The following is a 69,000-nucleotide window of genomic DNA, read 5'->3' on the forward strand; positions in this document are numbered from 1 at the left end:
TTATTTTTGAGTTATTTATCCAAACGCTACAACTTTAAAATAAGTACTTTTATAACTAAAAATCCAAACACAAAATAACTTATTTATAAGTTGCTATTAATAAAAGTCCTTATACTTTAAGCTCTTTTTTCAAAAGAACTTATTTAAGTTATTTACCCAAACTGGGCCTTAGTTTGGTCTTTAAAGTTATACTCGAGTATCAATTTAATTCCTAAACTTTTTAAATTTTGATCATGTCAGTTTTTGCGGTAGTTTCTATCACAGAATCAATTGAAAAGTTTAAAGACTAAATAAAGACAATTGAAATTTTAAGGACTAAATTAAAATTCGAGTGTAACTTCAGGACTAAACTAAATATTTTCTCGTCCCAAAATGTGAAAGTGTAAATATTACTGCAACATATCCTTAATGGATAAACACAAAATTGAGAATAGAGAGATGAGGCCGTCTCTTATAAATTTGGACATTAATTTTAGAGCTCTCATGTTAACATGATATGGTGCATGACCATTAACGCATAAATCGCCAAGAATAGTACGTAAGAGAATATTTTGTAGACGTGCTCCAAATGTTATCCTAAAAGTATAAGAATCAAAAAATTTATTCTATCATACTTTTATAAAATTATCATCCACTCGATCTAAGTTAAAGTTTAAATCTTTTTGAATATTTCAAAATTGCAAATTAATTTTCAACCTTTCTTTGTTCTTCTCGATTTCTCTAAACTTAAAACGTGTGAAAAATTATTGTATTTCAAATTTAGTCGCACATCAACAGAAACTATGAATTCTTAAGCCTTTATAATATGGAATGTGATATTTTGAAAAAATAAAATTCAAATAGGCTAATGAGCTCTCACATGCACATATGAATTATTTTTTGATTACTCGACAGGCCAAGAACTAATTTGTCGCAGTACTGAGCTCCATTTAAGGATTTGTTACTGGCCAATAAATTACTGCATGCACAAGACAGAATTTGAACCCCCGACATATGAATTATACTTGTTTTGGCACTGGGTTTCTATTTTGCTAATTGGACCCAAAAAAATTGAGAGTTATGTTATATATTAAAGTTTTTTTTATGAATTAAGTGTAACTAAATTAAATAATAAAATTTAGAATAATATTAATTATAATTAATTTTTGTTATATTAAATTAACTTAATTGATCTTAATTAACATAAAGATTTGAATATATAGCCACCAAAAAAAGACTTGAATGTATAATATTATTAAAAATAAGAAAAAGATAGATAGGTCCTGACTTTTTAAATTTTTGACAAATATATTCCTGACAAAATTTAAATACAAAAAAGTCCCTGACTTTAACAAATGAAGGACAATTTAATCCTTCCGCCTATTTGTCTCTCATACACCAAACGGAATTGGCTGACGTGGCTGAAACAGTGTCCAGATGTCCGTTACGGTGCCATGCTGGAAGGAGAATAAAGTTCGAAAGACAAATAAGTCCTTGACATCATTTTGCAAATAAAGTTCGAAGGACAAATAGGTCCTTGAGAATTTAGTTCATTATGCTTCTATTATGTATCATATATTACTATCTAATTGAAATATACCTATATTATGTATCATATATTACTATCTAATTTAATAATCAAATGTGTCACATGACACTCTTATTAAACTTGAGAGAAAATATTTTTTTTTCAAAATTAATAAACTCCTTTCCTAAATTCTCTCATCTACCTCTCTCTATTTTTCTATTTCTCTCTACTATTTTTACTCTATATATAATTATATTTTATATTAGTAATTTGACAAATCAAAATATGTCATCCGATATTTTTTATAATTAAAATATTTTAAATATAAAAGTATACACATTAAATTATTTTAAATTTTAGATAACGAATGTTAAAATTAATTATTAATAAAAAATTATACTTTTTCATATAAAAATAATAACTAAAAATCTTAGTATTTAATTTTTTATCTGCAGATATCTTGGTCTTCTTAGCCAGAGACTTTTGTCAACTTACGACTTTTTTGTAAAAGTAGTTTGATTTTATAAATCTTTTGTGTCATGCATAATTTATACTGTCAGAACAAAATGAACTATAATTTAAAAAAATTATTATCGTAATTTTATTATGGATAAAAATACTAATTCTAATATAATACACAAATGCACTAATGCTAACTTAATACATGAATGATGCACAAATGAACTAATGCTAACTTGATGCATAAATGAACTGATGCTAACTAATGCCACTGGTATAATGAAAATTGAACTAATGCAATTTAACAAATTCTAATATAATACACAAATGCATTAAAACTGAACTAATGCAATTTAAGAAAAAAAGTAGAAATAGAATAAGCCTAATTTCTGTAATTTTAATACAAATAATTTAAATTGCAGAATACAACAAATTAACTAGATTTCAAAATACAAGCATAATTTTATCAACTAAATTCTCATAATAGAAGTATAATGAACTAAATTCTCAAAGACCTATTTGTCCTTTGAACTTTATTTGCAAAATGACGTCAAGGACTTATTTGTCCTTGAAACTTTATTCCCCTTTCAGTGTGGCACCGTAATGGATATCTGGATACCATTTTAGCCACGTCAGCCAGTTCCGTTTGGTATATGAGAGACAAATAAATAAAAGGATAAAATTATCCTCTATTTATTAAAGTCAGAAACTTTTTTATATTTAAATTTTATTAAAAATATGTTTGTCAAAAATTTAAAAAATTAGGACCTCTCTGTTCTTTTCCCAAAAATTAATAGAATTCAACTAAGCAATATGAACGTTGAAAAACATTAATGATGGTTGATGATAATAATGATAATTGAATGAACATTAATGATGGTTAGTTAGGCTTTATTAAAGAAAGATAAACTTATTTAGATATTTGGGCAAATCACAAAAAATACATTCAAATAATTTTGTCGTTGACAAAAATATATTTGAATTTTGTTATTAATAAAATGAAAAGTATAGGTAAACAACAATATTTTTAAATAATGTGTGAACAATGTGAATTAATAAGGTTAAAAGTGTAAATTAATCTTAAATTTAATTAATAACATTAAATTAGAATGTAGTATATTTTTATTTGATTGGTGGTTGTTGATATTGTTTAAAATGATCATTGTTTACCTAGAATTTTCCTTAACAAAAATGTCTTCAAATAATTTTAAAACGGTACAAAAAATGTCTAACATTCAATATGTATTCTCAAAACATGATTTAGAAATTGAATTTTAATGTGATTTCTTTGCAAATATGATTAGAAAAATGAAATATTTTTATTCTTAAAATTTAGTAAATTTTTGCTAAGTATATATTTTTTTGGTGATTTTTTTGTCAACAATTAATAATACTTTTAAAAAATATATATAGAGATCAAGTTTTTATCATTGTTTAAATAGTTATATGAATATTTCTATAAAATTTTAGATCAAATGTATAAGCGGTTTGTCTTACAAAAAAGAAAATTTTTTTTAAGCATTTTTGTCATATTTTTAAATTATTTGAGGATATTTTTGTCAATAATAAAAATCGAATACATTTTTGTTAGTGACAAAATTATTCGAAAGTATTTTTAATAGTTTATTCATAGATATTTATATAAAAAATGCATCATATAAGAATAAAATTTTTACAAAAGAATATGAGAATACATTTATATTTATTGGATTGATTCAATCATTAAAATTAAATATACCTAATAAATAATATACAAATAATGTATTATAATTATTAAATTCATATGACAATTCATTTAAAGTTATTGCATTTATAGCCGTTATCTTCGATTTTTATTAAAATATACTTAATAAATAAATAAATAAATAAATAACTACTAAGAAATGCTTTTTAATTTCCACTATAAAACTCTTTTTATCTCTCTTTTAATTTTCACCAACAAAATAATTAAACCACGACGCTTTTAATTTATTTGGTAGAAAAGCTAATAAGATGTACGAATAATAGTAGAGGGCATGATCAAGTCTCTGATTCTGACAAACTAAAACCCTCTTTTAATTTTAGTGGCACAAATTAAAGGCTTTTTTCCTCAAATTTATTAATTACTATTACTACTAAATAACAAAGTTGAATAATTTGTCACTAGATAATCGTTTTCATAATATTTCACAATTCATTATTGTCTAATTATTTTATTTTTCTAGTTATAAAGTGTGATTGATTCTTATATCAATTATCTCAAAAATAACGTTCTAATATATATTGAAATGCAACATTTTTAATGATATAATTTCATTTTTTAAAATGTATTGCTTGTATATGATTTTTTTAATTATTTTATTTTTTACAGTTATATAAAATTTAATTATTTAAATTTATTTATTAAATATATTTTAATAAAAATTAAAGACAATAGCTTTAAATACAATGAAGTTAAATACATTGTCATATGAATTTAATGACTATAAATATATTATTTATAGAATTTATCTATCTTGTATCCTTAGGGCACATGTTAAGATTATAAAATTAAAATGTTTTTATTAAAAATATAAAAATTTAAGTTTTCAATATATTTATTTAACATTTATTAAATAAAGATATTTAAAATTTTTCATTAATAGTAAATTTATCATGTGTCCTTAAAGCATTTATTAGCTAAATTTTTGTCTATAAATCGTTTATTAAGTATATTTAATTTTAATCATTAAAACCAATTTAATGATTATAAATATAAATTTATTTTTAATGCAGTATAAAATAATTTTATACATGAATCTAGTTACGTAATATCACATCACTAAAATAACTATGTTTCACATTAATCGCATAAATAGTCATAAAAACAACAAATATAATTGCATGACTGTTTATATTATCAATACATCAAAATTAAACTCTTATAAATATATTCTCACATTTTTGTATAAAAAGCTCATTATATATATATATAACACATGACAAACACAAAACACACACATACATACACAAGCGAATTCTGTTCCATAATCTCTCTTGTGCTTTTTCTTTCTTTCTTTGAACTAAGGCACCAAGCCTTCAACGACTTGGCAAGCCTTGCTTGCAATTTTATTAAGAAGAAGAACAAAGTTGTGCGTAAGTATTTTAAGAATATTGGTGTTTATAGTAATTTTTATGATTCACGTATAATTTTGGAAGATTTTTGTGGAAATTATTCTACTTATAAATAAAACGATAATAAATAATTATTGAAGATTGTGTCTACTATGATTCGTGATAAATTTATTTTAATATTTTTGTAATTTATTTATCTACAAATTTTATTTGTATTGAAAGTAACTAAAATATTATTTTAGAAACGAAGGTATTAACCAACCGCCTAACTAGCATATGAACTGCAAAAATAACTAGAATATTATTTTAAGAGAAATGTTAAGAGCAGTCATTTTAGTATTTTGTAATCATTAATTGATCATCAATAATATTTTTAATGTATTTTTAATTGTGTGAAATTATATAGAAAATCACTCATTTTTATTTTGATAGTGTCCTAGACTTTTTCTTATTTTAATAAACATTTATCATCGACTTTCACTCCGTAATTCGCACCCCAAGCGATTATGCTCTTTGAATTAAACAATAAACATACATTCGCCTTTCGCCATTATGACTCCAACGAAACATCGGCACTCAAGATTCTTCTAAACCGAATTCCCTGAGTCCTGACACTGCATTTGCATTACATTCCAAATGGAAATGGAAACGGAATACTTCATCATAACGTCTCCTTCTTTGTTTATAATTGCCAGCCATCTTCATCTGAAGGCATGAAAATCCCAAGAGAGGCAGTTGTTGAAGAGCTGAAGAGACAGCTATGGCTGGCAGTGCCTCTCTGCTCAGTGGCTTTCCTACAATACAGCCTCCAGACCATCTCCATCATGTTTGTTGGTCATCTCGGTACTCTCCCTCTTTCCGGAGCTTCCATGGCGACCTCCTTTGCCGCCGTTACAGGATTCACCTTACTGGTAACTGGTAACAATAGCGTAGATGATTTTGTTTTTATTTTCAATAACTCGAGTCTCCAGGTATTAAATAAGAGATGAGAAATATCAGGGATTATCAAATTTTTTTTATTATTTAGTTATTAATTTAATTTTTAATTTTTAATTTTTTTAATTTAATAATTTAATAATATATTTTATTACATATTTTTAAATATTAATAGCTAATTAATAATCGAGAATAATAAATTTTGATGATTTTTTTTAACATTTTTTATTAAATAAAAAAGAAAGTTTAAAGAGCTAACAGTTTTATTAAAATTTGGCGAAGAGGAGTATTAGGGTAGCAATTTTTGTGTTTTGTAACTTTCAATTGACTATCAATAGTCTTTTTAATGATGTGAGATTACATCTAATGGTAGAAAATCACTCACTTTTCTCTTGATGATTAAGTGCTAGCCACAAAACACATAAGTTGCTGGCCTCCTAGACTTTTCCTTTGGCCAATACTTAATTCGTAAAAGAAAAAATGGGTGAGAAAAAGTAACACTAATGGTTATATCTCTAATACTCCTTAAACCTTCATTGTAAGTATTATACAAATATTCTATTGGCTACTCGTACTTTTCCATAAATAAATAATGTGTGCATGTGTTTGAGCAGACAGGATTAACCGGTGCACTGGACACATTTTGTGGACAATCGAATGGGGCAGGGCAGTACCAGATGCTTGGCATACACTTGCAGAGATCCATGCTTGTTGTTTCAGTCGTCAGTGTTTTCGTCGCCGTCATCTGGGCCAACACGGAGCCTATTCTAATTGCGATGCGCCAAGACAAAGCCATAGCCAACCAAGCTGGCAAGTATGCCCGCTGCTTGATCCCAAGCCTCTTCGCGCATGGCCTTCTTCAGTCCATTCTCAGGTTCTTGCAAACCCAGAGCATTGTCTTCCCAATGGTCATAACCTCTGCACTTGCCGCGCTGCTCCACATCCTTCTCTGCTGGCTTCTTGTATTCAAAACTCCCCTGGGGAGCAGGGGGGCACCCATATCTATTTCCATATGTTATTATCTGAATCTTCTCTTCATCTCCTTCTATGTCAAATACTCTTCTTCTTGCAAACAATCTTGGACTGGCTTTTCCAAAAAGTCCCTAAATGGAGTCTTCTCCTTCCTTAAACTTGCTGTTCCTTCGGCTCTTATGCTCTGGTAAGCGATAGTTTTCTCAACTCCTAATGTTTTTCGCCGATATGATCATCCTCACCAAGCCTATGAAACAGCTGGTTTTGTTTTGAGCAGCCTGAAAGTTTGGACATTCGAACTCGTAGTTATCTTGTCTGGTCTTCTTCCGAACCCAGCATTAGAAACTTCAGTTCTTTCAATATGGTTAGCATCTGGGACTGGACTGCACCTTATCGTATAAATTTCATTGATACTCCCTAAGAACGTTCTTGATATGCCTTTTCAGCCTTAATACATTTACTTTAGCTTGGATGATCCCTTTTGGATTCAGTGCTGCTGTAAGGTACTTATGATGCTCAATAAAGAAAGTAAGAAACTCTGCTTGACATGGAACATGAATTTTAAAGCATAGTGATTAATGATTGATGCAGCACACGGGTGTCGAATGAACTAGGAGGTGGAAATCCAGAGGCAGCACGTGTAGCAGTTGGCGTGGTGCTATGGATGGTGTTCATTGAAGGGATCTTGTTAGCTTCAATCATGGTTGTGCTGAGGAACATGTGGAGCCGTATTTACAGTAATGACAAACAAGTAATCAGAGAAGTGTCGGCGACGACGCCAATTCTGGCAGTTTCGTGCTTTCTAGACGGAATACAAAGTGCACTTTCAGGTATTGCTTCCGGATGTGGGTGGCAGCGAATAGGTGCGTATGTGAATCTTGGCTCATTCTATCTTGTGGGCGTTCCTTGCTCTGTCCTGTTAGGATTTGTTGCGCATATGAAAGCCAAGGTAATATACTTATACTAATATCTATCAATCATGATGCTCTTATTTCTTTTGCTTAGCTTAGTTTGTGAGTTGTGACTAACAGGGGCTGTGGTTGGGGATCATAGCTGCATTCGTTGTGCAAGTCACATTTTACGCTATCATCACCATTCGAACCAGTTGGGACCAACAGGTAGGACATCAATTAGCTTGGATTTCTTACATGAATATGCTCATCATTCTCGTTCTCCCTTTTGAACATTATCATGTGTCTAATATATAATGATACTAATAATAGGCAAGGATAGCTGAAAGCAGAGTTAAGGAGTCAACCATGTCGCCAAAGACAGAATGTGAAGTCTAATACAGTAATACATACATGCATTGCTGACTCATATCATGAGGCAGAGCATGTTTGAGGGGGCATTTGCCCTCAAAGAATGTTTAAAAAAATTATCGTATGCGTTCTTATAATAAAATATAAAGGATCCTTTTGAGTTTTATATTAAAAAAACTAACATACAATAATAAATGTCTTGTTAAATTTGATTTTGTTTCCAAAACGAAAAATAAATAAATAGATATATCAATTTAATAAATGAGAAATGCTAGGGCCAGCAACTTTTGTGATTTGTAGCCATCAGATAGCCATCAATAATGGTTTTAATGGTGTGAGATTGGTGTGAGATTTCATCTAATGGCTCACGTTTCTTTGCTGGTTACATGCTGGTCAAAATTTAACAAAGTTACTGCCCACTAGACTTTTCCTTAATGAATATATCAATGAAATAATAAACTTTGTAATATCAGCTAAGGAGATTACTTTTATAAAAACATCTTTATACGAGGATAATATTATGAATTTTTAGATCGTTTAGTAAATTTGATATTTTTCTTTTATAATTGAATATTTAATTAAACTAGTGTATTAAAATTGTTTCCTTTTTTCTTCTTTATATACATATGCGTTGCTATTTTTTTTTTTCTTTTTTCTCTTCCTCTTTTTTTTGTGTATCTTTCTTTTAGGCTTCTTTTTTTATTATTGTCTTTATTGTCGTTACCACCGCCTTCTTTTTCTATATCTATTCCTTTTTTTCCTCCTCATCCTTTATTATTATCATCATTATCATTATTGTCATCGTCTTCTTTTTTTCTTCGTCTTTTCCTATATATATTCAAGAATGATATTGGTTACAAAAATTTTAATACTCAATAAAAAAAAAAATTTGATGTAAAGCACAAAAAAAATTAATACACATACAACAAAATTTTTATATTATATCCATAAATTTATGTGTTACGAATCGTGCTGAATGTCAAAATTTCGGTGGTGCTCTATAACAATTTATGTGCTATATAATAAATTTTTGGTGGATACTACAATGAAAATTTTATAATTGTCTTCATGTGAATATATTTCTTTTTGACCCTTGGATAATAGATTGTATGGTTAGATTTTGATATTTATAAAAGTGTTGTTTTTGTTTAAAGTGTGGCTAAATAAATAAACCACACTTTTAAATAAAGTATCTTCATAAAAAGATATTTTTGCCATTTTCATTTGAGTAATTCTCTAAAATTTTTTTGGTGAAGAAGCGTGAAAACATAGAATCATGTGATAGCCGCTTGCTTTTTTTTATTTTTGTGGCTGAGCTTGCACCTTGGTTGAATTTAGTTAAAAAAACATTCACATGTAGCATTTGAAATGTTGTGACAGTTTAGAGCGTTAGTATTTGAAATGAAACTATTGAATACTAAATAGCAGAACGCAGAAGGGGCAATAGTTTAATCAAGTATTTAATTATAAAAGAAAAATTGAACTATTAATATTAGGAAAACAGGACTTACTTTTAAGTGAAATACAATAATAACAAAGATTTGTCTCACTAGATGGGGTCAGCTACATGAATCAAACGACGTCATTGAGTTCTGTCATGTATCATGTCTACAGAAAGATGGTTTACATGTATATCTCGTTTGACCATTTTCATGGATAGTTTTCTTAGGTCTTCTTCTCACATGTCCAAACCACTTGAGACGCGATTCTATCATCTTTTCCACAAAGGTGCTATTCTAACTCTCTCCCTTATATCTTCGTTCTTTATTTTATCCAATCGCGTATGACCACTCATCTATCTCAACATCTTCATCTCTGTCACACTTAGCTTTTGTTCGTGTTCCTTTTGGTCGTCCAACACTCCGTACCATAAAGCATAGCCGGTTTTATAGTAGTACGATAGAATTTACCATTAATTTACTTTTAAGCGAAATAAAAATAAGAAATTTAAACAACAACGAAAATTCATTACCAAGAAAGAAAACTGTACTAGTATTTAACTGCGTTTACATATAAATCAACAGTAACAAGCATTTACATATAGATCCTTAGTTAGAGTGGCAAATTGCACAAGTTGACAAGTATACTATGCCTACATAAAAGAGATACCTGTTGGATAATTATTTAAGGATAAAGAGTTGATTACAGTGTAGATGAAATCATAAAATAAAATATCTAAAGATGTAACAAGATGACAATGTGAGGAAAGTCGTTTTCTATAAAATATCGTGGTATTGGCATCTTTATTGTCTTGTAGTGTTCAGTCATGGTTATGCCTTACGCGAATGTGTTTGGATCTGCTCTCTATTGGGTAAACAATGGATAGAGAAGGTGGAAAGGGATCTCTGGAGCCTCTCTTGGAAAAGATCACAGTGGAAAGTAGGCTCAAGGTTGATGATATTGAACTAAAGAAGCACAAGGCAATAGAAAGAAGAGAAATCTTTGAAGAGGCAAGAAAGCAGTTATGGCTGGCAGGTCCTTTAGTAACCGTCTCTCTGCTCAATTATGGCCTGCAAGTCATATCTGTTATGTTCGTGGGTCATCTCGGTCAACTCCCTCTTTCCGGTGCTTCAATGGCTACTTCTTTTGCCTCTGTCACCGGTTTTAGCTTATTGGTAGGTTAGGTAACTTGCATTGTGTTTTCCTTAATTATTATTATTCAATTTTTTTTAAAAATTCATCTGTAGAGTTTTTTCTTCATATATAAACATAACTGCACATGAGTTTTCAATTTTTTTTTCTTTGGTTTCACTGAGATGTTATCACTTCACAAATAGATGGGAATGGCAAGTGCCTTGGACACTTTCTGTGGGCAGTCATATGGAGCAAAGCAGCATGGTATGGTAGGCATACATATGCAGAGAGCCATGCTCATTCTCATGATTCTTTGCATACCCCTTTCAATTATTTGGGCAAACACAGCATCCATTCTAACTGCTCTTGGCCAAGATCCTCAAATATCTTCAGAAGCTGGACAATATGCAAAGTTTATGATTCCGAGTCTTTTCGCCTATGGTCTCCTGCAGTGCCTCAACAGGTTCTTGCAAACCCAAAGTCTTGTGTTTCCAATGCTGTTCAGCTCTGGAGTTACCACTTTGCTGCATATTCTTATATGTTGGACTATGGTATTCAAATCCGGGCTGGGGAACAAAGGAGCTGCCATAGCAAATGCTATATCATACTGGTTGAATGTCTTCATCCTGATGCTCTATGTCAAGTTCTCGCCTTCATGTTTGAAAACATGGACTGGCTTTTCAAGAGAAGCATTCCATAACATCCCTTCTTTTATGAGGCTTGCCATTCCTTCAGCCGTTATGGTTTGGTAATTGTGTCATGTTCTCTTACTACTTTCTTACCAGCAATTTCTAACCCCTCTTATTTTTGTTCTCAACAGCCTGGAATCATGGTCCTTTGAAATGATGGTTCTCCTTTCTGGCCTTCTCCCAAATCCCAAGTTAGAAACATCGGTGCTTTCTATCTGGTTAGTTAGTGTCACGTTGACATTTTCTTTCAACATATTTTCATGCATATGTATTTATGTTTTGCAACCGGTTTTTTTGTTTTGTTTAATTAATCAGTTTGAACACTTCAACAACTGTTTGGACAATCCCATTTGGACTCAGCGGAGCAGTGAGGTGAGAGCAACTCTTTTTCAACTCTCAAACTTTGATGTAGTTAGAGTAACATGCTTCATGCTTGTTAATGTTTGCAGCACTCGTGTCTCGAATGAACTAGGAGCAGGTCATCCAAGGGCTGCACGTTTAGCTGTGTATTTCGTCTTTGCAATGGCCATGGTTGAAGGCATCTTTGTTGGGGCAATGATGATTTTGATACGCAATATCTGGGGCTATGCATATAGTAATGAAGAAGAAGTGGTCACATATGTAGCAACCATGTTGCCTATTCTGGCAACATCCATTTTCCTGGATTCACTTCAATGTGTTCTTTCAGGTTTTTATTTTTTAGTTTTTACTTCCCATCCAGAAAGAATGCTTCTACAACAAGGTGTCTGTGTATGAACATTTTTTATATGATACTGTTTGGTGTAATAATCTTCGTTTAGGTACGGCTAGAGGATGTGGTTGGCAAAAAATGGGTGCTCTGATCAATCTAGGATCATACTATTTAATTGGGATACCCGCAGCTATCTTATTCGCTTTTGTATTTCACATGGGTGGCAAGGTAAAACAAACAACAACACTCTTCTCTATTATTCACAGCTTAATAATGATTTAGATTTCAAGAAAAACAAAATGTGATTGTCTGTAGGGGCTTTGGCTGGGGATCATATGTGCACTCATTGTTCAAGTGTCATGTCTTCTTATCATTACAATACCCACTGATTGGGAGCAAGAGGTGAACGTTTCCCTTGATATGTTTTCATTAAGAGAAAAAGTGTAAATAACCATTTTAGCACTTGAAAAATCCAGATTTTGACAAAATGAATCCCAAAAAGTGTTAACAAGAAAAAGTGGACGAGTACTGGGGGTTTATGGTGGTCAATGAGGGAGGGGGGAGATGCTAGTGGGTGGGAAGGGGTGACAACAAAAATCATGGGGACTAGTCATACTGATGAAGGGTGGGAATGGTGGGGGTGAGGGGCTGGAGAAATTAGTTGAGAAGGGAGAAAGAAAATGTAAGGATATATTTGAAATTTCATAAGAAAATACAGAGGTATATCAGTAATTTTATAAATAATTAACAGTTGGTTGAGCAAATTAACTATTGACTAAATGTCTGGGTCATTTTGTCAAGTGAAATATATGTTTTAGAGGTCATTTTGTCATTATTATTTTTTGGATTTCATTTTGTTAAAATCTAAATCTTTCGGGTGCCAAAAAGACTATGTACTCAAAGAAAAACATTTACGATGTGGGTCTTTAGGATGATGATAATATAGTTAAACATTCCTGGAATGGTGTTTCATTTTCAGGCAAAGAAGGCTAAAGACAGTGTCCGTGTGTATGACAGCATATTGTCATGAGACAAATTTGATCACGCCATTCAAGAATAAAGCCAGCTTTGCAAGAAATTCTTGTTCGAACTTAGAACACTTTTTGTTAGTAAATAGCTTGAAAAAGAAAATGCAGTAGGAGGGGTTGATGACATAGGTATATGATTAATGTATATGATAAAGTTTGCCTCTCAAATACTTGTCCTCATAGGACCTGATGAATATGGATTGAGAACCATAAATTGCAAACTCAAGCATCATACCTGACATGTCAGCACTGAATTAAAGGCGGTGATGGGATTTCATGGACTCTCGAGTATACTAATTCTCTGAAAGCATGAATAAGAGAATTGAAAGGAGAGGAGAAAACATGCGGTTTATTATAATTCTTATTTTCTCTTTTCTTTTTCCGTATAGGCTATAGCAGTTACTTTTGGGTCACTGAATTACAAATAATATTCACCTCTTCTTCCTTTAAAGTTCTACAAATAAGCCATGAAGTCTACTCCACTACATTTCATCAAAAGCATTCTATTCTGCCCCTCTTGTCTTATTATACTTGGGCTAATGGCACGCCCAGAGAATACTGAATATTCATTCATTCTGGCTGTTGAAATTCTAGATCTAATTTTCTTTTTAAATGTGATCTGTCAGCGCTGCAGCACAGAAACAACGAAATCAAATTAAATTAAAGCATTTATAAGCAGAAAATAAATTCTATCAAACATCTGACTCATTCCTTCGAAGTTTCAATATTATTTAATAGGATACTACAAACATATCATGTTAACAAAAGCATATTACCATTTATCATATCAACACATTGGTCTCATCATTGCAGATAGCAATTCACTAGAACAATATTTCATCGTGGTATGTCATAATATGCTTTTGTAACCTGGATATTCTCTTCCACCGATATTGTATTTAGCGAAAGGTTTGGGATACATGAGCAAGCCGAAACATCAAGCATGAATATCATCCATGAATGTTTGTCTCCACTTTGGATTGATTCGGTGATCAATATTGTTTTTACCTGTTAATTGTAGGTCTATTTGGAGATTTTAATCCAAAGATAGAAAAGTCTACTGACATTGGAACTGGTTGGTTCTTGCCTGTATTATCACCAACTGTCTGTCTGAAATCACCGAAATTTCCATCATCATCCTTCACTCCTTGAAAAGAATTTCCTTCGAACCCATCACGCCCAGGCATCACTCTCCTAGACTTTCTTGGAGGTGATAACACAGTAGGACCCTGCTGCAAATCAAAATCAGAAGTCCTAGATTCCTTCTTGGGGGCTGGCCTAGGGAGCTTCTCTGGATCTGTGGGCAGAGGTGCAGAAGAAAAGTATCTAAATACAAAAAAAAGAAGGATAAATTAGGGAGAAAAGAACATTGCTGATGTCTTAAAGGGAAAGTGAAGGAAGGCACATACCTGTGCTCTAGTGCCTGCTGCACTGAAATTCTAGCTTTTGGATCATATGTAAACATCTTTGACAATAGATCTAAAGCATCGTCACTTGCTGTTGGAAATAAAGTACGCAAAGGGGGGGCAGGAACATTTTGATATTCAACGTAATCTGGAAGATATACCATATCAGGCCACTGAGCAGGTGTTGGAGTGCCAAATGCTGCAAAAATCTTGCCTAACTGATCGATATCACTTGAACCCTGATAAATTATGAAAATAAACTAATGAGAAAAACCAGAAAACAGAATTTTAATTATTACCACACTAATGAGAATAAGATAGAAGCCTAAATCAACATTAATTATGCCTACATATATCAATTATAGCCAATAAATTATCAACTCTAAAATATTAAGCCTCGTGTACTTTAGGACAAACAACCATTAACCACAAAGAATAAACCATATTACCTAGTTACCATGATAGTTTTTTTTTCACCTGCAAAAAGGGTCGGCGGAGAAGAAGTTCAGCAAAAATACAAGCTGCAGCCCAAACATCTACCCCTGAACCATATTGCTTCGCACCAAATAATAGCTCAGGTGCTCTGTACCACCGAGCAAACACCTACTCATGTATAAAACACAAAAGTATTGAGTGTATGGAATGTTGATCCACTAACATAAAGTGCAAAGCACCGAATATATAGGATGCAAGTGAAACTAGTTTCTAGCATCAAAACCGTTATTATTAGTGAAAATCAATTCCTGTCATATTGACATGCATGCACAATAATCCAGATACCAGTATGCATAGGTAAGCATACCTGATGTGTGAACCTTCTATCCGGACTTCCAAATATCCGTGCCAAACCAAAATCTGCAAGCTTCAGCTGTCCATGAGATCCTATCAACAAATTATTTGGCTTCATATCCCTGAAAATGTATAAGCAGAGTTTGAGCTCAGCATAACTACTTTGTACCAATCAAAACCTCAGAATACCATACCTATGCAAAACCCATTTCTTGTGGCAAAAGGCAAGACCCTTTAGCGTCATTTGGAGGTAGGATTTTGTATCAGCTGGAGAAAGAAAAATATTTCGGTCTCGTATGACGGCTTCAAGGTCCGTCTCCATGAATTCGAATACAAGATGTAAATTCCCTTTATGCGGGAATGCATCGATTAACTCAATAATGTTGGGATCTTTGAGCTCTTTAAGAAGTTTAATTTCTCTGAGTGCTGTAAAGTTGACCCCTTCTTTCTGCTTGCCAAGTCGAATTTTCTTAATCGCAACCGTTTGTCCGGTCTGTCAATGCAATGGATTCATTTTGATAAGAAACACAATGTGGTGACAATACTGCCATTTTTATCATTGAATAAACGCATACAAAGTTTACAAAACCCATGCTGAAACTACTTAGAAAGCTTATGGATCACTTTCTCAAACTCAATGATCCACACCATACATGACCCTTTCTAAATAATCATTTGTATTGAAAGAAGGAAAGATAATTTGGTAAAGCATCCTAATCAAATTGTTGAGAAATAACCTCCTAGAATCAAATTCAGGAACCCAAAGCAAATAAAAGCATGATTACTTTCCAAATTAAATATACCTATACAAATATGTATTTTCCCTGATTTCAGTGAATTTTTTTGCATAAACTTAAAAAAAACAAAAACAAAAACAAAAACAAAAAAAATTTCACAACCCAGAAAACTGAACATACAATAAATCGTTCTTTTCACTGAAAAATCCCAATAAGCTTGTCCAAAAGCTGAATCAGATAGCAGAAGACAGTAGAGGGAAATTACGTGAGTATCAATGGCTTTGTATACAACTCCGTAGGTACCTTCACCAAGGATTTCACGCTTCAGATACCTATCGGCGACCTTTTTGGAGGGATCCGGGTCTGTCATTTTTGTTGCTAATGCTAATTTCAGTTCAAAAATTGAGAATTTGCAAGTGGGTCATCTAGACAGCAAATTAGGGCTTTATCAGAAATGAAAATCGTTGAATCGCTGAAGCACTGAAAACGGCAAAATGGGCAGTGCCTGAAATCTAAAACGGCAGCATGCGAATGTTCCAAGGTTATCCCACAAATAATGCCATCTTCAATAATAATCGTCGAATCTATACTTTTATAATAGTGTTTTTTTAACCATGTGAGAGTTTTGGTGATTTTTTTTATATGGAGACCATTCGATTTGTAAATTTTAACTTCTTAAAAATTTTTAAAATACAAAATTGACCTTAAATCTGTGAACTTATATTTTTTTTTTTTTTGGTGACTCATCTGTGAACTTATATAAATCTGATATTTTAATTTATAAATTTAAATTTTTTAAAATTTTTAAAACACAAAATTAATTTTTTAATTTGTAAACTTACATAAATCTAATATTCTGATTTGTAAATTCTTGGAATTTGAATTTAACTCTCCTCAAATTGGACTATTAGTTTTTCTCTCCTGAATTTAGTGTCTTTAATTTGTGTTTCAAAAAAAAAAAAAAAAAAAAATCAATTCCATATTCATTAAAAACACACAAATTCTCCATAACCATAAACAACACATCATGAGGATCTCTATCTAAAACAATGAACCTTAATTTTTTTTCATAAATATTTTTTTGGATTTGTGATTTAAAACTTTGCTTAGAATCACTTTGTATTGTTATCTCTAAAATTTTATAAAAAATTTAAAATAAAAATAAAAATAAAAACACAAATCAAATGAATTTTTATTTTTTTAAATGCTAAACTCTAGATATATTTTTTGTGTTTCGATAATCTACTTCACTTTATAGTGTTTTTTTTAATGGAATAATAAGCATCAGAACTTTAATATTCAGGATATAGTTGCATAGTTTGAGGATTTGTTTGGGTGGATTTTTTAGAAATAAGTTTAGTGATTTTTTTAATTTATTAATTATGTTTAGATATAATAATATAAAAATATTTTTTACTTATTTATTATGTAAAAATACTTTTAATAAAATAACTTTTTAAAAAAAATAAATTATAATTTTTTAAAAATATATTTTTTTAATTTTTTTAATATTTTTTTTTATTATTAAAAATTTGTCAAAGGTAATAAAAAAAAAAAGACTTCAAGACTCCAAACAAAAGTCCCGAATCGTGAGAAAGTAAAATATAATTTCCTTTTCCACTAGCTTACAGTTCCAGTGGTTATTCCTTGACAACGTAAAATAAAATGAATGTTTAGTTGGTAGAAACATAAAATGAAGATTGTCCATAGACTTACTGGCTAGCTTTGATGAAAAGATGCACACAAACACCCATCAATGATTATGGCTTTAACAGAACAGACATCCTGACTTGCGACCAATTATTGGTAAAAACAAAAATGGAAATTTCAGTGGCTATCAAACAAGAAAGGTTAGGCTAACATTAAATTCTGTGGGACCAGTTTGTCTAATCCAATATCCGTTTTCAGAGTTGTCTTACCCAGCAATGCCACCATTCATCTTCTATCCTCCACACATCCATTTTCTTGGTTCACAAAGCACCACCAACATCCCACATTCATCCTCTTATCTTCCTCTTTCTCCAAACCAGCAGCATTCATTCCTTGCATTCCATGGCTGCTGATTCCTCTTCTGCCAATGCTTTCCTTGAAGAACTAGAGGCCCTCAGTGACTCCCTCTACAAATCACACACAACTCGAAGAACAGCTTCCCTTGTCCTGCCACGAACTTCATCTCCTTCTGTTCCATCTGCCCAAGAAGAAGATGTCAAAGTCAATGCAAAACCTCGATCACGCCGCCTGTCCTTGTCCCCATGGCGATCAAGGCCGAAGCTTGAAGATGCCAAGGCACCACCAACTACTCAGTCACCGGGAGAAACCAGAAAGCTAGATGAGTCGTCCGGTGACGGTGACAAGAAAGGGATTTGGAGCTGGAAGCCTATCCGGGCTTTGTCTCATATTGGAATGCAGAAACTAAGCTGTTTATTCTCCGTTGAAGTGGTTGCAGCACAAGGCCTTCCTTCTTCCATGAATGGCCTTAGGCTCTCTGTGTGTGTTAGAAAGAAAGAGACAAAGGACGGTGCTGTTAAGACCATGCCATCACGTGTTACACAAGGAGCTGCAGATTTCGAAGAGACTCTTTTCATCAGGTGCCATGTTTATGCCACCCAAGCTGGTGGAGCTGCAAAGCAGGTTAAGTTTGAGCCACGCCCCTTTTTGATATACCTTTTCGCAGTTGATGCTAAAGAGCTTGATTTTGGAAGAAGCTCGGTGGATTTGAGCGAGCTCATCAAAGAATCCATTGAGAAAAACCATGAAGGAACACGAGTTCGCCAATGGGACACAAGCTTCAGCTTGTCTGGAAAGGCAAAGGGAGGAGAACTTGTTCTCAAACTGGGATTCCAGATCATGCAGAAAGATGGTGGACTCGATATATATAATCAACTCGAGAATCCAAATTCAAATTCAAATTCCAAGACCAGCTCCAGCTCCAGCAAGTTGAGAAATTTCTCATCTTTTGCTCGCAAACAATCCAAGACGTCCTTCAGCATGCCTAGTCCCAGAATGACAAGCAAAAATGATGCACGAAGGCAGGCAGATATTCAAGGAATGGATGATTTGAATCTTGATGACCCAAACCCGAAACCTGAAAAGGTGGAGGATTTCGATCTTCCTGATTTCGAGGTTGTTGACAAAGGTGTTGAGGTTCAAGAGAAGGAAGAAGATGGAGGGGAATCTGAGAAACCTTTACCAGTCAAATCAACTCCTCCAGGTGAAGTTGTCAAGGAAATAGTCCATGATCATCTGCATCTCACTAGATTGAGTGAGCTTGATTCAATTGCCCAGCAGATAAAAGCTCTTGAGTCGATGATGGGAGAAGATGATAAGTATATGAAATTAGAGGACGAGACACAATCGCAAAGGCTAGATGCAGACGAAGAAACTGTGACGATGGAGTTTCTTCAGCTGCTTGAGGATCAAGACTTCAAAGGATACTCATTCAATCAACCTGAAATTCCACCATTACAACTTGAAGGACAGAAGGAATCTTCTTCTGCAGATGCTGAATCCAAGGTGTATCTGCCTGACCTTGGAAAGGGTTTGGGCTGTGTAGTTCAAACCAGAGATGGAGGCTACTTAGCTTCCATGAATCCATTAGATATGGCTGTGGAGAGGAAAGATACCCCAAAGCTAGCAATGCAGATGTCAAAGCCCTTTGTGTTGGAATCACATCAAAGCGTGACTGGCTTTGAGTTGTTTCAAAAACTGGCTGGTATTGGTCTTGATGAACTCAGCTCTCAAATTTTGTCATTGATGCCCATAGATGAACTTAGGGGCAAAACTGCAGAACAGGTGGCTTTTGAAGGCATTGCTTCTGCCATCATACATGGCAGGAGCAAGGAAGGAGCCAGTTCAAGCGCCGCTCGCATAGTTTCTTCCGTGAAAAGTATGGCAAATGCTATGAGCTCAGGAAGAAAAGAACGAATTTCGAGTGGCATTTGGAATGTGGATGAAGATCCGGTCAGTGCAGAGAAACTTCTGGCTTTTGCAATGCAGAAGATTGAATCAATGGCAGTGGAAGCATTGAAAATTCAAGCAGAAATGGCTGAGGAAGAAGCTCCGTTTGAAGTTTCTGCACTCAGCTCAAAGAAAGGGGACATTGAGAGTGGGAAAGAGATTTTGGCTTCTGCTTCTTCACTTGAGGATTGGATCAAAGATAATGCAAGTTCTGAGAGTGAAGCAGAAAAGGCCACACTGATGTTGGTTGTCCAATTGAGGGATCCGCTGAGACGCTATGAAGCAGTTGGAGGGCCTATGTTAGTAGTTGTTCATGCAACACAGGCGGAGGAGAAGGAAGAGGAGGAGGAGAAGAAGTTCAAATTAAGTAGCATGCATGTGGGAGGCTTCAAGGTGAGGAGTGGCACAAAAAAGAATTCATGGGACAGTGAGAGACAGAGGCTAACTGCAATGCAATGGTTGGTCTCATATGGCTTTGGAAAGGCAGCAAAGAAAGGGAAGCAAGCATTGCAAAAGGGGCAAGACCTGTTATGGACTATTTCCTCCCGAATTGTGGCTGACATGTGGCTTAAAACCATGAGAAATCCAGATATCAAGCTTCTAAAGTGATGATGATTCGTTTGTGCAGATTTAAGTATGAGCATAAGCACTGTGTATATGTCTATGCCATGTCAAATATTTCATTGATAGAGGGATATATTACATTTTCTTTTCTTTTCTGCTTCTTTCTCAGTTCATGTTTGTTATTACTTTGGTTGGATCAGACATAAGTGCAAAAGCATACCTTTTTTACAAAAACCTTTTGTATACATACGTGGTTGTGGCAATACAGAATGTTGAGAAGTTACTTACATGAGATTATTTTATCTATGCTTTATTGATATAATATTTTAATGTTTGCACGAATTATGAAGTTACAATAATTGCATTAACACAATGAGAATTGTGTTGTTAAGGGCAGGGTATATAAACATGTTGCCTGAAAAAATTGAAAAGAAAAAAAAGCAAGCGAATTAAATAAGTCAACCAATAAAGACTGTGTTTTCTTACACAAGTGGCAATTTATGTATCATGAGTTTTATGTGAACAAGTATATATACAGCATAAGTATAAATAAGTTTCACTGAACCATGCATTGGAGGTCACCATGGCTCTTCATCCGTTAGTTGCAGGGATCCAGCTTGTGTTGTGAAAACGGGGCGGATTTTCCAAACCGGGTTCCTTTTAGTGGCTTTAGGCCCAGGACAAAAAAAAAAAAAAAAACTAACTACTCGCTATCCACTCTCGAGCGGGACATAGAGCACATATGCTGGTTCAATCTAGAAGCATCTTTTATATCAGATAAAACCCAACCAACCTCCCTCTCTCCTAATCCTAATCGTCTTAGGGTTTTTATCATCTTTTCATTCACTGCCTTCGCACTCTCGCACTCACTCTTCCTTCTTCCACGAAGGTAATTGTGAATTGGATAATGATAATAATAATAATAATAACCTCATCAATTTCTTATCAAATCTGTTTTGCTCTGCAGTGCAATGGCGACAGCTCAGCTAACAGCATCCTCAATTTCCTCGAGGAACGTGTCGTCGTTCGAAGGGCTTCGACCTTCGGCAGTTCAGTTCCCCTCCGTCGTCAGAATTGGAACCCTCACTCAAAGGTCCTTCCGGGGTTTGGTTGTGAAAGCCGCAACTGTTGTTGCTCCAAAGGTTCATTTTTTACTTCAAAGTTTCTGTTTATAATTATTATTAGGATAGAGAAATTTGTTGTAATTCGGTTAAAACAGTACTATAATTGTGCAATAGTTTTTGTTTAATTACTGTGTATGTTGGGAATATTGTAGAAGTTTGATATTGTCAGTAGCATTTTAGAAGATTAGAAGATGGAATTAAACACTTGTTTTTCAGGGTTTGACTTAGTATATGCAGTGCGAGCACAATTTATTTGCTTAAAATACATAAGTATAGTACAAAGCTTGTTGAAGAATGCAAATAGTCCTGAATCAAAACAGCTTCAGGGACCAGCATTTTTTTATTTTAGGTATTCTGGTCAGGATTAAAGTTTGTAGTTTTTTTTTTTTTTTTCACTTAATGTCTTATTTCTTTTCCGCTGTTGTCAATTGAAGTTGGATTATTCTACCAAATTACTACATGATTGTCGGATAATTATTGATATGTAAGCCTGGAGATTTTTATTACAAAATTTTGGAGTACTCAATGTATGGGTTTTGTAACCCATTCCTGTAATGTCCCTGAGTGAGTGTTTCTCTTGCAGTACACTGCTATTAGGCCTCTTGGCGACAGAGTACTGGTTAAAATTAAGGAAGCAGAAGAGAAGACGGACGGAGGAATTCTACTTCCTTCAACTGCTCAAACAAAGCCACAGGGTGGTGAAGTTGTTGCTGTTGGAGAGGGGAAATCTGTTGGGAAGAGCAAAATAGAGATTAGTGTGCAGGTATAGCTGATCTCTTAGAATCAATTAGCTTTTTAGTTATTTATCTTTTTCTTTTCTATTCTTTTTCGAGGCAGTGTGATTTTCTTGCCAATCTTAACTTATTTGATGCTTTCCTTTGTACAGACTGGTGCACAAGTTGTGTATTCGAAGTATGCTGGTACTGAGGTGGAGTTCAATGGGGCAAAGCATCTTATACTGAAGGACGATGACATTGTTGGTATCCTCGAGACCGAAGAGATCAAGGATCTTAAACCGTTGAATGATAGAGTCTTAATACAGGTTTGATCCTATCTTAGTTAGAGAGCAGGATTTGATCATTTGACAATCATATATATTTTGTATTTCTGCAATCCTTATTGTTTATACTTTGGATTGACATTTATTATCCAAAAGTGTAGCCTTGTAAGGCACCTGATAGTTATAACAATATCTAAACCTTTCTATTGGTTCATTTCTGACTGCAGGTTGCACAAGCAGAGGACAAAACTGCAGGTGGTTTGTTGCTTACCGAAGCAACCAAGGAGAAACCTTCGATCGGAACGGTAAGTTTTTTTAATTACTCTCTTCTTTGTAAAGGTAGTATACTTTACCCAATAACTCTAATGAATACGATTGCTTTGAGGCCTGTTTGGTACCCTGAAAATGAGTATAATTTATTAAGAAAATCTTGAATATAGAGATGACACTAAAAAAAACAAAAAGCAAACAGAGATTTTTTTCATTGGCCCCTTATTTAGTGTGTTAAACAATAATTTTGACTGAACAAAATCTGTTGTAATGTGTTGAATGTTGTTAGGTGATTGCGGTGGGCCCAGGGCCTCTTGATGAGGAAGGTAACAGGAAACCGTTGTCTGTTAATCCTGGGAACACAGTGTTGTACTCCAAATATGCTGGGAACGACTTCAAGGGAAAAGATGGTTCGGACTACATTGCATTGAGGGTCTCAGATATCATGGCTGTCCTTTCCTAGTAGTAACAAGTTGTTCTCTGTTTTGTAACTTCAAAATTTTGTGCTCTTGAGGAAAATGGATTATTTTTTATCTACGATGACAACTGAAACATAGCTCATTGCAATTATCTTAGAAAATCTACAAACTTCTGGTGATGTCAATTGTTTTCCAGTTGTCTGTAATTTCCACCTCACCTCAAATTTTCCAAAAGCATGTAGGGAATCTTTTAGGGAATTTTAAAATCATTGTGATCAATGGTAGATTAAATAGAGAACAGTATAATATCTAGATTCGAGAAATTACAAGGTGTTCATTTAATTTCGGGCCTAAAAAGTTTAGCCTTCATCGACGTTATGCACACTCTAGGTATGGTTCAGCATGCACTATGCTAATTTAATGGGTTTAATTTGAATTACACCAATTTCAACATTCCTTATGGCAATATATTTTCTTTGCCCTCTACCTCCACCTTCCCCTCCTTTCCTGTGCTCCCGTTTGGATGCAATACCGCACCTTACTACTCAGGTGATCTGCTGTCTATCGTAGGCAAAGTGATTTTCAATCTTAACTCTGCATGATGATGGATGTCATCGTTGCAGCTGGCCACTTCTTCGCCCCCAATTTCCACGTCTAGCTGGGCAAGAGGATAAAACAACTCTGGATTTTGGACAAGGCTTCAAGTACCTTTCACCATGTAATCAGAACCATTAATGTGGTACTTATTAGCATGAAAAGATGTTAGGCTTCTGCTTCTTCACTTGAGGATTGGATCAAAGATAATGCTAGTTCTGAGAATGAAGCAGAAAAGGCCACACTGATGCTGGTTATCCAATTGAGGGATCCGCTGAGACGCTATGAAGCAGTTGGAGGGCCTATGTTAGTAGTTGTTCATGCAACACAGGCGGAGGAGAAGGAAGGGGAGGAAGAGAAGTAGTTCAAATTAAGCAGCATGCATGTGGGAGGCTTCAAGGTGAGGAGTGGCACAAACAGGAATTCATGGGACAATGAGAGACAGAGGCTAACTGCAATGCAATGGTTGGTCTCATATGGCTTTGGAAAGGCAGCAAAGAAAGGGAAGCAAGCATTGCAAAAGGGGCAAGACCTGTTACGGACTATTTCCTCCCGAATTGTGGCTGACATGTGGCTTAAAACCATGAGAAATCCAGATATCATGCTTCTAAAGTGATAATGATTCGTTTGTGCAGATTTAAATATGAACATAGCACTGTGTATATGTCTATGCCGTGTCAGATATTTCATGGATAGAGGAATATATTACATTTTCTTTTCTTTTCTTTTCTGCTTCTTTCTCAGTTCATGTTTGTTATTACTTTGGTTGGATCAGACAAAAGTGCAAAAGCATACCTTTTTTACAAAAACCTTTTGTATACATACGTGGTTGTGGCAATACAGAATGTTGAGAAGTTACTTACATGAGATTATTTTATCTATGCTTTTATTATTGACATAATATTTTAATGTTTGCACGAATTATGAAGTTACAATAATTGCATCAACCCAATGAGAAATGTGTTGTTAAGGGCAGGGTATATAAACATGATGCCTGAAAAAAATGAGAAGAAAAAAAAAAGCAAGCGAATTAAACAAGTCAACCAATAAAAACTGTGTTTTCTTACACAAGTGGCAATTTATGTATCATGAGTTTTATGTGAACAAGTATATACACAGCATAAGTATAAATAAGTTTCACTGAACCTTAAATTTATCTACACAGAGGGGAAGAAACTTGGAAGATTCAAGTGTACACACGTTTACAGCGACACCAAAATGCAGTTCCTCCACCTCGGCCACGGGCAACAGCTATTTCGTCATCAATATAAAACCAGATGAAGAAAGGATCCTTAGTACTTGGTTCCCTGTCTTCCTTTTTCCCTAGGTTGATCTGTAAAGGTCCCAAGGGTCCAACTTTTATTCTAAGGTTCTCAAAAATAAAAGCCAGTATTCTCTTTTTCCATGAAAGCCGTCCTTCGAATGTTAATTGTCCAATCGGTCCAAGGTATACACCATTTTCAATCCTCTTTGCCTAACATTTCACAATACTAGTTTAGAAACAAACAATCACAAAACCTGCTGAACTTTCTCTGAAGATATTATAGCCAAAAGTTGATGATTGAAATATACAACTACAAATAATTAGATTAACAAGTAACAGTAATAATTGTAATACGAGTTTGCTTGAATGAGAAGGGATAAAGCGAATCAATAACAGATGTGAGTGAAATAGACATTCCAGAAAAACTGTTAACTAAGATGCAGAACTGCAGAAGGGTCTTATGTGAATGAAATGGATACTTGATATAATGTGTCCTCACTCCCTACATATGAGCTATTATTAACTGCTTTGACACAACATTCATAGTCAAGTTTTATTTAACAGTTCTCTCTTGCCCTTAAAAAACTGACTAATCAATCTTACTTTATAATTTAAGTTGAAGTAGCCCCAACTAGGATGGAGGCAATTAAAGATCGTCTTCACCCGAAGTGGACCATTTATCCCTTCCCCTCCAGATGGTGCAATACTGCAATGCTTGACTCAATTATTCTTCTAAACGTTTATACAGAAAATACGACGTGTTTGATATTGGATATAAACCAGTATTATCAAAGGCAATGAAAAACTAACTACAATATGAACTGACAATCAATGTACAGAGAAACAGCTTATCCCTCATGCCCAAAGATGCACTTATCAGTTATCAATAACATTCTTCTGATGTTTCTTGCTTTATCAATAAGTAGCACAAAATAACAAAGAACATTGAAAGCTTCTCATAGACGAAAATGTGGTGCTAGCATCAGGTGAAAAATAGATAGATAATACAAAGTGAGACTTACAGCAGCATCAAACCTCTGAACAGCTGTGAGAGGAAAATATCGACCCCCCTTCAATTGTTTCTAAAACGCCGCACAAAAGTATGGTAAGTATAAATTGCCAAGCACAAGCATGCAAAGGGAGAAACAGAATTATAGCCAAAGAAGAACGAGCAAACAAAAAAGTGATAGAAATATGTTCACCTCAGCGGTGAAAATTAGCATCCATGTCCTCCCAGGAGATTCATTGCCACCCAGGGTTTCAAGAAAGCCAGAAGGATCAATTTTCGCTTTCTCAATGACAGAAAGTGCAGACAGAACCTTCTCTGCTGCTACCTTTCTAGTCTTAGCTGCATCTTTTAGCACTTCCACACTTTCCTCTACTTCCTAAGCAGACATGAAAATAAATAAATAAAGCATATCAAATTCAAATCAAAACACCAAGGAAACTCGAAGCAGGGCAAGAATCATTGCCTGAAAAGCTACCCTAAGGATTCAAAATTCATCATCTTGACTATTCTAAAAGAATCAAACCGAACTGAAAAGAAGGCAAGGAAAAAGTATACCTTGCTGGGTTTGTCATCCTCAACAAGAAGTGGGGTTGAGGAAAGTTGTTCTCTTTCAGTGTCATCAAGGGTCGCTCTGGTTCTCGTTCTTTCTCTGCGAAATTTAACACGGTAGTGACACTGATAGTTCGTTCCTCCGAGTCTGTGAGGAGTGGCATTCTTGTTTTTAGATTGTGCTGAGAGCTTTGATGCTTTATGGGATCTTATCAATGGACACCAACTTGGGAAGGATTTAATCCACAACACATGAGATGGTGCTGTTTGCAAGCTCATCATGGCCATTAAAATAGAAAATAAAAATATTTTGATATTGTTTCGGGCTAAGCAGATGCATTATTCCATTTCTCTTCTTATGTGGTCCTCAAATATTTATTATCATTATTAATTAATAATTATCATTGTTAGCCGCTGGAATTCGTGACACAAAAAAGAAAGAAAGAAACAACAGCCTCTAATAGCAATACCACATTTCCTCGGCTTAGTGTCACTTTGTATTTGCTTTTTCAGTTTCTTCAACTTATAACTGTACTCGCAATAAGAATTTAGGCAGTCAAAACCGTACCTACAAATGAGGTTATCTTAGTTTGAAATTTAATGTGTAATTTGACTAATTTCACACATCAAACTCAACCAAAACTATGTAGTCCAAATTGAGTCAATTTGACAAAAAACACATTTAATATTTATGTCTCATTAATTTCCAAATATTTGCTTCTCAAAACCCAATTCAGCATACTTATAATGAGAATTATGAGCAATCCCCTCGAACAATTTTGGCAGCTAAAAAATATTCACTTCACAGATGCGATCAAGAAGACTCCATTAACCACTATAGACGGTGGTAACCCACTTGAAAATTCATCATAAAAATTTCACAAGAGAATACACCATAGAGTAAAATCACATAACATAAAAATAAATATACTGGTCAACTGTGGATTGGAGATTTGTTTAATTGTGTCAAAATATGAGAATCATATGATTCTGCTGCTACGAACTAAGGTGGATTGATCCAAAACCACCGGAAAGATACTGAACCAGCCAAGCAAGGCCTTTCTAGGCATCATACAACTTACAAGTACATGGTAGCAGCGTGTCTATAAATATCTGCCTCTGGTGGAAGGAAAAGTAACTATTTTAAATAAATATATTTGTAACTCGATGATGTCGACAAAGCCTCAACGCTGCAAATCTACTTATCTGTGCAAGAATCCCATCCTGTTCACATAAACCGCTCTTAGAACACAAGTATCTCAGCAGGTTTTCTAAGAAGTAACAGACTATAAGCAAATGACAACTGAATCTTTTCTGCAGTCCACATGCAAGTGAGTGACCCAGTTGCAAAATTGATTTGTTGGTCTCGTGAAAACATTCTTTAGCACATAAACACACCGTAGAACTCCAAGATGATCTGTAGTTCTGTACACATTTGACATTGAAACATAGTGCCACAAATTTAATCATTTTCTCTCTGTCAATAATCATACACATCTTGGATTGCATAATGCCAAATATTTTATATTTCAGTTCTGAAAACCAGTTTCCCAGTCAAATTTCCACAGAGGACTATTTTTGTAAAGAATGAACAGTGTGTAAAGGTCCTATCCATTCCAGCTAAGCTAAACTAAATGCAAAAGTTCATGAAAATCAAGTCACATATATGCAAGTCCTGCAATCATCAAAAGCAAGAAGCAATTACGAATTGATTATTCTTTACCTCTAGACAAAATTGTTAGAAATTCACACACCAGTGACTTTTCCCACCGCGACAGTTTTTCCTGCAGCACAGCATAAACCATAAGGCTTCTGCATATAGTATCATCACACTTCCAAGAAGAAACAAACATCATTACTTAATTCTTACCTTCACTGCGAAGAGTGAATCTCCCTAGTTGCGGAAAATCAGAAAACTTCTCAACACATATCGTGTTAGTAACCTGTAAGAACATTTTCCAAAAAATGAAACTGAAATGCATTAATATTTGGAAAAAAAAAATATTCAAACAAGCATCAGCAATTGGTTTCCTCTTGGATTTGAGACACAGGAATTCTATGAAACCATGCTGAAGTATAACCTTTCATATCTCTGGAAGCCTAACATAGAAGGACAACATAAAATCAAAAGAAATTACTTCCAAATACTTAAAACAACAAAATGCACCTGAACACGGCACACAACAACAGCACCATTCTTCACAAATAGCACTTTCTTTTTCATTGGTTTCTTTGTCTTTGGATCTATTTGCTGTAACAGCTCAACAATTTCACATTCTTCAACAACAGAGTGTATATGCAATACAGCCTTGTACCCAGCAGTAAAAATAGCCTACAGATTTTAGATAGATTTTAATGTCCCTGACTAATTAATATGAAGGGATAAATAAAAGAATTTAAAACAATCTAACGAGCAAATGCAGAGGGAAAGACCGTACATACATTGTCCAGCAATTCAAGGATTTGCAGCTGAGCAACAAACTCAATAACAGTTGGTACTGGATTTGCTGCAACAGGAACAGAAACGCAAAACAACATAAGAACATCATACAGGAAATGTGTAACCAACTAGCCACATGAAGACACTACAACATTAATTGGGGGGGAAAAAATGGACCCCACATTAATTGTCTAGAAATGGCACACACGCAGTTGGGAAAGGTTGTTCTATCACCATTCTTCAACCATTATCGTAAATTCACATAATTTCTAAAACCCAGCACAACTAAAGAATATTTCATGAATCAGTATTCTATGGTTCACATGATTCTAACTGAAAAAGCAAAGCAATAGTATATTAATTGTGACATCAATTGTCTTACTCTAACCTATGAAATAAGGGATCAGTCAAGTCACAAAAAACTTGTTTTCCACATTGATCTAAAACAGTTTATGTAGCTATAGTTTTTTAACTCCGCCTTTTCTTCAAGTAAAATTCTCCCTCTAGATAATAAGAACAGCACAACTTTCGAAGTCCAGCAAAATCCTTCAGCAAATTTTGGTGTCGGGCAATGGAGGAAACCTTACCAACACTAGACAGGACAAACCCAGATAATATATCCTCCTCTTCAACACCCGATAACCTAATCCGTAAATTTTCACCGGGTCCTGCACGCCTAACCCGATTTTCATCAATGAATACAGCAACAACTTTAACTTGATCCTGCAAATTATTGCACCAATATCACATTTTGCTTTCGGCAAAAAACTAAAATATATATATATATATATATATATTAAAATAAAGAGATTAAACAAAAAACGACAGAAAGATAAAGCTCACAACACCTTAAGGTAGGGTTTGTTCTAGTGAACATGTCCATCAAGACATAGACACAGTGCTATGTGTATGGTGTTTGTTTGGTGAGACACAAAATTATGAAAGACACAGCTAACACACAACTCTACCCATAAATGACATGTATTTCGTGTCTTCAAAAACGATGAGGAAAAAAAAAAAAAAAAAGACACTGAACTTTTGTATAATCTTCTCCCTCGGTCTTTTGATAATCCCAACCATACTCCTTTCATTTTCTACCTAATGTCCTCTCCAGTCTTTTTTCATCTTCAGGCTTCGAGGACCGCCACCTTCCAATCTCTGGCTGTTCGTCTTCTCCAAGGTTTGTACAACTTTTCTTCTCGTTCCTCTTCAAGATCTTGGCAACGAATGGGAACAACTACTGATTTAGCGCCAAGGAACGACCACAGATCTATGGTTCTGCCTCTCCTCCCCCTCTCTGCGTCTTCATTGTCTCTTCCTTCCTTCAATCTGTCTCGTTTGCATCTCATCCTTCCTTTCCCCTCCAATGTCGTCTCCATTACTTGATTCACTTTTACATCTGTTTGAATTTTTTATTTTTATTTTTTATTATAAAATTGAATCTTTGTATTTTTTTCATTTCAGATGAGATTGAATTTGATTTGGATTTGTGTAAAAATAAAAATTGATGATTCTGGAGTGAAATAGAAATTGATGCATGGAGATTGGAGAGTGTGACAGTAAACCATGATTTCTTGTTTCCTTTGCCTTCCTACTATTTTTCATTTGGGATGAGATTGAACTTTTTTTTTGTCAATTTTACATATTAAATTTAGTTTGGATTTGGGTTTTGTTGCTTTTATATTTGGTTTGAAGATGTTGGTGATTTTTGATAATTCTAAAAGAAAACTGAGAAATGTAAAAATAGTGGTGGTGTTGAAATAATGAGGATAAAATTGACATTTTACTATAATTATAAATCGTGTGTTCTGTTCTGTCTAACTTACCAAACAAAATATAAAATGTCAATGTACTCTTGTGTATTTATGTCTATGTCTCTATTAAATTGAGACAGCAACCAAACACAGCATAGTATATTTAAATCACCTTATTAGGCATGACCAACAAGGAATCTCCCTCTCGGACACTGCCAAATTCCACTTTCCCCATAACGACAGTTCCCATGTCTTTGAATTTATCAAGTATAGGCATCCTACACAAGTCAAAAGTAAAATTTTTACTAAAGCTGAAAATTTAAAATAAAATTAGGAACCTACAAAGGGATTTAGAAGGGGGAATAGATAAAAAATGTTCTCAGAAACATATTACCTGAAAGGACCATTGGGATCTCGTAGAGGAACTTCAACAGCATCAAGCGCTTCAAATAAGCAAGGGCCATCCCACCATGAGCAAATGCTTTTATCCACTCTTGTTTGCAAGTTGGTGCCAATCAGCCCAGATATTGGCAAAAACATGACATCTGGAAAGATGATATAATAGTTACTAAATAACTTCAAAAATACCATGATTGATCAGGAATGAAAATACATTCAAGCACCTAAGAACATGCCGAATTATACAATCCATATCCAGGAATGAAAAAACATTCTATGAACTACACAACCTTAAGAACATGCCCAAGATTCCAAACCTATAAAGCACTTTGCCAAAGAAACTACCAGCATTTCAGCCTCCTTAGTGTCCCAAACTTCATCAGCATTGAACAAGACAAATAACATTCACCACTCAAATTGAGAATAAGAAATTTTCAAGAAATGCGACAAACGTGTTGATAAGACATTTAGAGGCTCCAGTTAGGAGTGAATTAAATGAAGATAATGTGGTAGGAGACAAATTATAGGGGAAATCATAAAAAGATTTCAAATATTCAAATTAAAAAATGGTATAAACATGGATATGACCCATAATATTCATTTGATCTATGTAATAAAAAACCAACCCACTATGTGGGACTAGGCTTACTTTACTGCTAGTGCTGGTTAGTGTTTCTCTTGCCCTTTTTTTGGTTGAAATATGATAACCGGAATGTCACTCGCATCATGCTTCAAAATTAATAATGTTCTCTATGTTGAAGCAAAATAGTCCACTCACATGGCCACTCTGGCCCACACAAATACATCCACAACCCAAAAACTAAAAACATATTAATTAATTAGAATGACAAGCAAATATTCCTCAGACAAATCAAAGGCAAATACCTTTCTTCACATTGTACCCTGATTGTCTCAAAAATGGAATCATCTTTGACTCAATCTCATCATACCTAGAAGCACACCAGCAACAAGGAATCCCATTAATATCAGATAGAAAGGTGAATCAAGGTATAAAGCACGCACGAGAGAGAGAGAGAGAGAGAGAGAGAGAGAGAGAGAGAGAGAGAGAGAGAGAACCTTTCTTTTGCCCAATTCACAGTTGGATCATCCATTTTATTTACAACAACAAGCAGCTTAGTCACACCCAATGTTTTTGCAAGCTGGACATGTTCACGAGTTTGTCCACCTCTCTCGTATCCAGTTTCAAATTCTCCCTTTCGAGCAGAAATTACCTGATTATTGAGAGTGTCACAGAAAGGCACATATAAATATATACCCGTCAAGTAGCATCTGATAGAAGATCAAGAAACAAAGTGTGGCATTATAGATCAACTAACCAACACTCCAACATCGGCTTGAGATGCACCACTAATCATGTTAGGAACATAGCTTTTGTGACCCTGCAATAACAATGGAACTTAAGATATATCTTCCAACAAAACCAGTTTTTTTTTAAATGACCATATAATTATAAAGATATAAGAACATGGAAAATAGATCTGAGGATAATTTTCCAGCAATATAGATACTCACAGGTGCATCCAAAATAGTAAACCGTGTTGACTCTGTCTCAAAATGAGCTCTTCCAACTTCAACTGTTTTTCCCTGCAATTATTACAAATTTACAACTTTACCCTTATTATGAGTTCTAAGTAGGGGTGTCCGCGGATCGGATCGGATCGGATATGGCCGAAAATTCGATCCGATCCGCACAATTTTCATCGGATCGGATCGGATATCGGATATATCCGCATAATTAAACCTTCTCTTTTTAATCATATTTCTATGTAAAAGAATTCGATAAAAATATTTTTTTTATACTTTTAAACTTATTTATTCCTAAAATATTTTTAATCAAACTCTCTCTAAATAACAAAAATAAAATAATACAATATATGAATAATAATTACTAACTAAAACATACAAACAAGTAAATATAATACCAAACATATATATATATATATATATATATAATTATTATAGTGCGGATCGGATACGCGGATGTAGAGCAGATATCCGCGATCCGATCCGCAAAGGGTGCGGATCGGATCGGATCGGATCGGATCAATTTGCGGATAGGATCGTATCCGCAATTTTCGGATCGGATGCGGATATTTACTGCGGATCTGCAGATACGATCCGATCCATGGACACCCCTAGTTCTAAGCTAACCAAAAAAAATGAAAGGGGAAAAAACAAATAAATTATAAAATTATCCATACCTTCACTCTCTCCTCCTCATTTGTGTCCATTATATAAGCCATATACCTACCAAACAAGTTCCAAATTATTAACCTCGATGTAGATTAAAGACATGAGCACCCAAAAATCCCTTACAATTATATAGCTAGTGTCCATGATTCAACTAAAGACATATAGTTAGAAACACTAAAAACAAAATAATTGGGAAGGTTCACATGCTGAATTTCGAAAAGTAAAAGAATTTCTCATGTAACTGACAACTAACAAGTGTATAACAAAAAACAGACTTGAGAAAATACATAAATCAGCATGCCACATTTGTCATTGAAAGATAGAGATAAAGAGGCAGAGCGAGAGGTTTCAATAATATTTACAGTTTTGCAGTTCCAAAGAGATAAAGCATTCAAAAGGGAAAATAAAATAATCACACTAACAGTGTAAATCTCAAACAGCACATTACACAACAGTGTGACACAATTATAAGAATATAAGTAAAAGGATCCCATAGCTATTCACAAGTCCAAGTTAAAAATCCAAATGGACATAATTGGTGGAGCTGAAGTGCATGTTCTATTCCCATGACTTTGCACATACTACAGGACTGCATACCTATTTATGAACTTGTTTGATACTTATTTGCACCTATATTATGTTGTCGTGTTAAAGCAGTAGAGCAACAAGGGCACACAGGTCACCTTCAATTAACAAAACAAAGTAAATGGGCTAACCAGCTTTCTCGACTTTTATCTTTAGCTTCTTTCTCATATTTCTGTATAGTCCTTTCATCAACCTGACCACTGAGGAAAAGTATCTGGCCTCCGGTTGTTGACTTACCAGCATCTGGAAGAAGAAATACAAGAACAAATTACAGCTAGAACAGCAGTAATTTTACAACAACAATAATAATAGTAGTAAAAAAAATTCATTTAAATATTCTGTATAAACATGGAATGCTGATGTAAAAAGGCCATCTTTAACCCCATAATAATACAAAAGCCAATGAACCCTGTGTTCATCCTGAATAATGAATAAGGCCACCCGAGTCCCATGGGCATTCTTCTAGACTTTATAAGCCAGTGAAAAAGAAGCAGTGAGCATAATTTCTTCATTAATCCATTAGTAGGATGAACATCTATACTTCAATGATCTTTAAAAACTACAAGCAGTTGAACAGTCATCTAATCTAATGCAGATGAACAACAATTGAACAAGGCAGGCTCAAAGTAAACCCAGTAACTTATATATTGATAAAGGAACAGTGAGGAACTCATCAGCTTACCAACATGGCCAATGAATACAACATTCAAGTGCCTTTTTTGGTTGTCAAGCTCATCTTGTTGATCTTGTACAGGAGGAATTTCTCTATTTCTCACTACAAATCAAAGCCATAGAAAAGGATGTTTATATCTTCATTGGCAATGAGATGGATATTTATATCTTCATTGGCAATGAGCAGTCTTACTTCAAAAGATCAATATAAAACATAATCACATACTTGAAAAGTAAATTCATTTCCCAATTACCTGTTGGCTCAGCCTGGCTAGGCTGTGCCTGAACCTCCTGCTTTGGATCTGAAACCAAAGGAATAAAGGGGGCAAGGTACAACAAAAGTAAAATTCCTCATATAATGCTCTTCATCATTAATTTATACTATCAAATATAACACAAATGTGGTGACATAGCAGCAACCACAATAAAACAACCAAAAAGAAACATAGGTAATGTATCGTTCAATGTCCTAAGAAACGAGTACAACATTATATCAAGAAGATACAAAATTATTCATTATTATTGAATGACAAGTGATGGCGTGCAAGTAATTAAAGTTAAAGGGAGGACAAGTGAAATTGGATGCAATCTGTTTTTACATTCTACAAACATATACTTCTCAACAACAATAATACGCAAGCAGGCTCCTCTGGTTCTAACAGAACAAATAAGCACAACACGTCTAGTTAACAAAACCTAACTGTGGACAATCTGTGCACTCCATTTGCATTTTCTATCATAATTCACTCAAGACCAAATGAGCATTTATAACCTACAAAATACTAAGTAGTAACATCAGATTCTAAACAAAAAGACTCGCATAAGGGGAACAAAAAGTAAAACTCGTGTTCTCACATTTTTATATTATCTTTTAGGGCATTGTTATAGCTGTTGATGATAGCTTTCTGACTAAAACAATTTTTCTGAACAAATAAAGTTGACAATCGACTGTATTGACTGGGAACCAAAAGGTGCTATTATATGGAGCATTAATACATGCACGTTAGGAAAAGATCTCAAAAAAAAAACGTGTTAACTGGTATGATAGTTGAAAGTATAGTGTGCAAATGAAAGCCAAACAGAAAAAGAACAAAAAAATAAAAAAGGAAACAAAAATGCAAAACTAAAACTAAAACTAAGAAAGGACAGCAAAGCAACGAAGCTTTAAGTTCAATGATGATAGAGTTTTGACATTAACGAGATTTATTTCCTCCAAAAAGATAAAACAAAAAAGAAGGCACAGGGAAACACCGAATCAACCATTTCCTTACTAGTTACTACCAACCTTCATCCATCTCATTAGATTTCTCAATTTCTTCAATCTTTTCAGATTTATCAACTTCTTCTGGCTTTACATCATCTGGAATTACCACCCCATTATTGTCTTCTGCTATAACACAGTCAAGAATGGATAGAAAGATCAAAAAAATAAAAAGAAGTAGAAAAAGACCCAAAAAAAAAAAAAAAAAAAAAACACAGAAATCAACAGGCCTTTGGGTTACCTGCTGAGTCAAGCTGCAAAGAACGGATGTCTTCCTCGATATCTACGATTGAAACAGAACAGACACAAATTTCCTAAGTTTCTTAAAACCCCAGAGTAGAGTTTTTTATGCGATGCAGGAAAAGCAATAATCCTTCGAAAACTAAACTCTCTTTTTTTTTAATGGAATTAAAATAATATAAATTATAACCTAAGCGACTATCTATCCAAATAAAGATCGCCGCCATAACATGCAACTCAGCTTACATAAATTCAACTATTGCCACAACCAGTCTATAAAACTAGCTGCGAAACAAAGGAACACAACGCTGAAAACATGATATCTGTGCGAAGCAGACAAGTTAAGATGATAGCAGGCAGAATAGGAACTTGCAAATTGGAACATCGCAAGCAAAAGCAGTCGAAGTAAAGGCATATCGATTCCTTGGCGATCGTTTGAATTAACGATAATAGCTACCGGAAGCTGAGAGCATGCAGATCTAAAACAGATTAAGAAGAACGGTGCGCGGTTAATCGGAAAGAAGGGAAGGGATTGGTACTTACCCATAGTGAAAAGAGCAGAGTAAGATTCTGCAGCGGAACGAGGTTTCGGAGAGCACACGGAACAACGAAGCAAAATGCGTGGGAGGCTTGTGTTACTGGAAGTCTCTTCTATTCTATTTCCCCTCTTGTGTGACTTGTTACTTGCTTAGTGGGGGAATCTACTCTAACTCTTTTTCTTTTCTTTTCTTTTCTTTTCTTTTCTTATAATAATTCTATTGTAATCTCTTTCTTTTCACATTTTTTTTTTTTAAATGTTAACATGGCTATGGCGTTTTCAAATAGAAGCACAAATTAGTCACCAAAAAAAAAATAGAAGCATAAATTTAAGATGAACATAACTACACATATATCCACAATGTGATGTGTTTGTTTCCATATTTCGTATTCTTCAATGGATTATCTCACTTTTTATTTTTTATTTTTATTTTTGTACTATTACTCTTTGAGAGTTTCTATTTTTGACAAATTCAAAAATTTTATCCCTCCAAAAATTGCCAAAGAAGAAAAAGAATCAAACTTAGAAGTCTATTTTCCAAAAAAATGTTGATGCATAAGAACATTGAGGAACAAATATTAAAAAAAAAAACAATAAAATGAAGAAGATAAGATTTAAGTCTCTCACTACTATAAGTTATTTTTTAGTTGGTACGACCATGAAAAATATTGTAAATTTTGTTTTCGTGTTTGAATTTTAATGCCCAAAAAAATACAACTAAATACATAAATTGGTAAATTTTTGTCCTAAATCTTTTTATCTAAATATAAAAAATTCATATTCTTTGTGAGTAATTACTAATTACTAATTATGTGTAAGTCATGTCCCTCTTGGATTTGTACCTCAAAACAAATAATGTACATGTATTGTTGTATGTCTGATTCATATATACGGACATGAATCAAATGCTACGTTTGGTGATGATTTTTGAAAAATTCAGCTTATTCAGGATACATTTAGTTTGTATTTTTATTGTCTATTTTTATTTTTAGTGCTTTTTATTTTTTGAATTTTTAGTATTTTCACTTTTTTTCTTTATAAAATTTAAAAAACATAAAACACTGAAAATGAATACACAAACCAAACACACACTTTAATGTTTTCCTGTGGATTCAATTGTGAATTTTGGCCACCTAAGATAGTGGCTGGTGTTGCTTGTGATCCACTTAGAAGGATTTTTGGTAAGCCCATTTTATTTGCCTCCTGGAAATTGAATAGTTCCTATTGGGCTTGCAATTTGTTTTATTATCTTATTTAGTGTGAATAGAATTGGGCCTATCCCAATTAGATGGTCCAGCAGTGAATCTTGTCCCTCTAATAATTTCTTTTTATCAATGAATTTTAGTTCAGATGGCATATGTCTTTCCTTTTTACTAAGAAGTCTCGGATTCGAGTCTCATCTAATGCAAACTTAACAAAAAAAAAAAGGAGATATCTTACATGTGTGGATGTGGTGTGTGTGAGTGTGTGTAATACCTAAAATTAGGAGTTGCGTAATTTATCAACCAAAAAAAAAATAATAATAATTCCTTCTTCAGTATTAGCAAAAAAAAAATAATAACCCACAAAAAAAAATTTTTTAGGCTATGTCTTTAACATTGTGTTTGGAATAAAAGAAAACTAAACGAAAGAAAATAGAGAGAATGAAAATGAATGAAAAACTTATTTTTTCTTTGATTGGATGTGAAAGGAAATTGGATGGAAAGGAAAAAAATTGACGTGGGACCCATGTTTAAGTTTTCACTTCACTTATGCGAAGAAAACCGAAGAAAATTTGTAAGTATAATATTATAAATTTACCCTTTATGTTATATTAATATATTATAATTTTTATATAATATAAATAAGGGTATTAATGTAATTTCATTTAGGTATGATTTTCTCTCTTCTTATTTTTCTTTCCATCCAAACAAGAGAAAAATTTCTTTCTACTTTCTTTCCTTTTATTTTCTCCTCATTCAAACAATACAAAAAAAAATTAACTTTTCTTTTTATTTTTTTTCTCTCATTTTCTTTCCATCCATTTTCTTTCCATCTATTTTCCATTTTACATCCAAACAAATCCTAAGTGAGAAGATAATAGTCGGTGGTAAGTGGTTAGAAATTAGAGGAAAGAGGGGGTGAGATTAAAATTGTGGTTGGATATCTAAGGTTAAAATAGGTTAAGATAAAAATTCAGAATCAATAGAGTTTTATTTGAGTAGTTCTATCGAATTAAATTTATTTATATAAGTTCAATTTTATTTTTTCGTAAGTAATTTGTTAAAATTGTCAACAAAATATAGTTCAAATGGCATAACTTTTTTCCTCGCTTAGAGATTTTAAATTTAAATTTTTTTCCTAATTTAAAAAAAATATAATTCATTAAAGTTTAAAATATCCTTCAATACAAATGATCATTTATTTTTTAAAAAATATTTAATTATTCTATTAATTTTTATAATTTTATCAAATTTTTAATTAGATCTTTATATTTTTTATTTTCAATTAACTTTTATACTGCTTTGTATTAGGTCTATCTTAGTATAAAAAATATTAAATTTAATTGAATAACAATAAAAAAATCTAACTAGATCTTTAACCACATATTTTTTTTAAAAAAATATTTTGTTAATTTTAATATTTTTTATATAAAAATATATTAATTATAAAACTAAAAACAGTATAAGAACTCAATTGAAAAGAAAAATGTATAAAGACCTAATTAAAAGTTTGGTAAAACTATAAAGACTAACATGATAATCAAACTTTAAAAAATGAAAAACTTTATTTTAAAATAAATTTAAACTTATGGGTAATTTACGTTAATAAATTAATAAATTGATTGAAAATTAAAATTATGCAAATATCTTCAATAAAAATTGGATCCACGCTTATTTTTAATAGGTTTATATAAATCGAATCAAATAAACTCAATTTAAGTATTTATTCGATTTATTATATAGAAGGTATACATAATAAATCGTATATAAAATTAGCAAATTTTGATTTACTATGTATACCATGTGCATAATAAATCGAATCGAGTAATTAAAACAATTTGATTCGATTTATTATGCCGGAACGCACACATGCTAAATAGATATGAATTAAAAAAATTTATTATAATACAAAATTTATTTTAATTCAAAGCATAGTAAATATATTAAAAATAAAAATATATTAAAAAACTTTAATAAAAAATTTTATACTTTTATTTTAATAACTACATAATAAATATATTAAAAACTAAAATTCACATTTTTTATTTTTTGTGCTAAAAATAAAAAATATATGAACAAAAATGATACATATAATATTTTAATAAATATACATAAATAAATTCTCATTGAAATAAATTTGATGTTGATGATTTGTGTCTTTAGAATAAATAAAGCCAATAATTTTATGCGTATCTATTTTAAATTAATGTTGGTAGACTTTTAAAAGTCTGTTTGGATATTGTCTATGTCCATCAAAAATATAGACACGATAACATATGTTCAATGTTTGTTTTGTGAGACATAAAAAAAAGAATTACACACAAGAATACATAAAATACTTGTATTTTGTGTCTTTCTCAAATAATGAGACACGAATTTTCATCCTGAGACACAAATTAAACTAAAATTTTAGACAAATTTACCCTTAGTATTTTTTAAAAATTCTAGATTTTTTCAAGCCATTTGGTTCTTCTCTTTTTCTCCGTGCCTCAACCCCCTTCTTCTTCTTTCCATATCTTCCTTCCTTCTTTCTTTCTTTCTTTCTTTCTTTCTTTTTTCTTCTTTTGTCGTCTTTTTTTTTTTTTGAACAAAAGAGCTTAACCCAATAAAGTGGAGCGATAAAGTCTCAAACAGAGACACAACCATCAAAAACAAAGAAAAAGCCTAAGAACAATCCCTAGTGTTGTCTCCGGCATTACCATCAACAACAAAAGGGATCCAAGTTATTCTATTCTCTGTAACTGATCAAGGATCTGTGAAACACCACTCTAGATTTCTTGTTATTAAAGATCTGCCCGTTTTTTTTCTAGCCACACATTTCAAATAACTGTAAAAAAACATATGAGCCACTTGTTACACTCCTCTTTCCTATTAGCAACACATGTCCAATTCTCAAAATGTTCTTTCAGTGAATCCGGAATAGACCACAACCTCCCAAAATCAGATAGTCAATCACACCACACCTGAACTTTGCTGCCGACACTGTTAACCTGTCTTAACCTTTCCTCTCTTCAATCTGTATGACCTCAACAAAATCTCCCATATAGCATATCGGATCTTGACATAACCCAGTTACAAAGCTCAGTTCCTCCCACGCAGTCAGTTTCTCCATCCTAGTATGAGCACCATATACTAAACAGAATGCACAGTTGAACTCATTTATTAAAAGCACTCCTTCAACACTTAACCATCTTTCCCCTTTGTCGTCTCGCTTATTAGGCTCCTCTGTAGCCTGTCCAGGTTCTCTTTTGCTACTAGAATTTTCATCTTCTTCGTCCACCCATTGCCATGTGGATCTTCTTTTTTTCCATCCTTTCTCATCTCTTTCACTTTCTTCCTCGGGTATCTTGTGCTCTCCTCCTATTGAGTTTAAATCTTCTCAACATTATGGATGTCACCCGCCTCCTGAAGTCTCTTACTACTCGCCACTTCATTTGTATGTCGATATCTAGCTTCTCTGATTGACACAACATTCTCTCGTAACCTCGTTCTGTTCATCTTCGTAATAGCCTTCATGACTCCACCCTTTGTTGTATACCGGATGAACGCAAACACGTACAAATTATCATTTTTTTTGTTTTCGTGAGATATATATATCATTTATACGTCTCGTCCAATTGAACAAGTGGTACAATTCCCTCTTTGATATATCTTCTAGAAGATGATCTACAAAGATAGAGAACGATTCGTTTTCCAAGCGACAGAACTCTTTTCGATTCCAAACCCTCATATCTCTACTAAATTGCCTAGTTCTACCCATCCCGGTGTTTTCCAACCCCCCTCTCTCATCTTCAAAAAATCCATAGGTTACATTTTTCTTTGTTTGTTGCAAAGAAGAAAGAAAGAAATAAGTTCTAAAAACTGTTAAATGAATAAAAGAAAATGCTTCTTCTTTTTCTTCTGCTTCTTCTCTCTTTTAGAAGTATGACCACTGTCTTGCCTCCGACTTTCCTCAATCTCCTCGCCGCCATTGCTAACCGCATCTCTCACTTGGAATTCCACCGTCTCAACCTCTACTTTCACCATTGTGTTGTCTCTTTTTTGCCTCTTGCCTCTGTGCTTCTGCATCTCGCTGTGCCTCCTTCTCTCGCTGTCACGAATCTCACCGCGTCGCCCCTTCCTCACCGTTGCGACGTCAATGTGGGTGCTGCAAGTGCCCATTGTTCTATCCATTTTACACTTTACCTCAAGAATTTTTTTTTCTTTTTAGATAATAATATTTGAACACAGATTTGGTTATTTGAGTTTAGTTTGACTGTTAAATTTTGATACTGAATTTGCTGTAATTTGATTAGTGTTAATGTGAGTATCATTATACTATTATTGTTTTTGTTTCTATCTTCTTGTGCTTAGTTATTTTTATTTTTAAATTTTTTCAGAATATAATATATATATTGTAAATCTTGTTTTGTTATGAAATTATGTAGATGAATGTTATGGTTTTGCAATTAATTTTATTTATAATTTTTTTTGAAAAAGATTTTAGATCTGGAAGTTGTTATGAGAAAAAAGATTGAAAATTTTGAGGATAATAAAGATGATAATGATGTTATTTTGTATGCTACGAAAGATAAAATAGACATTTTACAAATTTATATGTTCTGTCTATTATAACGGACAATTCACTTAAATAAATTGTTTCATCTTTAAAATTACGCAAATGTATTATTTTCAAAACGAAGACGCAAATGCATTGTTTCACATATTTATAGAAATCGCTACAGCATGGAAACCGCTGTTGCCTGCCGCGGTTTCTGCATGATTATGGCTAGTAGCGGTTTATGTGCATTGGGACACGTGTGTAAACCGCTAGAAGCAGCAGCGGTTTACGTTGAGTATAAAAACAAATAATAAAACTAATCTTTATCTAAAAAATAATTACAAAACAAATAATTAATGGTATATACTATTTAAATAATATCATAAAAAATTACTATTTAAATTTTTTTATTTATGATATTATTTAAATAGTATATACCATTAATTATTTGTTTTGTAATTATTTTTTAGATAAGGATTAGTTTTATTATTTGTTTTCATATTCAACGTAAACTACTGCTGCTTCTAGCGGTTTACACACGTGTCCCAATACACATAAACCGCTACTGGTAATAGCGGTTTATGACCAACCATAATCATGCAGAAATTGCGGCAGACAACAGCGGTTTTCATGTTGCCACAACTCAATGTAATCCGCGGCTGGCAGCAGCTGATTTTGTGTTTGTGTAAATCGCTACTGTCAGTAGCGATTTCTATAGATATGTGAAATAATGTATTTGCGTCTTCGTTTTGAAAACAATATATTTACATAATTTTAAAGGTAAAATAATTTATTTAAGTGAATTGTCCTATTATAACTATCAAACACAATTATTTTTTATCATGTATTTGTGTATATATCCATGTCTCTGTTACTCACTTTTGTGTCTATGTCTTAATTTATGAGAGACATCAAACAAACACAGTAAAATATTGAGACAGAGTACTTTAAAAAAAATGGAAAAAACATCACTAAGATTAAATCAAGATAAAGAGAAGAGATGAAATAAAATGTAAATAAAGTAAACCAAATTAAAATCATCAAGAAATTAAATATGTATATTCTTTTTTCTTCTTCACATACCAAATAAATTTTACTTTTTAAAAAATAATTAAAAAAAAAGAGAAACAAATTAAAGGACAAAAAAAGTATGCATGAAATTATTTAACTTTATTTATTTTATAGACACACATCATCAACATCATATTTATTTTAATGATAATTTATTTTTGTATATTTATTAAAAAATTATATATATTTTTTTGTTTGTATTTTTTTAATATTAAAAAATAAGAAAAATAAAAATAATTTTTTGTTTTATATAAAAAATTTTGGATGTATTTATTAAAATAAAAATATAAAAATATTTGTCATAATAAAAATTGTATTTTAATAAATACATTAAAAAATTTTATGTATGTATTAAAATAATTTTTATTATAATAAATTTTTATTTTTACTCATACACATACTATGTATGTGTCTTGTATATACAATAAAATAAAATAAATTAATTTAATTTATTATGTATATTCTGTATATAATAAATCAAATTACATATAAATACTTAAATTAAATTTACTTGATTCACTTTTTACAAATTTATTTAGAATAAATATATAACTAATTTTTAATTCAGAACGTCTAGATAATTTTAGCATCCAATCAATTTATCAACGTAAATTACCCATTAATTTATCACTTTGTGCTTTAATAAATTTTTCACGTACAAATTCCGATAGCGGGTAAGAATATCATGTCTTGTACGGGTTGAGATCTAGCTTTAGATTTTTGCTACACCCAAACAGTAAGCAAATCAACTCAACTGTGCAGGTGGGCCTCCTACGATATCTGTTGTCTCTCCAATTACGTGGCGGAAATCTAGCGCTTTCCTTCCTTCGTCTGAGATCAAGACTCAAGAGAGATAAGAAGGTAAACTAGAAAAACAGAAGAGAGAGAAAAAAAAAAATTACGATGAAAAAAAAGTCATCAAGCTCCAGCATCGGTGGTGTGGGCTCCACGGCTCTGCGTTCATAGGTCACCGTCAACACGTCCCTTTTGTCTAATAAAAAATAATTTGTGAATAGTCCTGTAAAAATATTTTAATTTAAATATAATAATTAAAATTTATTCAATATAGAGTACCAACAAACTCACGGATTTTGTTTAGGAAATGTATGATAAAGCATAGCGTAGTAATTAGTAAAAATAAATTCTCTTAATATTTTTAATAATTAAAAAAATAAAATAAAATATTTAATTTTTTCATATTTTTTAATTTTATTTATAAAATCAACGATAAAAAATTACACTTTATTTTTTCGGTGGTTAAAAAAATTTGAGAAATAAATAAATGATAGTAAGTAGGGGTGCACATGGGCCGGGTGAAGCCGGGTTTGATGTGACCCAGACCCGGCCCGAAATATACACCGGGTCTATTTATTAGACCCGAACCCGGCCCTAGACCCGATGAAACCAATACACTTTCGGGCCACAATTATACCGGGTAAAAACCGGGTGAAAACCGGGCCGTTAACATTACATTACATTGATACCTTCTTGTAAGCTAGCATGTAAAAATATCCAAAGTTCCAAGACTCCAACCATTATTTAACATGATAAAATTCACTTAGAAAAATATAACAAGAACCAACCCTTCTTCAAAATTAAAGCATAACCACAATCAATACTAAAGTATAACCACAATCAATACTAATATTGTCTAATAATACCAAATATTTAAATACATACAAATAACACAATATTATGCATTCTAAACATAAAACATTAACTTATAGTCTTATAATGACTAATAACACAAAATATTAAGATTTACAATACTTAAATTCCACATAAGAATAGTCATGATCCATCACTAATAACACAAAATATTAATTGTGTATGATGACCGGGCCACCGGGCCGACTTCGGGTGACCCGAGCTATGGCCCGGACCCGACCCGAAATAATGACCGGGTCTATTTTTGAGACCCTTACCCGGCCCTAAACCCGATGAAATCACACCAAATTAGTCCCAAAAGTGTTCGGGACCGGGCCGGGCCTTCGGGACCGGGCCGGGTCTGTGCACCCCTAATAGTAAGTGTTGGTAATGGTAGCTAGGGTTAGGAGAAGGGCACGTGATGCAGGTTAAAGGGATAAGAGAGGGAATCCGAAGGCAATTCCCAAGAAGAAGAACATGTACATGTGCCAACCACAACTAACACCTAGCCGTGCCCTGCCTACCCCGCTCCACCCTATCCCAATGGCCCACCACCTCCTTTTCTGTCATCCATCACCATTCACCATTCGCGCACGCCACCCAACCAGCAGAACATTTCTTTTTTTTTTTTTAAATATATATTTATTTATTTATAAAATTAAATATGAAAATATATTTCTTATGGCTGTTTGTTGGGCTTGAAGGGCATAAAAAGTCATGGGTCTTGGTGGTGAAATTTGCACGGGTTCCTTTCCAACTTCTCTATATAACCATATCAACAAGGTTGGTATATGCCTCACTACTCGTAAAAAGATAGGGTTTCTAGGTGCCCCTATCATCTCCTCTTGGGTTAGTTAAGCACTTGAGTTGAGTTGGATCGGATCGGACTTTCGGAGTAGTTCTTACTTTCCATTTACAGTAGGATCGGTTTCGAATATATACTTGAGCTAGGATGAGATGAGATGCATGAGTGCTACTAGATCTATAAGCTAATATATATATATGGCTCCTCCTTATAATCTAATCACAGTTTTAATTATGATAGTCAAGGTTTAACTTTTGAAGTGCCCTTGTTCTTGCTTTTGAAACTCTTGCTGCAAGCTAGTTTGTTCTTTATTTATTTATAACAATCTAAGTAAGGGTTTTGTTTTGTTTGGTTTTAGTAGGGTTTGGATGTGGAAGATGGTGATGAGTGGAGCTCCTTGAAGTCCAACAGAGGGTCTTGGTGGGTAGATTGAGCTGCTAAGCTATGGATCCCACAGTACTACCCATATATACCCCATTATGCAGTGGTAGTTCTGCGGATTCCATATCCTGGGAGCTTCATTACCTTTCCTCAGATCCTTATTTGGATTGAAGGGAGCTCTACATAGCATCCTCTTTCTAACTTGTACTCTTCAATTTGTTAGATTTATTTTTTATGTTACCTCTCCATCTCATTTTTGTGTGGTACAGGAACCCATCTGGCTGCAGTGGTATAACCGAGCTAGGTGCTGCAGCTCTATATAACGCGTTATGCGATCTCCACTATCTCTCAATCAACATTCATTAGTTTGGCTTGTAGATCCGGATCACATATCACTTATCAGTACAGTGTTGCTCCAAATTCATTTTATTTTTTAGTTGCAGTTATTAACTAGTTGTTCGCCTTTAAACAACATTTGTTTTATTCATACGTGCCGAGTTAATAATGTATGCTTTTATCTGGTTGTCCGATAAAGTGATAACTTGATAAATTTGGTATTGTTGTTGCCGATTTAGGGCGGTATATTGATGTATTGATATTAGGTTTAATATTGCATATTTGCATCGAAATTGTTTGCCAATAAAAAAAATTAGCCAAAAACAGTTTGAAGTTATTTTATTTAATATAACAATTAATGAATCTTAACTAAGATAAATTGTAGTTTTTTTTTTTTGTCATTCTAACTTACCGATATTGAATCAAGGAACTCTACTCTTGAGGGTGAGGGTGAGTTTGGATGAAAGTAAGAGATTAGGAGATATACACTAAATTAAGTTTCTGAATGAATGGCTTTAGATTTTAGAGTTATAAAGGGTATAAGATTGAGTTAGATTATATTATCTAATTTAGTTTAAAATAAATATAAATATTAAATAAAATATTTATAGTTATTAAAAAGGATATTGCTGTGTTAATCTCTTTTCTAGACAATTTAATTTTAGGGCAATTTATATATATAAAATAATTGGAAGGTGTTGCACAAATTCAACATTTCAGATAGGCAGACGCAATTATAACATTTTTAATTGTATGTAATTCGCGACACTTTAACGCCGATTTCACTTGCACGTAAACCGTTGGATCTAGTCGCAGTTTACGATCAAAGTCTTGAAGCAGATACACCGTTACACTCTGTAGCGGTTTATGAAGAGAGACGCTATGATGGTAATCCGCGAGACCCTTAAAGCACATAAATTGTATAGGGTTTTGCGGATTACCCTTGTAATATCTCTTTTCATAAACCGCTACAGGGTGTAGCAGCAGTTTATGTGCTTTAGGCTTTGAACGTAAACTGCGACAGGGTCTAACGCTTTACGTATAAGTTGAATCTGTGTTAGGGTGTCGGAGATTACATACAATTAAGAATGTTGCAATTGCGCATATCTGAAATGTTGTATTTGCGTAATACATTCTTTCAATTATTTTATATATGCAAATTGCCTTTAATTGTGTTCTTACTTTTTAGAGATATTGAAGAGAGAGAAATTTTGTATGAAAACTAAAATTTTAGTTATCAAAACATGATATTAAAACAAAATACAAAGTCTTAATTTTCCACTTTTTAATTTAGATATGGAAGTGGAAATAGGATAGAACGCAGTTATGGAGTGTACGAATATTTTATGTGTGTGTGGTGTCGGTGTGGTATCAGGATAAGAGAAATCGGACGGCGTTTGATTTGTGTCCCTCAATCACGTGTCGCGCATGCGTTTCTTCATTGGACGATGATTTCATTCCCTTATCTATATTTTTCCATTGGACGATGATTTCATTCCCTTGAAGCTCCACTCTCTTCCCGTGTCTTTTTTTTCAACCTTTCTCTATCCACCATTTTCCTTCTTTTTCATTATCTTCTTCAAACCTTGAAAAAAAATTAATTACAATGTCAAAAAAGCAGAAATATAAAGATGTTGATATCTCTATTATTCTGACTATGTAAGTTTGTTTTTAAATTTTTTTATATAACTGAAATATTATAAATAATGTTAAAAATTAAGATTGTAAATTATAGTCTAATAGTTAGAGCAATAATTAAAAATATATATATTTAAATTTTAGTTAGTGAATATGTTAATTAATGATAATGTTTGGATTAGACTAATGTAATAGATTAGCAAAAAATATATGTTTAGAATTGTTTGTAATAATTTAAAAAATTATAATTAATTATTACTAGAGCTATGTTATTATTATTAGTATTATTGTATAATTTTTGTAAAGTAGAATTTATAGAAGATTATATTTTTGATCGGGTAATAATTATTTATTTATTGTGAGATATTAAATTAACATAAATATATTATAATAATATTATTGTAGTTGAATTAGATTTGTCCGTAGGGTTAATTAGTTATTATTAATAGTAAGGGCAATTATACAAATAAAATGATTGAAGGTAAACGTTACGCAAATATAATATTGGCAAACTTTAAACGTAAATGCAACAAAAGCAATTATATGTAATCCGCGACACCCTCTAGCGGAACCCAGATGCACGTAATCCGCTATACCCTCTCGCGGATTACGTGGAGAGCCTGCATATCATAAACTGCTACACCCTGTAGCGGTTTATGACCAAATTTTTTGAATGCATAATCTGCTACATCCTGTAGCGAATTATGGGTAGAGTGGCTCATTATATAAACCGCGTGAGGCTATAGCGGAATTCATTTGAAAAAATTTGGAAAGAAAGTTAGAGAGAGAAAGTAGAGAGAAGGGAGAGAAAATTCTTGAGCATTGGAAGAATAGAGGATGAACGGCGGTTGTACCGGCTCGACGGCATTGCTCACGTAGTCGGAACCATCAATGAAGAGGTAAGTGTCTTTATTTTCTTTCAATATTTTAATAACTGTATATTTTATTCAATATTAAAGAAGTAATTTATTAATTAGAAAGATAGATACTTAGTTTAGCTTTTGCTTTGAAAATCAAATTTTGAAATTTAAACTTTGACATTTAACATTTAAAAGTAAAGATATAGAAGTAGGATTTTAAGTTGTGAATGGTAAATAAGTAATTTTAAAACCCAAGTAGCGTAAGAATAGAAACATAAGCTATAGTTTGGTGATGCCATTGTTAGAAATTAAGTCGGTCTTCTTTATTTCTGAATATGCAACCAACCCGATGTGTGTATAGCGTCCGTAGGCAACAGAATATGCTGTTACATGATAGGATCATACCTTACTTGGAGAGGGCTGAGTTGTACCACCTGGCTAGGCTGAATGCGCATTGGTTCTGGTTGAATGAGCCTATGGTCAGCGTATTTATCGAGAGGTGGCGGCTTGAGACCCACACTTTCCATATGTCATTCGGAGAGTGTACTATCACGCTCTAGGATGTGGCATACCAGTTAGGGCTGCCCGCGGATGGCCATGCTGTTTCTGGGTGCATGACTGACTTCCACCTGCACATCGAGGGGGCCAGACCGGCATGGGAGTGGTTCGAGGACTTATTTGGTGAGCTTCCGCCACCGGATAAGAGAAAGTTATACACAGTTCACTTCACATGGTTCCATGAGCGGTTCAGGTTGTTACCAGCTGATGCTTCGGAGGATACCGTGTGCATATATGCACGTGCATATATTATGATGCTTCTGTCGACACAGCTGTTCATGGACAAGAGTGCTAATCGGGTCCACCTTCGCTGGTTGCCTTTTGTGGCGAAACTTGACGACATGGGCAGTTATAGCTGGGGCACCGCTGCGTTGGCGTGGCTGTACCGATGCATGTGTAGGGTGGCGAACAGAAACATCACCAACTTGGCTGGACCCCTACAGTTGCTACAATCATGGATCTTTTGGCGGTTCCCCACACTGAGGCCGCAGGATTTTGATGCTTTCTCTTTTCCATTGACATCCAGGTATAATTCAATTCACGTATTCTTTCAAGTTCATAACGTTCTATATATGAAATTACATACTTATGTGCTATTTCTGCAACTCAGATGATCCACATATTTGCCCACTTCTGATGGGAAGGAACAACGGATTATTCAGTATCGTCTGGAATTGGATCGACTGACACATCGAGATGTAAGTAATTTATTTTTGTTTTTTATTATTTTATTAGTTCTTCCCCCACTTATATGTATACATTGGTACAATGCTGACTTGCCTCCTGACTATCAGATTGTGTGGGAGTCTTATGGTTCTCTCGACGTACTGGCAATCATCGATCCGGAGATACTAACTGAGGAGCACAGCCGGTTATGGTGGGCCGTCACCAGTCTGATATACTTTGTAGTGATTGAGTGATATCAGGTAGACAGAGTCTTCCCACAGCTAGGGGGCATACAGCATCTGCCTGAGCCAGCCCTTAACATAGAGTATCTTCATAGTAAGGACGACAGAGATGGAGATAGATGGTTCCCCAATTACTATAGGAAATGGTATCAGCATTGGGACGAGAGAGTTTGCTCTGTGTTGAGTGTCCAGAGAGTGGCTGATCCTGGTCCATCCGCTAAGTACCTGGATTGGTGGCACCGTGTTGCACATAGGATTCTGCCACCAGGGATTGCTTTCGCCGACCCCAGGCTGACCCAGGTTCTGGACGATGCTATACTCAGAGGGTCGTCGCAGGCGCCGACTAGAGTTCCAACGTCGGATATGCCTGATAACAGACGTATGGAGCGGAGACGGCGCATTGGTACACGTGCCACTGATCGCGAGTGGCGCTGGCTCGATGACATGATACAGGAGGAGCAGGTTGGTGGTGATGACGGAGGCTAGGCAGATCATCGCCTTCGTCGATCTAGTGCTAGACGACGGGCTGGATCGTCCCGTGGGCACCCTACTGACACTTAGGTTGGTGGCATTGCGGAGACTAGTACGGGTGGTACACTTTTTACTCACGTATCTAGCTCTCAGGTACTGCATGAGTGTAGCATGCAGATGTTAGTTGATCTTGCTACCACTACTTTCACCATGGATTTGGACGATCAACTGGCTGGACCCCAGTTTTATGCGGATTTTGCTGAGATCATACGGGGTAACAACATTCATCAGTACTAGAGTCTGATTCTAGGCGGCCCGTCCGACCCTCCAGAGTATAGGCCACAGCCAGTGGATGTGCCGTCCCAGGTTCCTGAGACCCAGCTCTCGGTCGACCTGAATGAGCCCGCAGGCAGCCCATACGACACTTGGTTAGGCATGGGGGGGACGCCACCATCTGCATTTGGAGTTGGGCTACATGAGGCTTCACCCGAAGATCGGCAAGCGGCCCGACTCGATGTGGCACAAGCTCGCACCTACTTGGTCCATTCGGGGGCGACAATGATGTTGATGGTGACCAGCAGTAGCGCCCATTGTCTTATTTCCGACTGTTATCATTGTATGAATTATGAATTATTTATTTTTTGTTAGGGTTAACGACTAGTGACAGTTATATTTGTATGACTTATGTAGTTAACTTATTTTGTGTTAGTGTTAATGTCTGGTGGCTATTATTTTCGTACGACTTATTGCAAATGACGATTACATTTTGTATCAATTCGTGCATTTTACATCATGTGTTGTTACTATTACACAGGTTTATATAATGAGCCACTCTACTCATAATCCGCTACAGGGTGTAGCAGATTATGTATTCAAAAAATTTGGTCATAAATCGCTATAGGGTGTAGCGGTTTATGATATGCAGGCTCTCCACGTAATCCGTGAGAGGGTATAGCGGATTACGTGCATCTTGGTTCCGCTAAAGGGTGTCGCGAATTACATACAATTCCTTTTGTTGCATTTGCGTCTAGAGTTTACCAATGTTGTATTTGTATAAAGTTTTCCTTTAATCATTTTATTTATGTAAATTACCCTAATAGTAAGTTAGTATTTATTATTAGTGAAATAGGAATAATTATTTTCCGATTTATTTATGAATAAATAAATAAATAATTATGTAAAAAATAAGTTAATAACGATTTAGGAAACAGTTGACAAAAATATTTAATATGAATAATAATATCATAATTTTTGAAAATTAAAAACTATGTGAAATAATTTTTAGTACTATTAATAAAATTCATCATCATCATCATCATCATCATCATCATCATCATCATCATCATCATCATCATCATCATCATCATTCTGAATTTAGTAAATTGGATTTAGTAAAATTAATTTTTTTAGTATTTTTGATAATTAATGATTATTGTTAGATATTTAATTAATATATTTTGTGTAGTTAAATTTGAAAATATTTTAATAATAATAGTTAAATAATTGATAGGTTATTTGTATTTATGTATACATGATAGTTTCTAAATTAGCTAATTAATATTAAATTTAGTATTAGTTTAATAAATTAGTAACTATGATTAGAAAATTATTAATTTTTAGTAGTAAATTAGTAATTATTAATTATTTGACTAATAGTTTGCTATGTTTTTGTAGAGTTCACAGAATTTGACATGTAATTATTTACTGCCTCCGAATTGGTACAATCAAATGTGGAGGAGCATTTACGGTTTATTGGTTTTTATCACGTTTCTTAGATTAGAATAGTTCAATGTTAGAAAACACTGGTAAATGCTCTAGTTGAGAGGTAGTACTCAAACACACACACATTTCACCTTCTGGTTGGTGAGTATGCTGTGACACTGGAAGATGTGGTTGTTATTTTTTGTCTTCCGACAAAAGGTCTTCTAGTGACAGGAGTGACTATAGAAGATGGCTCCTCAAACAAATGTTCGTTTGCCAGTGTATTTGCCACGTCTGTTACATTTGTCTCTATAGTGCCGTCACCTTGATATTCCTCTCCATCTAGACCAACAACTTTATAATTGCTTTCAAACTCTTCTTCACTGTCACTATTGTGATCTTCTCGTTCAATATTTCAGGCGACTTCAGATTGTTCGAACTCAATATACAACTCAATGAACGACATCTGAGCGCGACTTTTAATATACATTGAAAACATCTCTAGCATGCTCGCTTCATCAGTTATATATTTGGTTTAAAATTGAGTGAAATCACAAAATAACGGTATATGATACCTGTATAAAATACATGGTATTTTCTTTGACATTTCAGAATCTATCTTCTCACAAATCATACTTTTTAGTTCTTCGAATGAGATTATAAATGGAATATAACAAATTTTCACAAACAAATTTCATTCCTTCAAATGTTTATAACAAAATATGACCAAAATAATATTTTTAATAAGACTCTATCATTCATTTTTCACTCACATAAATATGAATTTCACTGTCAATTTTTTTAAGCTCATACGAAATGATAGAGATAGATATAGGTAGAGGAACTAAGGAAAGAAGAAAAAGAAAAAGAAGGAAAGGAGATCTGCAAACTCGTATACGACATACACACAAATCGAACCAACTGATTTGTATTGACGCATTAAAATAACATATATAATAATTAAATTAGACGGTCCGATTCGATTTTTTCACAATAAAAATAATTAAAACCATATTAAAATCGAACGGTCCAACAATTAGATACACTAAAATTTAAATTTTTTCTCCCACACAAATCAAATTGTTCAATTTGTGTACCTAATTTCTTTAACCAAAAAATTAGACGTTTCAATTTTTTCGTCACATAATTCAAAAAAAGCTATCCTACATTTATATCTAACACTACCCACTCTATAACAAAACACAACACACAATTTACATATCCAAATAAATGAGCCCCTAATTTTCTCAATTCCCAGTATCTGAAAACAAAGTACTTTTATAACGTTGGATGGGAGAAGTCAAGAAGGGTTTTGCATGCCTCTATGCTTTGTCCACCCCCAATTACACTAGCTAAAACTGAAAACTTTTATTCTTCAATTAATAAAATGAAAATTAATTTAGTTTTTAACTTTATTATATATAAAAGTAAAACCTTATTTTATCCTTTACAGGTAAATTCTCGATCTTCCTAGAGTATTGAACTTCAAAGTGAGGTTAGATTATTTTTATAATAATATAGATTTTATTAAATTCTACTTCATCTATTTTAAAAATTAAAATATTTGAGAGACTAATAATAAGTCTAAATTATCTTGTTTAAAATTTATTAATTACTGTCAAAATAAATAGATTATAAGATATAATAAACATGTGAATATATATACTATATATTTATAAATGTTTAATTAAATAAAATAAGTTTAAATTATTATTTTTTCTAGCATTATTGTTTAATAATTATCTGTTACATATTTTAGCATTTTAGTATATTTAAATTTTATGTATCTTTTTGTATATATAAAGTAGATTAGAATCACACGTTTACGAAACTGTTATATAAGCTTAATTTTGATGCTGTATAATATTTTATATGATTATTTATGTAATTAATAAAAATAGTTGTTATTTTTTATAATATGACATTATGTAATTTGATATACATATAAGATTATTTTATATGTTAAAAATGAGAAACCATCAAATTAGTTATTTTATATATATATATATATATATATATATATATATATATATATATATTAATTAATTAATTAAAATAATTGTTATAGTAAAATAACTAAATTTATATCAAATTAATCATAAAATTTATTTACATTAATATTTTTTTTTTTGAAATATCAAACGGTTATATATATATATATATATATATATATATATATATATATATATATATATATATATATATATATATATATATATATATATCAAATTGTATTGTTAAAATCTATAGACTTCATCTCCGTATTATGATATTGAGGGTGCGTATTCTTGAATAGATCTTTCAATTTGGCTAAGCACCAAGTCTAAAGTCCTAATAAGTTGTGTAGGCACAGTGCTCTTAATCAAGTCCAATCTTTAGGAAAGCGTAACGAAATGCATATATACCATTCTTGAATGGATGATCTTGTGAGGTATAAATATAATTCGTCATTTGTAATGTTTTAGTGTCTTTTTTTGAATGGTCATGAGTATAATTTGGTCATAAAAAAATATAGAGTGTAGATATTTGTAAATAGCACCGTATAAGTAAATATTTTATATTTTATCAATAAAAGTTAAGATCGGATCTTGAAAACATATTTCTCTTTTGTGAATGTGACACTTTTTTAAGTAGTTGAGGATTATAGCCGTTGATCAATTATGATATAGTAATTGTATTTGAAGATTGTAACAGAAACAAATAATGTTGCTATTTTGAAGAAATAGTAAGCAATTTATAACAATTACGAGTTAGATCACAAATTATATATAGGACTAGAAAACAGGATGTATTTCGTTGTGGTTGATGAAAAGAATTTAGCCATTCGAATGAGAGTAAAAGTTTTTTTCGGTTCTTAACCATTTATTCGATGGACATTGTGCTCCTTAATAATTATAAAAACACAAATCGATCTTCATCCACTTTTGTATTTGTTCAATTCAGCCCCTAAAATCGGTTGACAGTAGGTCAACACTGACGTGTCAGGTAACTATGTCTATGTAGTTTTGTCTTCTTTGTAATAGGGACAAATCGCCTCCTGAGCTCCTCAACCATCTCCCTCCTCCGCTTCACCTGCTTCCTCTCTGCCACCGCCTCTTTCCTCTCCCTCAAAAACTCTCTCTCCCTCCTCTTCTCCCTCTTCTCCATTGCCTCTCAACTCCAAAACCCTAACCCCAACTCCCCTAATCCGCCTCACCTCCTCTCCGGAATCATTATCAAAATTATCACCACCGCAATTATCATCAAAATCACCGTATTCACTTCTTCTCATCCTCATCACAATCATTATCGTCAGCAATAATATTATCATTAGAATTCAAAAATTCAAAAACTAAAAACATAATCACACTAAAAGAAGTACTCTGGTCACTTGGAGGAAAAAATTATCAGAAAAATCAAGACTAAAAATAAGTAAAGTTTGAGTGTTAAAATAAATGAAACTCATGATGTTGTTGTGGCGGTGGTAGTAGTTATGAGTGATGAAGAGAAATGAGAAAGTAAAAAAAAAATGCAAAGAGAGAGGAGAGGAAGGAGAGAGAGTTTAGGAAAATATAAAGTTCAGGAAAATATAAATTTTTCATTAATTATTGTGCATAAATGATGATGATAATATTATTATAATGACGACGATGATTGTGAGTGTAGTGGCGGTGGTGAAAAGGAGGGATTGGAGGGAGAGGAAGGAGTGTGAGTGCGGTGGCGGTGGAGAAGAGGAAGGAGAGTAGAAAGAAAGAGTTTTGGAAGAGGGAGATGGTTGAAGAATTCATAGAACAATTTGTCCCTATTACGAATGAGTTGTTACCTGACACGTCAGCGTTAATATGTTGTTAACTGGTTTGGGGGACTAGATTGAACAAATACAAAAGTAGATGGAGACTGATTTGTATTTTTATAATTGTTAGAAAACGCAATGTCCATCGAGTAAATTATTAAAGATCGGAGAGGACTTTTACTCTTAGAATGATGAAGAATTAGGGTATAGTGGAATTAAGTACTTGGTTTCAAGTTCTGTTTTGTCAATGTTAAGAAATAAACAAATAAATTAAAAATAACAAGAAAAAAACACCCCTATTTAAAAGTTCTATCTACTATTCAAATTCAGGTACAACACTACAACATATTAAGAGTTAGCTATATAAATCATTTGTTTGGTCCAAGTCTCTGGGGCCGTTGGTCCTCCCATCTCAAAAAAACGAACATTTCTACTTTTGGCTATAATTATGCGGCTTTTTTATATATTTAAATATAGAAAAAACTTTAATTCCCGGAATACGCACCAAATCAAAACGTTTCTGAAATACGCAGGGCCATCTCATGGGCGTCGTCCGCAAAATGGAGAAGCACGTCAACTCACTCCCGGCGGCCGCGAATTGGAGCTGACACGGGCAGCTTTCCCATTTCGTGCATGGCAGGAACAAAATGACCCATTCCACCCCCGGCGCACACGACTTGGACCATATCAAGACCTGCGCCAGCGAAATGGGGCAATTAGCTTGCGGTGGACACGAAATGGAGACTTGCTTTTGGGATTCAACACTTTCTTGCCAAGGGGTTATGAAATCACACTTCCACTGGAGGATGAACAACCTGCCCCAAAGAAGCCTATTGAATTTGAAGAAGTGATTAATTTTGTGAACAAAATTAAGGTAAAATGTTCTTGGGCCTGATTGGTTTTCTAATACAGACTCAGTTTGAATACAGAATGGGCAGTTCTAGTTGAATCTAATTCATCATTTTTATTCAAACCCGGTTTCAAGGTGATGATCGTGTTTACAAGTCATTTCTGGACATATTAAATATGTATAGAAAGGAAAGCAAGTCTATAGCAGAGGTCTACCAGGAGGTTTGTTTTGTCTATGCATGTGTTATTATGTTATAGCTAGGAAAAATTTTTATATTTGTCTTCCAATGTCATTTATATTAGTCATAATATTTCCTTCGACATTCATTTCAATCATATTATGGACTTCTTCAGGTTGCTGCACTTTTCCAAGAGCATCCGGATCTTCTTGATGAGTTTACTCATTTTCTCTCGGACACTTCCTCAGCAGCCTCTGCTCATTATATTTCTGCTAGAAATTCTATGCTACGTGATAGGAGCTCTGCAATGCCAACTGTATGGCAAATGCATGTTGAGAAGGTTTATCTCGGTATTTTTCTGTCTCCGAGATGCTAAGTCAAGGTGCCTGGAGGTTTCAACACCTTTTGGTGGCTGCATTATTGCCCCTTTAATGAGATGCATGCTTCTAGTGTATTATTGTTCAAGCAACATACCTATAGCACTTAATGATAGCTGTAGAAAATTAAAAAAATCCATCCCTCTAACTTGCTATGATGTTACATTGGCTAAAATATTATGTTGTTGAGAAGTAACTATTTCTGGGTCATAAGGAATTTTACAGTTAGTAGTTTAGGATTTCTTAAATTGAACATTGCAGTTGTTTACTTTTACTTAGGATGTTATTCTCACCTAGTTATAAGTCTTTGGCTTATCTTTCTCCAAAGCATTAAAACCCTGAAGCCTTAAAGTAGCATTTTGTCTTTTACTATTTTTCTCCAAAAGCATTAAAACCCTGAAGCCTTAAAGTAGCCATACACAAAGCAATCCAATCTTAACAATGGAAAAATTTTTAGAGAGAAAGAAGGTTGTGAGGTTCAGAACAATTTTGGAGAGTTGGAGAAGAATGGAGATAATGCCTTCTTGCGTGGATGAAGTAGCGTTTATATAGCCACATTGAGATCCCAATTCATGGGCAATACACATGAGGTGCATCATCTCGCGTGTACTGACAGTGAAATGGATCCAATTCGTGCCTGCCTCCCCAGAGTTCCCCAATTCGTGGATGTCAGCCACTAATTGGCTTCCCCTCCATTTCGTTTGTGCCGCACCAGACATGGAAGTTGCCCGTGTCAGCTCCAATTCGTGGCCGCCGGGAGTGAGTTGACGTGCTTCTCCATTTCGCGGACGACGCCCATAAGATAGCCCTGCGTATTTTGAAAACGTTTTCATTTGGTATGTATTCCGAGAATTAAAGTTTTTTCTATATTTAAATATATAAAAAAGCCTAATTATGCTGCATGCAAAGTTAGGTAAAGTATCATCTTTAAACTTTAATGGAACTAATAAAATGCTCTAATGGAACTAATAAAATGCTCTAATGAAAAGTTAATAATATTTGATTTTATAATTTCCTATCATATATAAATTTTATTATCTTATTTAAAAACGACTAAATACTTATTTTACCTCACATCAAAAGAACATAATTATTTAATTTTATTTTATTTTATTTTTATCTTTTGGCTAAAATTGTAATTTTAACTAAAAAACCTAAAATAGGACATTAATTTTTTTAAAGTAAAAATAAAACATTTCAAATCTTAAAAACAAAAATACTAAAATGGTACTCTAACTTAAAATGTAATATGGACACACGAAAAAGAAAAAGTCTAAGGAGCCAGCAACTTTTGTGTTTTGTGGCCAGCACTTAACCATCAAAAGAAAAGTGAGTGATCTCCCACCATTGAATGTAATCTCACACCATTAAAAGGACTATTGATGGCCAATTGATGGTTACAAACCAAAAAAATTGCTGACCCCCTAACACTCCTCCACGGAAAATAATTAGATGAGAAATATTAGAGAATTATTATTTTTTATTAATATTAGTCAACACTATTTTTATACTATTAAAATTTAAAATTTAATATTTAATATTTAATATTTAATATTTAATATTTAAAATATTATCGATTGTTGACTAAAAATAAATAGATAATCAATTTTATTAGACATATAACATTATTCTAATTAGATATATAAATAACATTATAGTTAAATTGAATATATATATCGCGTTGCCGTTGCGAGCTAAGTTAATATACACAGGGAGTAGTGTAAAATTATGATTCAATTAGTACACCCGATATCTAAGGGGAAAAAAGACCAAAAAGTTAAGGAAATACTAATTACTATCATAAGTAGAAATCATATGGAATTTCAAGGACATCCGTAATTTCTTCGGTCTCTATCGATTTTGGAATTTTTTGACGCTTTGGGAGTTATGGTGATTTCTTTTTACGACATAAACCTAGCTTGTTGATAATCTCAATATGTCTATTATGTATTTGCACTCCTTGGCATCCATAAACCCTTTGGACCCTTTGAATTTTATCAGCAACAACGTCAGAAGTTCTGAACCAAATAAAATTCATTCCAGAAACAACACTAGATAGTTGATCAAAAACATGAGAGAACAAAAAGGAAGAGGAGGAGAAGAAAGGGGTAATCTCATACTTCTGAATTCGACAACGGTCTATTTTCTGTGATGGCTTCCAGGTTCCAACCTCTGAAACGAAAAAACTCATTAACAGCAGCTAAGACCTACGGATGAACTTTGATGAGGAAAAACAAAAATTTCACAGCAAGTTTATACCCTTCTGCTGCTTCTGTTTTCAGTTCTTTTATGCGAGCTTCAAGAGAAGCGCAAGCAATTTGGATGTCTATATTTTTCTGACACAGATCCTTCCATTGCATGGACAAAGCATTGAGCTCGCAAGCAGTATTTTGCTGGCAAGTGAATCGAAGCGTTCTCGGGTAAAAGTATAACAGCATTTAACAAATTACGAAAGGATATAACAGAAAGTCAGAAAGTCATTTCACCTGATGATATTTCCTTTCACGATTTACATTTTCAATCTTTTCACCAAGTTCCTGAGCTAATTTCTGCATTCTGCAGATATAAACACAACTGTGATCAATTGACCAGCACCACATATTGATAAACAAAAATGAGATTAGTGTTATGTTTGACACACCACATTGCACTTTTCTCCTAGCAACCACAGGACAGCTTCATTATTTTCTAGATTCTTGCTTATTTAGCATTTATACAATCTTCTTCATTCATTTATCAAATAAAATTGCCTCTCTGAATTAGTATAACTTTCTCTAACTGTTTTAGACGGAGTGAAGCTAGTCAAACCTAAACCTTCCTATACAATAGTATGAATGTAATTTCCAATAAAATATAGACCTAGATTGATTACATGAACAAACCTTGACAAATATACTTCCAATCGATTATTGTGTTGTTTCCAGGCATCGGTGCCATATTTTAACAACAAATCCACATTTTCCATCCTGCAGTAGAAAGCAATCAGAGGTTGTGAGATGTATATTGTTAATTAAGTTGAGAGAGGGAGAGAGAGAAAGATACCTGATATTCTGATATTGAAGAAGGCGTTGAGATCTCTGAAGTGCTTGCTTCCAAGCAGTTTCATCGTTCCTCTTATTGGCAGCTGGCACTTCAAATTCATAACGCGACCTATCAAGAGCGACGGGAGGCCTTCCGGCTCTTACACGCTCATACTCTCTACCAACCATTGGGTACTCCTGCAATAACTCACATATCACAAACTCTTTACTCACTGCAACAATTAGAACGAAAAGAAACGAAAACCCTAATTCTGACCTCAAAATTCAAGGTGGGAAGAGGGGGTAATTCTTTGAGGAAGTCAGCGGGCATCTTGGTACTGCGGCGCATTTCTTCCTCCACGAGACGGTCAACCTCGAGCTTCACTTTGGGGTCGGCGTAGTCGGAGTCGATGTAAGGCAAAGCGTCGATGATTTCCGCGTGGGAAGAACATGCTTGGCGCCCATAAGAAGGTGGAGCTTCCAGCATCAGTACATCGCCATTGTCTCGATCCGCCATGGTTGTAGACAGAGAGCGTGGGGAAGGAGGGAGTGTTTTCCTCAGCGTGATGATCCACCACCTGCACCCAGAGTAGATCAAACGATCCAACTTCCATCTGGGAAGAGCCCAAGCCTAGTAGCTTTTTTTTTTTTTTCTTTCTGGACAGTCCTAAACCCAATAATGTTATAACATGGGAGGTGGCTAAAATAGAAAAGAGGAGGATTGTTGTTCATTTTTAATTTTTTATTTCTCTATGAAAACACTAAACTGATACAATTTATTAACTCAATTCATATATTAATGTAATTGTACTTCATAAATACATATAATTCTATAAAGTATTTTAATAAATTACTCATAAAATTTTTACAAACATAAACATTTGATTGGACAAAGATATAAAATTTCAAGTAATTTTGCATTGATAAAAGATTTTCATTAAAACAAGAGAAAGTATAGGTAGACAACGATATGGGGAGTTAATAATTAATTTAATTAATTTTTAATAATTTATAATTTTAAATTTTTAAAAATAAAAATTTAGTTATAGGAAGTTATGTATTTTTCCATTTTACGCGTGCGAAGAACATGTTGCAGTTTCTTCCTCTCCGACAGTCTCTTCCGCTTTTTCCGCACTGACGCTGCACCGTCCGCCGCCTAGAATGCAACTTGACGCCACCCAACTATTCGAGAACATCCGACGAAGGCACCTCCTTCGCACACGTTGCGTCTGTGGTGCTGCAGTTTCTTCTTCTCTAGCAGTCTCTTCCACTCTCTCCACACTGCGAAGGTCCATCGTCCATGGCCCAGCTGTTCGAGAACGTCTGATGAAGACACCGTGCACGTTGCGTCCGTCTCGCATCCCCCAGCAGCCGGCGGGTTTCACCGTCCCAACATTTTCATCCGCGACATACAGCAGGTGGGGATGTTGCCACGTGTAAGGTGATTTGGAGTTTGGTTGGTTGCCTCCGGTTGATGTGGTGCATCGGATTAAAGATATCAAGAAGGCAAGTGCTTTGTTTCATGGTGTTGTGGATGTTTATGGCCAATTTGCCTTTTTTAATTCTTAATTGGATAGTTATTTTGATTGATTCAGTTTAAGTAATTAACAAATGCAATAAGCCAATAACTACATTGATGGTTGTTTGATAGCCGATGAGAGAACTTCTAACACTGGAGAGGTGGGATGATTGATGAGGGTGGGGTAGTAGACAATTTGAGTGGAAGAGAGAGGATGTTTAGGTAAATTCTTTTGCCAAATTAAAATTGAAATGATTAATTTTTTAAAATAATTGTTTGAATTTTTTTTTGTATTAGGTCAAATTCAAAACGTATTGTACACATTTTTAAAATTTTTGATTATTTCTCTAATAGAATTCTTAAAACAATAGTGTAACCAGTGATACTCTCATTAAATCACTGCAATTTCCTTGAATCAACCACAAAAAGAAGAAAAATGATCAATTTTTCAATCAATTATTAGACAAACTTAATTAAACTCTACTATTTGATAAGAGTTACGATTAAAAGTCATAATTCATTAATATAATATCATTAGTTAATTTGAATATAATATATGTGTGAAGTTAATTCTATTTGTACAATGTGTATAATGGGCTATTAAGTTACAAAATAAACATCTTGATTTTTGGGTTTACCAAAAATTGAATTCTCGACTTTTCCAATTTAGAGCTCTAATACCATGTCATGATACCAGTCATCCTAAAAACTTCAGCTGATAGAAAAAGGTAACACTAATGATTATAACTCTAACACTCTCTAAATCTCCATTATATACATTGTACAAATATTTTATTTGCTCTTCGTACTTTCCCAATTTGAATATAATATCATTGGTTAGAAAAAGGCATGTGGGTGGGTGTGGTTGATGGATGATATGAGGCAACAGTAGTTGTGTTCCATTTACTCTTCAACGCCTTCGTTCTTGAAATTCTTGCATCTACCACATGCATGTATATGTTATCTATCTTTCCATTTATGAATTTATATCTATCGGTCTACTATTTTATTTTCACACAGGTATAATAAATATGAAAAAAATGATAAAAATCAATTAATAATTAATTCAAATATATTTAGGATGTATAATTTTAAATTTATTAATGTATAAATCTTTTGCTTATTGATTACTAATTTATTTTTATTTTCTTCTAAGAATAAGTATTATATTATATACCTAAAAGTCAATTAATGTCAGCTATGTTGTCTCTCAACTTTAGTATATATATATATATATATATATATATATATATATATATATATATATATATATATATATATATATATATATCCATTACTACATTCACTGATCACTAACATATGAAATCACACCTTCCACCACAACACAAACGTTCTATATATATTTTCTATAGAGAGCAACACACGCATTATTATGTTGTGTTATTTCCTTTGAAAAAGCTGCACAAATTCTTACTAAATGTTGTTGATAAATAATACATAAATGTTGGGTGAGTGATTTCTATGCTTTTTTTTGTAAAGTGTACATTTTCTTGCTGTATTAATCTCTATCTCGTTGTCTGTTCGACCTTGAGTCATTTGGTATGTTAGAATTAGTACATATTATATTTCTACCTTTGTCTTAATATGTAGCATGTGAGCACTAATTTTTTTCTTGAAAGCACGATGAAAAATATTTTTAAAAATTTGGAGTTTTTTAAATATTGTTTTTGCTTTATATACGGATAATTTTTTTAAATATTTTTTTGTTCAGTTGTGTTTTGTGTTATACTACTCTCAAGGTCGAACTTACAGCGAAATTGAGTTTCTTGCAAGAAGTGTTTGCTTCACAAGGTTTAGCATGAAAATCTTTTATCATCACCACTAATATACTCGTCCTAGGTGTTGTTGCAATGTCTATTTGGCATATCTTATAAATAGCAGTTAATAAGTGTACAAAAATTTATTTATGTTCACTTGTTAATCGAAAAATAAATACATTTAAAAGGAAGACTTTCTACAATTATTTTTTTTAATTATCATTAAGCATTAACCTCAAATATTCACTAATTCGAAAGTTAAGATACTAATTTTTCTGCAATAACTTTTATTTTTAACAATACATGTATTTTATTAGCAGTATTTTTCCTATGCTTAATGGAGAGAATGTAAGCTATTTAATTTCTTTAGATAATGCACTCAAATGTGACATGACACTAGATAATTGAGCTTAATAATACTTAATAATGTTGCTCATCATGGTTGAAATTACATAAAAAGAAAAATACAAATGTCTAGTTTTGTTTAACCATATAATCAAAAAAAAATTTATGGAAGATAATTTCATTTAGTAATTGAACTCCAAATTATAGTATAATTTATAGAATAAAGTACTAAATTAATTATCTATATTTGAAAATAATTTTATTTTAGTCCTTAAAATTTAAAGTATCTATCTAAAAACATTTCATTTAATTAATTTTAATATAATTTTGTCGCGAAGTCAATGTTAAATCAATGTTAAATAATTAGTGAAACTCAGTTTTATATGCAAAAGACTTATATAACCAAATTCTTGAATTCTCAAGGGAGTTTTTCGTAGCCATCTCGAATAATGTTTTCCATGTACTTGAACCACTGACCTTGGCTTGCTGTAATACATCCTGTGGCTCTCGAATTTATACATCTTCTTTAGAAATAGACATTAATTTTTAATTTTTTTGGTGACTTCATTAATTTTTAATTTGATGTTAAATAAAAAAATTTTATATTCAAATATAACACCTTAAACCTTACAAACCAAAACAGAATTAGATCTAAATATAAAAAATAAATTTAATATTTTATTCTAGTTTATATTATATGAAAAGTACATCTTATTTCAAACACGTAATGATTTTTTTTTATATAAAATATGTTTAGAGTATTACTAGTATAACTGAGTATGACTTGCTTAAATTATACATTATTTTGAATAAATATTATTTATTTTAATTTTTTATTACAAATAATTTTTATTTTTTTATTTTTTATTCCAAAATTAGTTAGATATACAGTTTAAAATATCAACTTAATTATTTAAATTGTTCAAATATTTAATTTTTAATTTAAAATTAAAAATAATTATTTTAATTATTTTAAAAAATTATATTTAACAAAAAATAAATATGTCTCATTGTCTATAAAAAATTAATTAAAAAAATCATTTACTTCTAAAAATTTGTAAAAATTATATATTAGTGTATTCACATTATTTTTTTTATTGGGTATCAATAACAAATGTTAATAATAGTGTATCAACACCTGTGAACTTAGATTATAATATATATAATCCAATCACTTAATATTTTTTTATGAAAATATGTAATTATTAATTAATTATTTATTTGAAAGAAAAAGTTACATGCATGATGTAATTGTGCTCTTTATAATCTTTAATTTATATTGATAGTAATTATTTATATAGGTGGATGAATATTAAGAAGAGAAAAAGTACACAGAAATCTGAAAGTGGATCCTCTCTAATAAAAAAAAATTAGATGGTGTCCAATGTAAAATCTCACATTTCATTGCTCTCTCTTTTCTATTTAATTTTGGTCCCACTTATAAAATTACACTTTATTCTCTCAAGTATTAAAAAAATGGAAAGGATCCATTCCCATTTATATCTATATCTATATTTATAATTTCTTATGTCGATTTATTATACCAAGAAGCATATACTTATTGTTGAAGAGTAGATAAAACATACTTGCTTAACATTTAGTTAATAATAATACTGAAATTTAAAGGAGTACATAATACTAAGTAATTACATATATTATGACTGTATGTAAACACTCTTAACATGGTTCTCATTATTTAATTTAAGGAGGATGATGCATATATAGTTGATTGATTGAGAAGGATCAACGTCTCTTAGAAGCAGGCTCTTTCTGGGAGTTGAAATAAACTGTAGCCACCGGAAGTCCTAAATTGAATTGTCTGGCAAAATAGCGAGTGTTGAAGTTCGCGCGTGTAGCTGGTTGTTCCACTCCTCCCAAAACTCCCTTCTGCTCAAACAATATCAGTATGTATCGGTGAATTCCCACAGGTGGCCGAGGTCCCATATAAGCTACTATCTCCTTTCCTGAGTCACATGCATGCTTGCCATGAACTCATACATGTATTTTTTTCGGGATATATATATATAATAAACATGCATGCCACCATTAATTCAACCTAAATAAATAAAGATAGCTAAATTTTGGAGCAAGTTGATCTACAATTTGTTTACAGGACATATATTTTAATTATTATATATGAATAATTAGTATAGAGACTTTAGCAATATGATGAGGATGACTACTGTAATTGGTGACATGGAAGTCTAGGTTTCTACGTGTCATTACTTTGAGTGAGAATACTCTATTAATAAACACGCGTCATCTAATTTGTACATTTAAAATAAAATTAAAAAATATATTAAAATTTGAGTTTATGACATAGATATAACAGGAGGACTATTTGGTGGATTGAAATATCTAGAACATATTAAAAAAATTTTTATGTTCTAAATTATTCATGTTAATGATTTGAAAGAGAAAAAGTGAAAATTGAAAGGAAAAAAATAAATTTTTTATTTTAAAAATTTTAAATAAATTAAATTAAAAAATAAAAAATATTTTATAATTAATTTTATGTATTTTTATTATAATTAATTACTGTTAATATTAAACTAATAAAAAATACTTTATGTAAAACATGACTAATATCTAAGTTGATGAGGAGGAAAACAAACAAAATAAGAGAAAAAACATGCTGGCTAAGGTTGATTATATTAAATTTGTGTTGGTTACAATGAATGATACCTTGGTTGGGATTTGCACCGCCAGGAATGTCAACAACGACCCTGTAAATTGCAAATTAAAGAGCGTAAAGAGGAGGAGTACAGTTAAGGACAAAAAGAGGAGGAAGAGTACAGTTAAGGGCAAAGAAAGAGCAGAGAGTAGTAGAAAGGTACCCACCAATGAAGCCACTCGCGCATGGTTGGTTCACTAGGACTTGGTGCATCTGGATCAGTCATAACCTATGAATGGGTTGAAATAGAAATAAAAGTGAGTTGAAAATAATAATTTAATTTAGCATGCATGGTAATTAATTAACGAGAGACCACTGACGAGGGTGTAGAGGCTGTGAATGTTGCCGCCGGTGAGAGTAACCTTGGGTGGGTTTGTAGCCATGGAAGGCTTGATGTCGCAACCATTGGTCACGTGCTTTGAGCCGTAGTAGACAGACATCCCTACAGATGGAACGAACATGTCTATCACGTCTCCAATCACCCGCCCTACTACCAGAGGATCAACCGAAGCTCCCATCATGCACATACACTATATTATTATAACTGTCAATTTGTGTGTGATTTTCATATGACCCACAGGCATGAGGTTTTATATAGACATCATATGTGACTCCAATTAGGAGAGGAATTAAGTAATAACTAGTGAATAGTGATGATGATGACTCAATAATTTAGTTATTTATGTATTATTTTGAAATTAAAACTTAGGACGTACTCAAATAAATATGGAGAAGTAAACAAAATACTCGTAAAATTTACTGAAAACAAAGTAACATTAATCATTTTATAACAATAATTTAAATTTTAATGCACACAAGTAATACAAAAATTAAATTAGAAATATCTAGTAGGTAGCCACTTCTCATCTTTAATGCAATGAAAACCACGGTTCATGCATGAGGGTAATGTCATCAGGAAATCATCTAGGGTAGGAAAGGGATGACACGTGTGAGAAGAGGCCCCACCTATTTGTACTATTGTGCCACATGGACTGATCAGAGCCATCCAAAGAACACACTAGGCACAAGAGTTCTGATGCATACATCAGCCATCACTCATTCATGCACCTCAATAGAAGCACTAGAGGGAGGTAGCTACAAGGATCCATAATTCCTGTTTGGTGGAGTCTACAAGAGAGAATCAAGGGGCAGTGAGAACAGAGAGAGCAGCAGTAAGGCACAAATTGCAATGTTGGATTCTCCACTAAATTATTTTTCTAATTCTATAATTCAATAACAAAAGGATTTAAATGACTAATAGTTTTCTAATTAATGCACTCTTTTTTGGTTTTTTTTTTAAATAATTTTTTTCTCCTATCTTAGTTACATATTAACTATAAATTAAAATAATTAACTATGTAATATATTACTCA

The 69,000-nt window shown here is 33.0% G+C and overlaps 10 protein-coding genes and 2 long non-coding RNA genes across 31 annotated transcripts in view; 7 read left to right on the forward strand and 5 right to left on the reverse strand.

The window, feature by feature from the left end:
- The first annotated feature begins 4,940 nt into the window (after positions 1–4,940).
- LOC112734241 (protein DETOXIFICATION 16) lies at positions 4,941–8,866 on the forward strand. Of its 2 annotated transcripts, XM_025783482.3 has the most exons (8): positions 4,941–5,080; positions 5,755–5,970; positions 6,610–7,154; positions 7,245–7,331; positions 7,414–7,470; positions 7,559–7,916; positions 7,999–8,085; positions 8,191–8,406. In XM_025783482.3, the coding sequence occupies exons 2-8, from the start codon at positions 5,773–5,775 to the stop codon at positions 8,254–8,256; spliced, it is 1,398 nt and encodes a 465-aa protein (XP_025639267.1). In that variant the 5' UTR covers positions 4,941–5,080; positions 5,755–5,772; the 3' UTR covers positions 8,257–8,406. The 2 variants fall into 2 exon arrangements, with proteins under 2 accessions (XP_025639267.1, XP_025639266.1); XM_025783481.3 differs by lacking the exon at positions 4,941–5,080 and having other exon boundaries at positions 5,609–5,970; positions 8,191–8,866.
- A 728-nt stretch (positions 8,867–9,594) lies between these two features.
- On the forward strand, positions 9,595–13,662 carry LOC112734243 (protein DETOXIFICATION 16). Of its 2 annotated transcripts, XM_025783483.3 has the most exons (8): positions 9,595–10,844; positions 11,007–11,551; positions 11,624–11,710; positions 11,808–11,864; positions 11,942–12,180; positions 12,293–12,411; positions 12,499–12,585; positions 13,163–13,662. In XM_025783483.3, the coding sequence occupies exons 1-8, from the start codon at positions 10,548–10,550 to the stop codon at positions 13,211–13,213; spliced, it is 1,482 nt and encodes a 493-aa protein (XP_025639268.1). In that variant the 5' UTR covers positions 9,595–10,547; the 3' UTR covers positions 13,214–13,662. The 2 variants fall into 2 exon arrangements, with proteins under 2 accessions (XP_025639268.1, XP_072084408.1); XM_072228307.1 differs by lacking the exon at positions 12,499–12,585 and having other exon boundaries at positions 9,777–10,844.
- LOC112734244 (cyclin-dependent kinase D-3) lies at positions 13,541–16,829 on the reverse strand. Of its 5 annotated transcripts, XR_011877963.1 has the most exons (8): positions 16,409–16,794; positions 15,601–15,899; positions 15,420–15,528; positions 15,095–15,220; positions 14,621–14,856; positions 14,299–14,537; positions 13,988–14,219; positions 13,541–13,839 (listed from the first exon to the last, which is right to left on the reverse strand). XR_011877963.1 is itself a non-coding variant. In XM_025783486.3 (7 exons), exons 1-7 carry the CDS (start codon positions 16,511–16,513, stop codon positions 13,782–13,784), a joined length of 1,251 nt encoding a protein of 416 aa, XP_025639271.1. In that variant the 5' UTR covers positions 16,514–16,829; the 3' UTR covers positions 13,541–13,781. The 5 variants fall into 5 exon arrangements, 3 of the variants coding, with proteins under 3 accessions (XP_025639271.1, XP_025639274.1, XP_025639272.1); XR_003168340.3 differs by having other exon boundaries at positions 13,988–14,537; XM_025783486.3 differs by lacking the exon at positions 13,988–14,219 and having other exon boundaries at positions 14,220–14,537; positions 16,409–16,829.
- Positions 16,830–17,996: 1,167 nt separating this feature from the next.
- LOC112734245 (protein PLASTID MOVEMENT IMPAIRED 1) lies at positions 17,997–20,951 on the forward strand. Its single transcript, XM_025783490.3, has one exon. The coding sequence runs from the start codon at positions 18,196–18,198 to the stop codon at positions 20,707–20,709; it is 2,514 nt and encodes an 837-aa protein (XP_025639275.1). The 5' UTR covers positions 17,997–18,195; the 3' UTR covers positions 20,710–20,951.
- Positions 20,952–21,222: 271 nt separating this feature from the next.
- On the forward strand, positions 21,223–23,662 carry LOC112734249 (20 kDa chaperonin, chloroplastic). The gene is made up of 6 exons (XM_025783494.3): positions 21,223–21,553; positions 21,632–21,806; positions 22,372–22,551; positions 22,675–22,830; positions 23,016–23,093; positions 23,348–23,662. The coding sequence occupies exons 2-6, from the start codon at positions 21,636–21,638 to the stop codon at positions 23,519–23,521; spliced, it is 759 nt and encodes a 252-aa protein (XP_025639279.1). The 5' UTR covers positions 21,223–21,553; positions 21,632–21,635; the 3' UTR covers positions 23,522–23,662.
- A 1,439-nt stretch (positions 23,663–25,101) lies between these two features.
- Positions 25,102–27,641, reverse strand: LOC112734247 (uncharacterized). The gene is made up of 4 exons (XM_025783493.3): positions 26,900–27,641; positions 26,538–26,720; positions 26,358–26,417; positions 25,102–25,545 (listed from the first exon to the last, which is right to left on the reverse strand). The coding sequence occupies exons 1-4, from the start codon at positions 27,179–27,181 to the stop codon at positions 25,258–25,260; spliced, it is 813 nt and encodes a 270-aa protein (XP_025639278.1). The 5' UTR covers positions 27,182–27,641; the 3' UTR covers positions 25,102–25,257.
- Positions 27,642–27,789: 148 nt separating this feature from the next.
- Positions 27,790–37,341, reverse strand: LOC112734246 (uncharacterized). 12 transcript variants are annotated; one of them, XM_072228333.1, is made up of 19 exons: positions 37,002–37,341; positions 36,460–36,501; positions 36,243–36,344; positions 35,212–35,259; positions 34,968–35,060; positions 34,417–34,528; positions 33,709–33,754; positions 33,020–33,091; positions 32,824–32,886; positions 32,564–32,718; positions 32,372–32,436; positions 31,482–31,632; positions 31,260–31,365; positions 29,921–30,056; positions 29,336–29,400; positions 29,061–29,225; positions 28,764–28,836; positions 28,617–28,677; positions 27,790–28,117 (listed from the first exon to the last, which is right to left on the reverse strand). In XM_072228333.1, exons 1-18 carry the CDS (start codon positions 37,003–37,005, stop codon positions 28,640–28,642), a joined length of 1,536 nt encoding a protein of 511 aa, XP_072084434.1. In that variant the 5' UTR covers positions 37,006–37,341; the 3' UTR covers positions 27,790–28,117; positions 28,617–28,639. The 12 variants fall into 12 exon arrangements, 8 of the variants coding, with proteins under 8 accessions (XP_072084434.1, XP_029147624.1, XP_025639277.1 ...); XM_029291791.2 differs by having other exon boundaries at positions 27,790–28,318; XM_025783492.3 differs by having other exon boundaries at positions 36,243–36,347.
- An 8,497-nt stretch (positions 37,342–45,838) lies between these two features.
- Positions 45,839–47,302, forward strand: LOC112734250 (uncharacterized). Its single transcript, XR_003168342.3, has 2 exons — positions 45,839–46,239; positions 46,912–47,302. It is a non-coding gene; the product is annotated as an uncharacterized lncRNA (long non-coding RNA).
- Positions 47,303–49,837: 2,535 nt separating this feature from the next.
- LOC140182214 (protein MAIN-LIKE 1-like) lies at positions 49,838–52,222 on the forward strand. Its single transcript, XM_072228355.1, has 3 exons — positions 49,838–50,560; positions 50,645–50,732; positions 50,829–52,222. Exons 1-2 carry the CDS (start codon positions 50,091–50,093, stop codon positions 50,646–50,648), a joined length of 474 nt encoding a protein of 157 aa, XP_072084456.1. The 5' UTR covers positions 49,838–50,090; the 3' UTR covers positions 50,649–50,732; positions 50,829–52,222.
- A 5,400-nt stretch (positions 52,223–57,622) lies between these two features.
- On the forward strand, positions 57,623–58,222 carry LOC140182227 (uncharacterized). The gene is made up of 3 exons (XR_011877966.1): positions 57,623–57,760; positions 57,872–57,957; positions 58,090–58,222. It is a non-coding gene; the product is annotated as an uncharacterized lncRNA (long non-coding RNA).
- A 415-nt stretch (positions 58,223–58,637) lies between these two features.
- LOC112734251 (pre-mRNA-splicing factor SPF27 homolog) lies at positions 58,638–62,057 on the reverse strand. Of its 3 annotated transcripts, none has more exons than XM_025783495.3 (7): positions 61,589–62,057; positions 61,334–61,509; positions 61,174–61,257; positions 60,778–60,847; positions 60,551–60,684; positions 60,412–60,463; positions 58,638–59,099 (listed from the first exon to the last, which is right to left on the reverse strand). In XM_025783495.3, exons 1-7 carry the CDS (start codon positions 61,826–61,828, stop codon positions 59,025–59,027), a joined length of 831 nt encoding a protein of 276 aa, XP_025639280.1. In that variant the 5' UTR covers positions 61,829–62,057; the 3' UTR covers positions 58,638–59,024. The 3 variants fall into 3 exon arrangements, with proteins under 3 accessions (XP_025639280.1, XP_025639281.1, XP_025639283.1); XM_025783496.3 differs by lacking the exon at positions 58,638–59,099 and adding an exon at positions 59,933–60,276; XM_025783498.3 differs by lacking the exon at positions 58,638–59,099 and adding an exon at positions 59,933–60,309.
- A 4,468-nt stretch (positions 62,058–66,525) lies between these two features.
- The window catches only part of LOC112734252 (protein MOTHER of FT and TFL1), a 6,927-nt gene continuing 4,452 nt past the window's right edge, over positions 66,526–69,000 (reverse strand). The window contains exons 2-5 of the mRNA XM_025783499.3: positions 67,948–68,755; positions 67,795–67,856; positions 67,639–67,679; positions 66,526–66,917 (exon numbers count right to left, since the gene is read on the reverse strand). Of these exons, the coding sequence (XP_025639284.1) occupies positions 66,697–66,917; positions 67,639–67,679; positions 67,795–67,856; positions 67,948–68,154 (531 nt within the window). The 5' untranslated portion in view covers positions 68,155–68,755 and the 3' untranslated portion in view covers positions 66,526–66,696. The remainder of the gene's footprint in view (positions 66,918–67,638; positions 67,680–67,794; positions 67,857–67,947; positions 68,756–69,000) is intronic.

This window comes from Arachis hypogaea, chromosome 3, assembly GCF_003086295.3.
Source record: "Arachis hypogaea cultivar Tifrunner chromosome 3, arahy.Tifrunner.gnm2.J5K5, whole genome shotgun sequence".
NCBI lineage: Eukaryota > Viridiplantae > Streptophyta > Magnoliopsida > Fabales > Fabaceae > Arachis > Arachis hypogaea.

Coding starts and splice junctions, on each gene's coding strand:
- LOC112734251 (XM_025783495.3), bottom strand. CDS start 61,828: ATGGCGGATCGAGACAATGGCGATGTACTGATGCTGGAAGCTCCACCT. Junction 61,510..61,588: donor TTCCCACCTTGAATTTTGAG/GTCAGAATTAGG, acceptor GAGTTATTGCAG/GAGTACCCAATGGTTGGTAG. Junction 60,464..60,550: donor AAAACAGAAGCAGCAGAAGG/GTATAAACTTGC, acceptor TTTTCGTTTCAG/AGGTTGGAACCTGGAAGCCA.
- LOC112734241 (XM_025783482.3), top strand. CDS start 5,773: ATGAAAATCCCAAGAGAGGCAGTTGTTGAAGAGCTGAAGAGACAGCTA. Junction 5,971..6,609: donor TTACAGGATTCACCTTACTG/GTAACTGGTAAC, acceptor GTGTTTGAGCAG/ACAGGATTAACCGGTGCACT. Junction 8,086..8,190: donor GAACCAGTTGGGACCAACAG/GTAGGACATCAA, acceptor TACTAATAATAG/GCAAGGATAGCTGAAAGCAG.
- LOC112734245 (XM_025783490.3), top strand. CDS start 18,196: ATGGCTGCTGATTCCTCTTCTGCCAATGCTTTCCTTGAAGAACTAGAG.
- LOC112734249 (XM_025783494.3), top strand. CDS start 21,636: ATGGCGACAGCTCAGCTAACAGCATCCTCAATTTCCTCGAGGAACGTG. Junction 22,831..23,015: donor ATGATAGAGTCTTAATACAG/GTTTGATCCTAT, acceptor TTCTGACTGCAG/GTTGCACAAGCAGAGGACAA. Junction 23,094..23,347: donor AGAAACCTTCGATCGGAACG/GTAAGTTTTTTT, acceptor GAATGTTGTTAG/GTGATTGCGGTGGGCCCAGG.
- LOC112734247 (XM_025783493.3), bottom strand. CDS start 27,181: ATGGCCATGATGAGCTTGCAAACAGCACCATCTCATGTGTTGTGGATT. Junction 26,721..26,899: donor AGGATGACAAACCCAGCAAG/GTATACTTTTTC, acceptor ATGTCTGCTTAG/GAAGTAGAGGAAAGTGTGGA. Junction 26,418..26,537: donor TGCTAATTTTCACCGCTGAG/GTGAACATATTT, acceptor GCGGCGTTTTAG/AAACAATTGAAGGGGGGTCG.
- LOC112734246 (XM_025783492.3), bottom strand. Junction 33,755..34,416: donor GATAAAAGTCGAGAAAGCTG/GTTAGCCCATTT, acceptor CTTGTTTGGTAG/GTATATGGCTTATATAATGG. Junction 28,678..28,763: donor ATTCACTCTTCGCAGTGAAG/GTAAGAATTAAG, acceptor GCTGTGCTGCAG/GAAAAACTGTCGCGGTGGGA.
- LOC112734243 (XM_025783483.3), top strand. CDS start 10,548: ATGGATAGAGAAGGTGGAAAGGGATCTCTGGAGCCTCTCTTGGAAAAG. Junction 11,711..11,807: donor ACATCGGTGCTTTCTATCTG/GTTAGTTAGTGT, acceptor TTAATTAATCAG/TTTGAACACTTCAACAACTG. Junction 12,412..12,498: donor TATTTCACATGGGTGGCAAG/GTAAAACAAACA, acceptor GATTGTCTGTAG/GGGCTTTGGCTGGGGATCAT.
- LOC140182214 (XM_072228355.1), top strand. CDS start 50,091: ATGACTGACTTCCACCTGCACATCGAGGGGGCCAGACCGGCATGGGAG.
- LOC112734244 (XM_025783486.3), bottom strand. CDS start 16,513: ATGACAGACCCGGATCCCTCCAAAAAGGTCGCCGATAGGTATCTGAAG. Junction 15,900..16,408: donor ACAAAGCCATTGATACTCAC/GTAATTTCCCTC, acceptor TTGCATTGACAG/ACCGGACAAACGGTTGCGAT. Junction 14,538..14,620: donor CAGCAGGCACTAGAGCACAG/GTATGTGCCTTC, acceptor TTTTGTATTTAG/ATACTTTTCTTCTGCACCTC.